We start from the raw sequence: 72,089 nt of genomic DNA, 5'->3' as shown, positions 1-72,089 counted from the left end.
TACAATCTCCCAAAATAAATGTGATCTCTTGTGTTACAAACACTAAACTTGTCCATTCAGTAGCGGGGCAAGAATTCATGAAGATGAAATAACACTTCACTGTGTAAATGGGGCATCATACTAACAACTGTGTCAAAAATCCGGTATAGCAGCCTGGTTGATAGACTAGACGTAACATAGTAAATGTATATCCGGACACTCAATATTAATATGATATACCTTTGGTATGGTTACATAAGACAGAAGGTTACTCAAGGCAAAAACCGAAGTAGGGTGGTTGGTCCGGTTGGATGGGTGGGAGTATAACATTACATAGGAATGTCTAGCAAACCCTAGCCTAGCTAATGTTAGCCACCTAGCTAACGTTAGCCACAACAAATTGGCATTCGGAACATATCATACCTTTAACAAATTCGTACGAATTTGTACGAATTACAATTTGTAACATATTGTACGAATTGCAATTCGTAACATATACAAAATTGATGATGTACATCCACAAATTCATACATTCCATACAAAATGTAATATATCATAAGTATCCTGGATTTACATTTTACTATGTTATGTCTACCCCAGAGACCAGGTTGACGAGAGGCGGGGAGTGGGTTGTGTACCTCCAATCAAGTTGATTTGCAAATTGCGCGACTATAATACAGTCAGTGCTAAAAGACCAAAGCCTTATTGCAAGGAATAAGACCATCTGACACTACCTTTAAATAGGCAAAAATCAACAAAATCCCTTTCACACCCCAGCTGTCAAGGTTCTTATATATAAGTGAAAGCTATTTATTGTGTAGTGGCCCCAATTTGATGTGTGCTAAACAGTACTGTCCTCTAGTGCACATTTATATGAAGTACATGGATGACAAACCTGCCACTATAGAGTTGAGGGTGGGCAACATGTATTACATAGGCCATTATAGACCTGATTCTCAACATAAGGACAACCATATAAACTTGTGAACAATTGGATATTTGTGCGTAGTCCGTTTCACTTCAGAGTAGATTGTTTGATGATGATATAAGCCACTGTAGCCAAAAGCATCAAGCTTGTTCAAACACTTTCATTCAGATGTTGGATATGTTATTTAACATTGCTGTAAAATTAACTTGGTGAAGTAAATGAGTGTTCCATTTACTGACCAGATATAGGCCAAAAACCAACAATACAAACAGAATATTTCAGTTTCTTACTTCCTTATTACTCAATTCAGAATGTTGCCTATACTGGATTTTTTTTTACTATACCACATCTTTATTATACAACACCTTTATTATACCACACCTTTATAAAACGAAACTTTTATTATACCACACCTTTATAAAACGAAACTTTTATTATACCACACCTTTATAAAACGAAACTTTTATTATACCACACCTTTATTAAACGAAACCTTTATTATACCACACCTTTATAATACCACACTTATATTATACCACACCTTTATTAAACCACACCTTTATTAAACGAAACCTTTATTATACCACAACTTTATTAAACCACACCTTTATTAAACCACACCTTTATTAAACCACGCATTTATTATACCACACCATTATTAAAAGAAACCTTTATTATACCACACCTTTATTAAACCACACCTTTATTATACCACACCATTATTAAAAGAAACCTTTATTATACCACACCTTTATTATACCACACCTTTATTAAATTAAACCTTTATTATACCACACCTTTATTAAACCACACATTTATTATACCACACCTTTATTAAACGAAACCTTTATTATACCACACCTTTATTAAACTAAACCTTTATTATACCACACCTTTATTAAACCACACCTTTATTAAACCACACCTTTATTATACCACACCTTTATTATACTACACCTGTATTAAACCACACTTTTATTATACCACGCCCTATGTGTAACAGTACACAGTTGGGATATGGGTTAGGTTGTACTCACAGTTGGGATATGGGTTGGGTTGTACTCACAGTGGGATATGGGTTGGGTTGTACTCACAGTTGGGATATGTTACACCATATGGACCTTGATACACATGCGTTTTGAGATACATTTTTCGAATTCATGCATTAGCCATGAATTAGATCGTATAAGAAACTGATGAAAACCACATGAAAACCACAAGAGGAGATAAGACGAGACACAATAGTCTTGGGGGAATAAAATGGCAGAGAATGAATGAAGGACAGGATTGTACAGGTCGCTTTACCAAACCATGTCAGTTATTGGTCCATTCATTACTAGCCTGCTGTTTTAAAGGCACAGTGCAGTCAAAATGTGATTTTCCTGTGTTTGAAATACACTCAGTGGCCAGTTTATTAGGTACAACCATCTAGTTCTGGGTCGGACCCCCCTGTAGCCATGAAGGGATGCACCTGGTCAGCAACAATGTTCAGATACGCTGTGGTGTTCAAACGTTGCTCAATTGTTATCGAGGGACCTAACGTGTGCCAGCAAAACCTTCCCCACACCATTACACCACTGCCACCAGCCTTTACCGTTGACACCAAGCAGGATGGGGCCATGGACTCATGCTGCTTAGGCCAAATCCTGACTCTACCATCAGCATGACGCATCAGGAACCAGGATTTGTCGGACCAGGCGATGTTTTTACACTCCTCAATTGTCCAGTGTTTGTGATTGCATGCCCACTGCAGCCACTTCTTCTTGTTTTTTGGGGGGGCACGACGATCAATCCACGCTCAATCGCTTAGTTCACTTATTTTGCCCTTTCTAGAGTTCAAACGAACAGTAACTGAATGCCTCGATGCCTGTCTTTATGATAATGCCCTTTTAGTGTAAAAGCTGTTTGAGAAAACTGCCTGAAAAGTCAGCCAGTTAATTAATAGACCAATAAGAAAGACATTTCCAGTCCTTCTGCTAATAACCGCTAGTTTTCAGTTTTCTCCGTCCCCACTGAGACCATTACCAGACAGTCCCAGCAAAACATTTTCTTCAGAAATTGCTTTTTGCTAAGAAGCAATATTTTTCTGATTTTTTTACCATTTTAATTTAAAACAATCACAGTAAGGTACTTAATTGTTACCCAGAAATTATTAGAAATTGAGATAAAAACTATTATAAATTACTTGTACCTACTTGGTAATACAGTACATGGGGTTTGTATCTTAGTGATAACTCATGATGGAAAGTTATGAAGCAAATCCAAAGGTCGCTCAGTAATAAACTCAGCAAAAAAAGAAACGTCCTCTCACTGTCAACTGCATTTATTTTCGGCACATTTAACATGTGTAAATATTTGTATGAACATAAGAAGATTCAACAACTGAGACATACACTGAACAAGTTCCAAAGACATATGACTAACAGAAATGGAATAATGTGTCCCTGAACAAAGGGGGGGTCAAAATCAAAAGTAACAGTCAGTATCTGGTGTGGCCACCAGCTGCGTTAAGTACTGCAGTGCATCTCCTACTCATGGACTGCACCAGATTTGCCAGTTCTTGCTGTGAGATGTTACCCCACTCTTCCACCAAGGCACCTGCAAGTTCCCAGACATTTCTGGTGGGAATGGCCCTAGCCCTCACCCTCCAATCCAACAGGTCCCAGACGTTCTCAATGGGATTGAGATCCGGGCTCTTCGCTGGCCATGGCAGAACACTGACATTCCTGTCAGTGAAGAGCACTTTTTGCCAGTCCTGTCTGGTCCAGCGACGGTGGGTTTGTGCCCATAGGCGACGTTGTTGCCAGTGATGTCTGGTGAGGACCTGCCTTACAACAGGCCTACAAGCCCTCAGTCCAGCCTCTCTCAGCCTATTGCCATCCTGTACCTGTCCCGCAGGTGTGATGTTCGGATGTACCGATCCTGTGCAGGTGTTGTTGCACGTGGTCTGCCACTGTGAGGACGATCAGCTGTCCATCCTGTCTCCCTGTAGTGTTGTCTTAGGCGTCTCACAGTGCGGACATTGCAAATTATTGCCCTGGCCACATCTGCAGTCCTCATGCCTCCTTGCAGCATGCCTAAGGCACATTCACGCAGATGAGCAGGGACCCTGGGCATCTTTCTTTTGGTGTTTTTCAGTCAGTAGAAAGGCCTCTTTAGTGTCCTACGTTTTCATAACTGTGACCTTAATTGCCTACCGTCTGTAAGCTGTTAGTGTCTTAACAACCGTTCCACAGGTGCATGTTCATTAACTGTTTATGGTTCATTGAACAAGCATGGGAAACAGTGTTTAAACCCTTTAAAATTAAAATCTGTGAAGTTATTAGGATTTTTATGAATTATCTTTGAAAGACAGGGTCTTGAAAAAGGGATGTTTCTTTTTTGCTGAGTTTATAACGAAAGTTATTTCAGGAAACAGATAATACAGTCACGATACATGGCCACTATCCATGTACACACCCACTCAAAAAAAGCGCACACACAGACAGACAGACAGACAGACAACTTCTCTAAAAACATAAAAAACATAGAATACAGCTAAATTAAGAATATGACAAAATATTTAGTAAACATCAGGACAAAGCCAGTATTTGTATTTGTTTTTATTATGGATCCCCATTAGCTGCTGCCAAAGCAGAATTTACTCTTCCTGGGGTCCAGCAAAATTAAGGCAGTTTAAACAATTTTAAAACATTACAATATATTCACGGATTTCACAACACATTGTGTGCCGTCAGGCCCCTACTCCACCACTACCACATATTTACAGTACTAAATCCATGTGTATGTATAGTGCGTATGTTATCGTGTGTGTGTATGTGTGTGTGGTGTGTGTGTGTGTGTTTGTATGCATGTGTCTGCCAATATTTGTGTTGCTTCACAGCCCCCGCTGTTCCATAAGGTGTTTTTTATCTGTTTTTTATATCTAATTTTACTGCTTGCGTCAGTTACTTGATGTGGAATAGAGTTCCATGTAGTCATGGCTCTATGTAATACTGTGTGTCTCCCATAGTCTGTTCTGGACTTGGGGACTGTGAAGAGACCTCTTGTGGCATGTCTTGTGGGATAGTATGCAAGGGTGTCCGAGCTGTGTGCCAGTAGTTTAGACAGACAGCTCGGTGCATTCAACATGTCAATCAATACCTCTTGTAAATAAAAGTAGTGATGAAGTCAATCTCGCCTCCACTTTCAGCCAGGAGAGATTGACATGCATATTATTAATATTAGCTCTCTGTGTACATCCAAGGGCCAGCCGTACTGCCCTGTTCTGAGCCAATTGCAATTTTCCTAAGTCCTTTTTTGTGGCACCTGACCACACGACTGAACAGTAGTCAAGGAGCGACAAAACTAGGGCCTGTAGGACCTGCCTTGTTGATAGTGTTGTTAAGAAGGCAGAGCATCACTTAATTATAGACAGACTTCTCCCCATCTTAGCTACTACTGCATCAATATGTTTTGACCATGACAGTTTACAATCTAGTGTTACTCCAAGCAGTTTATTCTCAACTTGCTCAATTTCCACATTATTTATTGCAAGATTTAGTTGAGGTTTAGGGTTTAGTGAGTGTTTGGTTCCAAATACAATGCTTTTAGTTTTAGAAATATTTAGGGCTAACTTATTCCTTGCCACCCACTCTGAAACTAATTGCAGCTCTTTGTTGAGTGTTGCAGTCATTTCAGTCGCTGTAGTAGCTGACGTGTATAGTGTTGAGTCATCCGCATACATAGAAACTCTGGCTTTACTCAAAATCAGTGGCATGTCGTTAGTAAAAATTGAAAAAAGCGAGGGGCCTAAACAGCTACCCTGGGGAATTCCTGATTGTAACTGGATTATATTTGATAGGCTTCCATTAAAGAACACCCTCTGTGTTCTGTTAGACAAATAACTCTAAATCCACATTATATCAGGGGGTGTAAAGCAGTAACACATAAGTTTTAACAGAAGCAGACTATGATCAATAATGTCAAAAGCTGCACTGAAGTCTAACAAGACAGCCCCCACAATCATTTTATCATCAATTTCTCTCAGCCAATCATCAGTCATTTGTGTAAGTGCTTGTTGAGTGTCAATTCCATGCTGAAATTCTGTAATTTGTTTACTGTAAAATAGCATTGTGTCTGGTCAAACACAATTTTTTCCCCAGAAGTTTACTAAGGGTTGATAACAGGGTGATTGGTCGCCTATTTGAGCCAATAAAGGGGGCTTTACTATTCTTGGGTAGCGGAATGACTTTAGCTTCCCTCCAGGCCTGAGGGCACACACTCTCTAGTAGGCTTAAATTAAAGATGTGGCAAATAGGAGTGGCAATATCGTCTGCTATTATCCTCAGTAATTTTCCATCTAGATTGTCAGACCCTGGTGGTTTGTCATTGTTGATAGACAACAATAATTTTTTCACCTCTTCCACACTGACTTTACGGAATTCAAAAGTACAATTTTTGTCTTTCATAATTTGGTCCGATATACTTGGATGTGTAGTGTCAGCGTTTGTTGCTGGTATGTCATCCCTAAGTTTGCTTATCTTGTCAATGAAAACGTAATTAAAGTAGTTTGCAATATCAGTGGGCTTTGTGATGAATGATCCATCTGATTCAATAAATCAAGGAGCCGAGTTCGATTTTTTCCCCAAAATTTAATTAAAGGTGCCCCAAAGCTTTTTACTATCATTCTTTATATAATTTATCTCTGTTTCATAGTGTAATTTCTTTTTCTTTTTCTTTAGTTTAGTCACATGATTTCTTAATTTACAGTAGGTTTGCCAATCAGTTGGACTGCCAGACTTAATTGCCATACCTTTTGCATCATCCCTCTCAACCATACCATTTTTCAATTCCTCATCTATCCAAGGGGATTTAACAGTTTTTACAGTAACTTTCTTAATGGGTGTGTAACTGGAATAAGTAGTTTCATAAATGCGTCAAGTGCAGCATCTGGTTGCTCCTCATTACACACCACAGACCAACAACTTATCTTTACATCATCAACATATGAATCACTACAAAACTTCTTGTATGACCTCTTATACACTATATTAGGCCCAGCCTTTGGAACTTTGGTTTTTCTAGATATGGCTATTATATTGTGATCACTAAATCCTATGGATTTGGATACTGCTTTAAAGCAAATATCTGCAACATTAGTAAAATGTGATCAATACATGTTGATGATTTAATTCCTGTGCTGTTTGTAACTATCCTGGTAGGTTGACTGACAACCTGATCCAGGTTGCAGGCACTGGTTACAGTTAGAAGTTTTTTCCTGAGTGGGCAGCTTGATGATAGCCAGTCAATATTTAAATCACCCAGAAAATATACTTCTCTGTTAATATCACATACATTATCAAGCATTTCACACATATTATCAAGATACTGGCTGTTAGCACTTGATGGTCTATAGCAGCTTCCCACAAGAATGGGCTTCAGGTGAGGCAGATGAACCTGTCGCCATATTACTTCAACAGTATTTAACATGAGATCGTCTCTAAGCTTTACAGGAATGTGGTTCTGAATATAGACCGCAACACCGCCTTGGTTGGAATTTCTGTCTTTTCGGTAGATATTATAACCATGTATTGCTACCACTGTATCATCAAAGGTGTTATCTAAGTGAGTTTCAGAGATAGTCAGAATATGAATGTCATCTGTTACAAGCAAGTTATTGACTTCATGGACCTTGTTTTTTAGGCTACATATGTTAATATGGGCTATTTTTTAGAACTTTTCTGGGTTGCTTGATTGTATTTAATGCTTTAGTGGGAAGCTTATCAGAGGTAGATTTACTCGTGTTATTTACATTGGAGCTGATAGTGCAGGGTGAGCTGCATAAAGTGGTCTTCCTACTATTGCACACCGCCTCAGTGCTAACAGTGTAACTCTGGTTTATAGGCTCATGATTACTGCTTACAATAGCTGTAGGATAAACAGATGTATTCAGTGCAATTAGGGGTACATAAATTAAATTACTTACATTGTGTTTGTCAATGCCCCTAAGATCATGTACATTTGAAGCAGCATTATGAGGATTTATTGTCACAATTGTAGGGATTAACTGAGCTGGTCTTGGATCATTTACCAGTCATTGTTTCAACGCAGCCTTGAAATGCGTGGACAGAGTCCAGGAGCCAAGATGATTTGGATGGACTCTGTCATTCCTGTAGACTATCTTCTGTTTCCAGAAGGTGTCATAGTTATCAATAAAAGTGACTCCAGCAGAGCTAAAGTAGTCTTTTAGCCAGATGTGCTGAATCTTTCACACCCGCGACCCAACGATGGTACTGGACCTGAAATGTTTGGCCGTTTTTGGAGTCTTTTAATGCTAAAATCAGTTCTTTAAAATCCATTTTCAAATGTTCCGAGCTAGCCCTCCTAATGTCGTTTGACCCAACATGGACTACGACAGTGTCAGCTCCCGAAATCTGTGGTAGAACCGTCAGAAGCAGCCTTGTTATGTCCTGTACTCGTGCTCCTGGGTAGCACAGGGTTTTTGCCTTTGGGACCGAGATGTTTCTCACCATAGAGCTGCCGATGATGACAGCTGGTGGCTGGTCTCTCAGGCAGCCTCACAGTCTGGTGAGGCTGGGAGCTCCGAGGATCTGAACCCGAGGTAGAAGCCACCAGAGAGGGAGACAGAGCCGAGAACGAAGACACAGGTACCTCGGATCAGATCTTGATTGGGAAGCCACCACGGACGAAGGCGCCGGAACCTCTGGATTCAGGGCGGCAAAACTGTTTCTGGTCTGTGTCAGTGCCGGGCTCAACATCTCCATGGAGACCCCTGTTGCCAGAGGACGCCTTCTTCGACTTCCACGGCGAGTGACGTGCCTCCATGTCTGGTTGGTTGGGTCGAGATCAGCTCCGTTCTTGATATAGAATTTTATTATCAATTTTCATACATTTCAATTATCCTAATCGGTCTTCAACCCAGAGTGTGTAAAGTTCTGGTTTAAATGAAACAGACAGAATTCCCAGCTCACAATTAGTCAAATCCAAGTTTATTCACGAGAGCTCTACCGTTCATATACAAAGATGTTCCTTTTATAACATTCTTCTAACCTACGCACACACATACACACTAACATTAGGAGAGCTATCTTCTTCTCTACAATTCTCACCACAGTTTCTCACTACCCAGCTGACAGTTCCAGTTCCCCCCAGATAAAGGAAACCTGGAGGGGTACTCTCTGTCCTATCTTATCTTCTCAGAGGTATAGCTGGGTCAGTTCAACCATAGTTTCTAGGTGTTTTCTTAAGCATACACACATTTCTCTCTATCTCAGTCTAACCTAGTTGGACTTATGTTTAATATTTTTAATTACTCCTTAACTTCTCTAGGATAGGGGGCAGCATTTTCACGTTTGGATGAAAAGCATACCCAAATTCAACTGCCAGGTATTCATCCCCAGAAGATAAGAGATGCATATTATTAGTAGATTTGGATAGAAAACACTCTGAAGTTTCTAAAACTGTTTGAATCATGTCTGTGAGTATAACATAACTTATTTAGCAGGCGAAACCCCGAGGACAAACCATTCAGATTTTCTTTTTTGAGGTCACTCTCTTTTCAATGGATTTTCATTGGGAATACAGATTTCTAATTGACCTTCTTGCAGTTCCTACCGCTTCCAGTTTATCTCGTCCTCTCAATGATCCTGGATCACCACAGATGTCATACATCCCTGTCCTGTTGGCTTAGAAGTCTACCATTAGTCCAAGGCTATGCCATTTCTTTCAAAGAACTATAAACTCGTTCATAATGATCAATTACACAAATTACCTTAAAATCAGTATCACAAATTACCTTAAATTCATTATCCAAATGGCCCTCCCATGAGGCTGATCAGACCACAAAGGAAAGCCATAATAGAGGTCAAAAGTCATACCACCCTTTCACAGTAGTGTTTCTTACTATATTAAACAAATTAAAGAAAAACCGTCAACCATTTTCTACATGTTGTATCCCAGGTTCCCAGAACATTCCCTTCCCCACAGAATTCACGTGTTTTATTAAAACTCAGAAAATCAAACTTAGTTAAACATTCCATGTGTGTGTGTGTAACAGTATAACTTTAAACCGTCCCCTCGCCCCGACACGGGCGCGAACCAGGGACCCTCTGCACACATCAACAACTGACACCCACGAAGCATCGTTACCCATCGCTCCACAAAAGCCGCGGCCCTTGCAGAGCAAGGGGCAACACTACTAATAGGTTTCAGAGCAAGTGACGTAACTGATTGAAACGCTACTAGCGCGTACCCGCTAACTAGCTAGCCATTTCACATCCGTTACACTCACCCCCCTTTCAACCTCCTCCTTTTCCGCAGCAACCAGTGATCCGGGTCAACAGCATCAATGTAACAGTATAACTTTAAACCGTCCCCTCGCCCCGACACGGGCGCGAACCAGGGACCCTCTGCACACATCAACAACTGACACCCACGAAGCATCGTTACCCATCGCTCCACAAAAGCCGCGGCCCTTGCAGAGCAAGGGGCAACACTACTAATAGGTTTCAGAGCAAGTGACGTAACTGATTGAAACGCTACTAGCGCGTACCCGCTAACTAGCTAGCCATTTCACATCCGTTACATGTGTACCCCTTTAAGATATTGTGTCTCTAGGAAAAATGAAAATTTCCTCAAACCCAAAGGCAACCCCCAGGTTCTAAACAAACAAAACATTTCCAGGCCATTTCAATTTGGTAGAAATATGCCTCTATCTCACTCGCTCCCTTCAAGATTACAGCCCCCAGAAAACATTTCCAAAGAGAGACAATGAAGCACTCCTTTTCCTAGAAAAAAATACAACCACTTGGTTCAGCATTTCATTATACTACACCGATTCAGAAACCCAAACGTTGACCACAAACAAAACCTATTAATAATGATAATTCCATTGTACTCCCTCAATCATTAGTTTTACATTTCCTCAATGGTTATATGTGCTTAATTGAACATGCGCTACCCTTGGATACAATACTGTACTTTAAATCTATGAAATCCCCTACTTTAACATACTACTTGACTAGTTTGGCCCAAGCTTGCTTTGCAACATTAACTTCCTGTTCAAATTCACTGGTGTTACCTAAACAATCAAACCAAGAATCAATAACCAGAAACTATCACAAAACTTTTACGATTCAACTATTCAGACCTGAATTCCTTACGGCCAAATATAAACTAACTCACCTATTCTTCCCAGTAGGTGAAAACATAACCCCTACTCAAACAGAGTTCTGCTTTAATTCTATCCCTTCCAGGGAAGGGGGAGACCCCTTCGGGGATGGAACCCTGCCTAGCACTGGCCAGTAGGCTGTAGAGAGCCGACACGGCGGCGAAACATCCACCAGACCAGAGCGGCGTCCGGCTACTGGGGTGGAAGAAAAATAAAAAGTAGGTGGGTGTGGGTTCCCCAGTAGTTTATGTAGGTTTGCTACTTGTCCTCCGCAAGCAAGCAGTTGCTACATTGAAAGTCAGCGTGGTCCACATTGTCCCATAACAAAGCAAAGTAAATGCAGCTCCTGTAACGTTGGAAACGTTCATTAGTAGCCTATATTCGAAGGAGAGAGAGTTCAAATTGTAAGCAGAATGACTAGCTGACACACTGGTCATTTATGTCATTTCGTCACAGATGGATGACTAACAGAGGTTCCAGGAATCTTCCAGAAGATTCCGGATGGGGCACCCAAAAGCGCTGGGGGTAATTTCTGTTTAATTAAGATAATTTATATTTATTTTCCAACCAACATTTTGGTTTGTGGCTTTAGCGAAAGGTACTATAATACTGTTTTACTGCAGAATGAGCCATTGTACTATGCTAATTTAAGATGTTTTATGTTTTATATGGTTTATTCATTTAAATCCAGGCAGAAGCTAATCCTTTGATTTTCTCCCACAGATCATACAGATAATGATTGGTTTGATGATGCTGTTGATAGGAATTGTGATGATTACAGCACCACAGATAGACAGTATTGGAGGAATCAGTTTAATATTTGTCTGGGGATCCATCATTGTATGTGATGTAACAATGTACATGTAAAAACAATGTAAACATCTATATAATTGAATCATGTAGTTTTGAATAACAATGCATTCCAATAGTTTTTTATGCAATTTAAAAAAAAATCTTTCATTTGAGGTAATGCTTCATAATCTCTAGGTTATCTAATGACTTATATATTATCTAATGACTAATATATACTGAACAAAATATAAACGCAACATGTCAAGTGTTGGTCCCATGTTTCATGAACTGATATAAAAGACCCAGACATTTTCCATACGCACAAAAAGCTTATTTCTCAAAAATGTTGTGCACAAATGTATTTATACATTTATTTAGTCAATTTGACCAGCGATAATATAGCAAGCAGGAATGAGTTGCCGGAGAATCCACGCATCACGCGCGACTCTCACTCTCTCGCTGCAGTGTCCCCGTGCGAGGGTGCGCGCGCCAAAAATGACAATCAGGTCTCTCCGCGACGCACATACTGTCATGGCCAAAAGTTTTGAGAATGACACAAATATTAATTTCCACAAAGTTTACTGCTTCAGTGTCTTTAGATATTTTTGTCAGATGTTACTATGGAATACTGAAGTATAATTACAAGCATTTCATAAGTGTCAAATGCTTTTATTGACAATTACATGAAGTTGTTGCAAAGAGTCAATATTTGCAGTGTTGACCCTTCTTTTTCAAGACCTCTGCAATCCGCCCTGGCATGCTGTCAATTAACTTCTGGGCCACATCCTGACTGATGGCATCCCATTCTTGCATAATCAATGCTCGGAGTTTGTCAGAATTTGTGGGTTTTTGTTTGTCCACCCGCCTCTTGAGGATTGACCACAAGTTCTCAATGGGATTAAGGTCTGGGAAGTTTCCTGGTCATGGACCCAAAATATCGATGTTTTGTTCACCGAGCCACTTAGTTATCACTTTTGCCTTATGGTAAGGTGCTCCATCATGCTGGAAAAGGCATTGTTCATCACCAAACTGTTCCTGGATGGTTAGGAGAAGTTGCTCTCGGAGGATGTGTTGGTACCATTCTTTATTCATGGCTGTGTTCTTAGGCAAAATTGTGAGTGAGCCCACTCCCTTGGCTGAGAAGCAACCCCACACATGAATGGTCTCAGGATGCTTTACTGTTGGCATGACACAGGATTGATGGTAGTGCTCACCTTGTCTTCTCCGGACAAGCTTTTTTCCGGATGCCCCAAACAATCGGAAAGGGGATTCATCAGAGAAAATGACTTTACCCCAGTCCTCAGCAGTCCAATCCCTGTACCTTTTGCAGAATATCAGTCTGTCCCTGATGTTTTTCCTGGAGAGAAGTGGCTTCTTTGCTGCCCTTCTTGACACCAGGCCATCCTCCAAAAGTCTTCGCCTCACTCTGCTTGCAGATGCACTCACACCTGCCTTCTGCCATTCCTGAGCAAGCTTTGTACTGGTGGTGCCCCGATCCCGCAGCTGAATCAACTTTAGGAGACAGTCCTGGCACTTGCTGGACTTTCTTGGGCACCCTGAAGCCTTCTTCACAACAATTGAACCGCTCTCCTTGAAGTTCTTGATGATCCGATAAATGGTTGATTTAGGTGCAATCTTACTGGCAGCAATATCCTTGCCTGTGAAGCCCTTTTTGTGCAAAGCAATGATGATGGCACGTGGTTCCTTGCAGGTAACCATGGTTGACAGTGGAAGAACAATGATTCCAAGCACCACCCTCCTTTTGAAGTTTCCAGTCTGTTAATCAAACTCAATCAGCATGACAGAGTGATCTCCAGTCTTGTCCTCGTCAACACTCACACCTGTGTTAACGAGAGAATAGCTGACATGATGTCAGCTGGTCCTTTAGTGGCAGGGCTGAAATGCAGTGGAAATGTTTTTGGGGGATTCAGTTCATTTGCATAGCAAAGAGGGACTTTGCAATTAATTGCAATTCATCTGATCACTCTTCCTAACATTCTGGAGTATATGCAAATTGCCATCATACAAACTGAGGCAGCAGACTTTGTGAAAATTAATATTTGTGTCATTCTCAAAACTTTTGGCCACGACTGTAGTAACTGTCTACCTGCTTCTCTACCGTTAACTTTTTAGACAAGTCGCACGGCGAAATGGACGGTCAGAAAACTAAAGACGGAGCAGAGAGGGAGAGAGAGAATATAAAGAGAAAGGCCCTTGCCAAAGACGCAGCTAAATGCTGCAAAATAAGAAACATGTTTGCCAGTAAGGGACCAGGTCAGTCAAAACACTAGCTAAAACACACACACTGACACACACACGACACCCAGCATGACAAGCTAAGTAGCCTAGCTAATAATAGTGATACAACGGCCGGTAGGCTAAACAGTTTGCACGTCTTATATCTTTGTGGAGGAATTATATCATAGCAATGAGTGCAACAAAGCAATCATATTATGACATTGAAGGCAATATGTTTCAACTAGTAAAAAATAGTAAACCTAGACTATGGACTTGCCAGCATTCAGTCATGACTCATGCCACATAAGCTAGGGAATGTGCACATACACTGTACAGCGAAACAGGCTACAGTAATGTAACCATAATACATCCATGAACGTAACACAGTAGCCTGTGTGACACAGCACAGGCAATGACAAAGATCATTAGCACCATTAGTACCAGCATTACAAGTTACTACAATAATATACAGCTCTGGGAAAAATGAAGAGACCACTCTTAATTTTTTCCAGAGCTGTATTAATGTAGCCTACTAATACACTAATTATAGTGAATATGATAATAGAGTATTATTTCTTTGCAAAGGTGGAGAAGGAAGCGGCACTAGAGCTTCAGGCGCTCCTGCAGAACTGGAGATGGTGGTCAGTTCAGAGTCAGACTCAGACCAGGAACCATCAGGTACAACTTAAGAGCACAAACCTAAATTGATGACTTCACAAGTAATACAAGTTTAAGTCTAGGTTATTTACAATGTTAATCTCATTCTGCAGAGCAACCAGATGTTCAGAGAGAGAGAGAGTGAGAGGTTCAGAGCCCAGTAGAGGGAAAATAGAAAGGGACAGCGAAAGTACTGAAAATCCATTTGATTATTTTGCCCGTCCTCAGTCCAAGGATTTTGACTTATTTTTTCAGTACCACCCAAAACAACCCCCTCAGAGTCATTCGCAATGTATTCCACTCCAAAGATGGCACAAACAGAAAATGGCTGACATACAATGAAGTAACTCACTCCTTGTTCTGCTCAGTATGTCTTGCATTCGCAAAACCTTCAGCCAGTGATAGTGCATTTGTCAAAGGAGGCATGCAGGCCTGGAAACATGCCCATCAGAGAGTACAGGAACATGAGAGAAGACCCATAGAGAAAGCGCAGAAGCCTTTTTCCTCAGAGCCAGCAAAGCAGACATCTGTACCCTTCTGAGTTATAAGCAAATGTCAGTTCAACGAGACCTGCTCAGAAAGAGGAGACAGGTCATGGAACGTGTGATTGATGTAGTTAAAGTTATTGGTAAATGTGGGCTTAGCTACAGAGGACACAGGCACGAGGCTGCATATAACTTGGAAAACATGGCCGTCAATCATGGCAAGTTTCTTGAGCTTATATTGCTGCTAAGCAAATATGATGTCTGCCTACAAGAGCATGTTAGTGACTGCATTGAGAAGAGCAAGAAGCAGATGGGAAGTAAAGGACAAGGGTCCTTGGTAACTATGATGTCCAAAACAACAGCAAATAAAGTAATTGAGGTCCATCAGAATGTTGATTTAGCAGACAATTGAAGTGAGAAAGGCAGGGATGTTCTCAATACAAATGGACACAACACAGGATTTAACATCCAAAGACCAGTGTGCAGAAGTTCTGCGATATGTCACTGATGTTGTCCACGAGAGAGACATTGCGGTCATTGACTGTGAGTCATCGACTGGACAGTACTTTGTGGATCTTGTGAAACAGACCCTTGAGAAGATGGACATAGATATCAAACAGTGTGTTGGTAATGCAACAGACAAAGCAGCTAATATGCAGGGACAATACAGGGGCTTCTCTGCATTGCTCACAGGAGAGTCTCCTAACTAAGTACACATATGGTGTTACTCACATGTCCTCAACCTTGTGCTAACTGACACCACTGGGGTCGTTGTGGAAAGTGAATCCCTTTTCTCACTACTGAATGACATTGTAGTGTTTTTTCAAGATTCCTACAAGCACATGAAGCTATGGGAGGAAACCAGTGAGGACAGGAGACACAGACGGCTTGATGTAATTGGTGAAACACGCTGGTGGGCCAAAGACAAGGCTTTGAGGAAAATATTTGGAAGCTTTGCAAAGCCTGATCGTGCACTTTACACAGATGTGGTCATCCCTATGGAACTAATTGAAAATTATGTGACCATAAAACCTGCCATCCGATGCAAGGCCCAATGGTACAAGGATGCTCTCCTAAAGTATGAAACCATACTTACAGCTGAGGTTTTTCTCAGGATTTTTGAGCAGACGTCCCCTCTCTCTAAATACTTGCAAACAAGTGGCATGGATATCGTAACAGCGCAGCACTTGGTGACGGGAATGCAGGATAACCTGAGAAAGTGTGCCCGAAACTTTGAGGGTGTGAAGAGGGCAGCAGACAACTTTGTTGAGTGGGCCAATTTCATTCTGGAGGAGCAGCAGGACTGTGATGCCGAAGCTCAGACTGCTCTCTCAGAGAAGAGAACAAAAAAAGAAGAGAAAACCAGGTGAGTTGGCAGAAGACGAGCCCATTGGTAATGCAGACATGGATTTAAAAAATCAAGATCCACAATGTGGTACTGGACACTGTTGTTGAAAGTATTCACCACCGTTATGTAGCAAATGCAGTGCTGTGTGCAGATGTCTCCTGCATGAATCTGAAGCATTTTCCTGAGATCAGAGAAAAGGGCCTTCCAAAGACAGCCATGAAGGAGCTCAGTAAATTCTTACTGGAATTTGATGAACATGCCATTGTTGAACTGATCAGCCTTGCACAACAGTGGGAAAGACTGAAACAGTCAGCATTGGAGGAGAACAACACCAGGGCTGCTGCCACCAATGATGAATCAGGGGAAGGCTTTGAGGATCCTGATGAAAGTGTGGAGTTGGTGAGCAGAAGTTGTTCCACATGTAAAAACTGCCCGATAGCCTTGTTCTCAAATTTGCAAATTTGCCCAGCTACAATAAGTGCAGCCTCAGGATATATGGTTTCCAGTTTACATAGAGTCCAGTGAAGTTCCTTGAGGGCCGTCTTGGCGTCTGCTTGAGAGGGAATGTACACCGCTGTGAATTTAACTGACAAGAATTCTCTTGACCGGCATTTCTAGGTCAGCTGAGCAGAAGGACTTGTGTTCCTGTATGTTATGATTACACCATGAATCGTTAATCATAAAGCATACACCCCCGCCCTTCCTCTTCCCAGAGAGGTGTTTATCTCTGTCGGCACGATGCATGGAGAAGCCCGGTGGCTGAACTGATTCCGACAACATATCCCGACAGAGCCATGTTTCCGTGAAACAGAGAATGATACAATCTCTGATGTCTCCCTGGAAGGCAACCCTTGCTCGAAATTCGTCTACCTTGTTGTCAAGAGACTGGACATTGGCGAGTAGTATACTTGGGAGCGGTGGGCGATGTGCACGTCTATGGAGCCTGACCAGGAGGCCGCTCCGTCTGCCCCTTCAACGGCGCCATTGTTTTGGGTCGGCTACTGGGATTAGAGCCATTGTCCTGGGTGGTGGTCCAAACAGAGGATCCGCTTTGGGAAAGTCGTATTCCTGGTCGTGATGTTGGTAAGTTGATGTTGCTCTTATATCCAATAGTTCTTCCTGGCTGTATGTAATACGACTTAAGATTTCCAGGTGTAGCAATGTAAGCAATAATACATTAAAAAAAACGAAATACTGCATAGTTTCCTAAAAACTTGAAGAAAGGCGACCATCTCTGTCGGCGCCATCTGTGATATTTCTTATTTTTTATACATTTTCAAAACTTTCTAAAAACCTCTTTTTGCTTTGTCATTATGGTGTATTGTGTGTAGTTATGATGAGGGGAAAAAACGACTTAATACATTTTAGAATAAGGCTGTAATGTAACAAAATGTGCAAAAAATCAAGGGGTCTAAATACATTCCAAATGCACTGTATGTCATTGTCAAGGTAATAAATATCCTATGATATCCTGTGTTGTTTCTACAGACCTGCAGTTGTTTCTGTTTCTGCTACCCAAAGGGTCCAGAGGGAGCAGATATGGGTACTGGGGTTAAACAGAACTATCTGCCCCCGCAATACATTGCAGTCATCCCCTGAAAAACGGACCTCAGTAAATAAAACACTATTTTTTTTGTTATCTATGTTTCCGTTGAAAGCCGGGCAATGGCTAGCACATCACTGTGACCACACTATTATATTGATGGTGTCTGTTATTGTCCACAGCTTCTCTAATTATGTTAACTAGCTATATGGTTAATAATATCATAGCATCATTTTTAAATGTATTTGTAATTGATTTATATTTGTTCTTTAACTGACAGCCAGAATTGTGTGAAAATATTACATTTATCAAAGAAAAGGAACCACAGTTTAGCCATGTTAGTTTTGTCAATGATTGTTATAAGACAAAATACTTTGTTGAAAGTTGATCTGGCATCACTTTTTAGAATATTAAAACACAACCCAAATTAATGTGACTGGATGTCCTGAAAAAGATCATTACCTCATTGTCCACACAATAACATTTCCATAGTAAATACTCAGGTGTTCGTTCTGGAGTCACTGAAGGGGCTGAAAACATTGTTATAAGGAAAGATCTTTTGTGCAATTTCTCTTTAGGTTGAGAGGTGGATGGAATATACAGCAGCCTGTCCTGGAGATTATTAGGATATCATTTGGGTATTCTTTAACATTTATTTTTTTAGCTTTGTGCAATTGTATAATTCTTGTTTACAGACAAGTGATGTAGATCATGTCGCCCATTAATGACCGGATGTGACTATAAGGAGTACAGCTACCACCCGTAGTGACTTTTAATAGCAGGTTAGGAGAGCAAAACCCTAACCCTTTTCCTAACCTTAAGTCTCCTAACCTGCCACATTAATTCTCCTAACCTGCTGCGTAAATTCTTCTAACCTGCTACTAAAGTCTCTTCTGGTCGTAGCTGTACTCTTTTTAGTCAGAACCATAATGACCCTGACACACAGGCAAGGGGAGGTGTGTCTGTGTCACACACCGCCACAGCACAAAAAACACTTGATTCCATTTATTTATTCAAATATCGAGTGTATTCTTTCAGATGTTTTATGTTTCCATTACATAAAAGGTCCACATATCATAGACCATATCATCATTTGACCACATCAAATAGTTGAAAACATCGCTTAAACTTTATTGACAGAATATGATGCAAGCCATTGGAGTCATATTGTGACAGTATTGCGTTGTGTTGTTGAGAGTATTCCATGCTCTGTTTGACACAACATCTAGTACTCCTTCATCTTTTAAAAGGGGTATTTGAAGACTTGCTTTATGACCATGGCTAGGTTAGCACATAGCTTATCCATTAGGACTGTATTTTAAACACACAGCGGGTAGTTCATCTCATGAGTCTCTTTCTTACTTATATGTGGACCATGCACTGCCTTTCCCTGGAAAATATATACTAGGAGAAAAAAAGATAATGAAATGTCCCATTCCAGTTGTCTGATCTACGCCAAGCCTTACAATAATTTTTACGAGGATACATTTTTAAAAGTGTACGATAATGATAATAATATTAACTAATCGCTAACTGAACATCAATGCTGCTGAAAGTAAAGCATGTAATAACAGCGGAGCACTTCATACAAAGTGGTCCTGGGATAGATCAAACAACTCTTCATAAAAGATGATCCTATTGCCTCTAAGTACTAGAAAACAATATATAGAAAGTTGAGAATGCTTTTGATAGTAAATAGAAAAACCCCACACATTTTTGCACATTTGTGGCACAGGAATATACAGTGATCAATAAACAAAATGACAAGCTTCACAATATCCATGGCTTTTTGTTAGTTTTTCTATACAATGTATACCCACCTTGAATTCAATGTGTCTTATTCCACAAAGGAGGAACGCATATGTACAATAAATACGTCATTATTATAACTACAGCCGTTCAAGATAATATTACCTGACAATTTCAATTTCTTAAGTTAATTATATTTCTTGATTTTTCTTTTTCCCCATTTGTTTGTAAAAAATTGTCAGAAATGAAATTGAATAGACAGGTCAGCAAAATGTAGTTTTTTAAATGTTTGAAACCTTACAAAAATTACATCTGAAAATGCTATTTTTACTGTGTTTTTTCCTTTACTTTCTTTAAAACAAAAATGTTAAAATGGTGCATCTGGCATAGTTTGAGAAAGAGAGAAATATTGATGATGAAGTAAGTCCATAACACATACATACAACAGAGAGGACAAAGAAAACTATCAAAAACAGTGAGGCTGAAAATCACCCAAGGGTCACTGTTGTCCATCCCAATCAATGATCTAGCTGTGGGGTGTTCTGTGTTATTGGACTACGGCAAACCCTGGGTCGTGTTCATTAGGCACAAACAGTAGGAAAGTTTTCCGATGGACAACAGAAATGAACGCCCCTATAGGACAAGTGCAGGTAGTACTACCTCTGGTTAAAATATTTGCTTCAGTTTGGTGCTTACTGAACACGGCCAAAACAACATCTGTTCCATCTGGGTGCAACAAAAATAGTGCTTATACTACTGTATATGGGAGTAAGGCTACCTAACTGTAGTTGGGATACTAAATGGATAAAATAGTAACATTCAGCACAAATACTTGAATGAACTTTGTCTTCCCTGTGTCTCAAAATATTGCACCTGCTTTTGAAGTTTATCAAAAAGGGCAAGGAGTAATCCACTGCTCTCTGGCAATATGTTTTATGTTATGTTTTAAAACTGCAGGGTATAAGAGACAATAACCAGGCAACTCCTGCTTGCAAGAAGAAAATGAAATTGGAATTAATATTTCCTGCTGCTTTAAAATGGATGCACCAGTATTTGTTACTTCTAAATTTTATCCTGAAATAATTCAACATCAGGCATTGCTGAAATAGAGCCACAATTATCATGAGATGGAACAATAATCAATTCAATAATAATCAATCAATTCACCCTGGATTCCTGGTGAACAGAAACAATATCCCTACTCTCTGTACCTAAGTGCTCTGCATGTAAAGTCCTGTGCATTGCCATAACCCATAATGTACAGTACCAGTCAAAAGTTTGGACACACCTACTCATTCCAGGGTTTTTCTTTGATTTTACTATTCTCTACATTGTATAATAATAGTGAAGACATCAAAACTATGAAATAACACATGTGAAATCATGTAGTAACCAGTGTTAAACAAATCAAAATATATTTTATATTTGAGATTCATCAAAGTAGCCACTCTTTGCCTTGATGACAGCTTTGCACACTCTTGGCATTCCCTCAACCAGCTTCATGAGGTAGTCACCTTGAAGTTAATTTGTGGAATTTCTTTCCTTCTTAACGCGTTTGAGCTAATCAGTTGTGTTGTGACAAGGTAGGGTATACAGAAGATAGCCCTATTTGGTAAAAGACCAAGTCCATATTATGGCAAGAACAGCTCAAATAAGCAAAGAGACACGACAGTCTATCATTACTTTAAGACATGAAGGTCAGTCAATCCAGAACATTTCAAGAACTTTTAAAGTTTCTTCAAGTGCAGTCGCAAAAACCATTGAGCAATATGATGAAATTAGCTCTCATGAGGACTGCCACAGGAAAGGAAGACCCAGAGTTACCTCTGCTGCAGAGGATAAGTTCATTAGAGTTACCAGCCTCAGATTGCATACCAAATAAATACTTCACAGAGTTCAAGTAAAAGACACATCAACATCAACTGTTCAGAGGAGACTGGTCTGATGTGTCCAAATTTGAGATTTTTGGTTCCAACCACCATGTCTTTGTGAGACGCAGAGTAGGTGGACGGATGATCTCTGCATGTGTGGTTTCCACCATGAAGCATGGAGGAGGAGGTGTGATTGTGTGGGGTTGCTTTGCTGGTGACATTGTCAGTGATTTATTTCGAATTCAAGGCACACTTAACCAGCATGGCTCCCACAGCATTCTGCAGCGATACACCATCCCATCTGGTTTGCACTTAGTGGGACTCATTTGTTTTTCAACAGGACAATGACCCAAAACACCTCTCCAGGCTGTGTAAGGACTATTTGACCAAGAAAGAGAGTGATGGAGTACTGCATCAGATGACCTGGCCTCCACAATCACCCGACCTAAACCCAATTGAGATGGTTTGGGATGAGTTGGACGGCAGATTGAAGGAAAAGCAGCCAACAAGTGCTCAGCATATGTGGGAACTCCTTCAAGACTGCTGGAAAAGCATTTCAGGTGAAGCTGGTTGAGAGAATGCCAAGAGTGTGCAAAGCTGTCATCAAGGCAAAGAGTGGCTACTTTGAAGAATCTGAAATATATTTTGATTTGTTGAACACTTTTTTGGTACTACATGGTTCCATATGTGTTATTTCATAGTATTGACGTCTTCACTGTTATTCTACAATGTAGAAAATAGTAAAAATAAAGAAAAACCCTTGAATGAGTAGGTGTGTCCAAACTTTTGACTGGTACTGTATATCCTGTAAATGTCTCTTTCTATATAACTGTTTGATTTATGTAGATATTCAAGTTGCATTTGTCATTCTGTATTTATTTATTGTCTCCTGTGCAAAGTACCTTTCAGATACGCAAACATTTCAGAAGACACCAAACATCTAAATAGCTTAGAGCAGGTTTAAAGCTAATAGCTAGCTAGCCACTCTCCCTGACCGTTTTCAAATGCCTCCCAGACACCATGGGGATAATGTTGACATAAGAAAGTTCAAATAGTATCTAAACGGAATCCAGAACTTTGAATGACAGGGTAGAGTGAACAATAGCAAATCCTATTAGCTAAGAGATGAAAACAGGGGACAGAGGGAACCCCTGTGCCTCTTACCCGCATTCCCACTCCTAAATACGTACAAACCATGGTCCTATGGGAAACCCCTTACATTTTGAGTCTAAGGATGATCCCTCCCACCAAATCCAATACCTGTATCCTCTCCAATTAAATAAAAACCTTATTCACCTGATCTCTCAGCCAATTAAGTACGTTCACATGATCTCTCGTCCAATCAAATCCCTCTAAATGATCTCACCAATCAATACCCCATCAATTATATATGCTTTAGGATACTAACTCCTCAATTCCATCACTTCTGAACTACAGCCCCCAGGCTGCCTCAGATGAAAAGGTGAAAGGATACAGGGCAACTCTGCTATAGGTTCAGTTTCTGTGCCTTCATATCCAATGGGAGTAGTATTTTTTCAGCGGTGCATCCAATCCAAGTCCAGATGGTGCATTGGGCTGTCTCTCTTTGTGGGATATGTATCCATCCTTGTTTCAACAATCAGTTAGAGAAGTTGCTTCAGACAACTCAAGGGTCTCAATCATCCTCTTTTCTCCCCACAAATCTTTGAAGAAAGCTCAAGCTCAAAGGCTTGAGAGATTCAGGTCAAAGTTAACCCATCACAATCACCTTTTTAAAACAAAGGTTTGGCCAGTCTGGTAGAATTTCTCTTCCAATAATACACAACCAAATGTGGAAAAACAGGGTGATGGTTGAATTCAGAAATCAGAGAAAGAGCAGGGATTTGAGATTGGTGCAGTTCTCAAAAAGATAGCTTGGTAATTCCAGACATAACAAAGACTTGAGTCCGGTAAGGAAAGCTCAAGCGAGACAAAATATTGCTTCAAAAACAAGCGCATAAATCCAAAACAAAAGACACCCCACACTCGGGACACTGCCACAAGCATATAAAGACAGGGGTTCTCCACAAAGATGGGCACGCTCATAACTGGTAGCGGCAATGTAGTAACAACATCCATAGCACTAATGACGATAGTAATAACAAGAGGAATTAAAAGGGGTTTGCATCACGTTCAAATGAAAAGTCATTTCAGAGTTTGGTGGCCTCTTTTAACTCGTTGATTGTGTTCTTCATACAGGTTAGTTTGGTAGGCACACTAACAGGCACTGCATGCGATGGGGGTTGAGGTGTGGTGTGGGGAAGGGTTGTGGTATTGCGTCGGGGCGAGGTGATGTTCATTTCTGTCCGCTGATGGACTGGGATATGGAGCGAGGCGGGATCATGTCCAGCAGGTATTCCCTCTGGCGGTCAGCCAGGCTGGACCCCTTGTGGCCGACCACATTGCCTGGGTTCAGGTAGGCAATGTTCACCCCTGGAGAGGGAGGGAGGGAGGCAGTGAGAGACTGTCAAAAAGGCCTGCCTCAGCCCCATCCCCAGCCCAAGCCCTGGTCTATACAGTTCTATGGTTAATTTTAGCCCCATCCCCAGCCCATCCCTGGTCTATAAAGTTCTTTGGCTAATCTCAGCCCCATCCCAACCCCTGGTCCATACAGTTGTATGGCTGATCTCCGTCCCAACCCCAGCCCAACCCCTGGTCTATAAAGTTCTTTGGCTGACCTCAGTACCATCCCCAGCTCCACCTCTGGTCTATAAAGTTATTTGGCTGATCTCAGTCCCATCCCCAGCTCCACCTCTGGTCTATAAAGTTATTTGGCTGATCTCAGTCCCATCCCCAGCTCCACCTCTGGTCTATAAAGTTATTTGGCTGATCTCCATCCCAACCCCAGCCCAACCCCTGGTCTATAAAGTTCTTTGGCTGATCTGAGTCCCATCCCCAGCCCAACCCCTGGTCTGTTTACTCACCAGGGATGCTGTAGAGCTGGCGGCGGTTGTCGTGATGCTGCTGCTGCTGTTGCTGCTGTTGCTGCTGTGCCCGGCTGTGCCCACTAGTGCCCAGCTGTCCACTGCGCTTTCCAGTCATGCTCAGCAGGCTGCTGGCCACCGAGAGCTGGGAGGCATGGGCGAAGTTGGAGAGGACGCCCCGGGCCGAGCCAGACAGACCCCGTTGGAGGGAGGCCTGTGACTGGGTCACCTGGGGCTGAGGCGCCTGGAGTTCACACACACACACATACACACACATCAGATGGAGAGTCCATTTGTCAGCACGGGACATCCTCAACAACTAAAGGGGGGTGTGATGATGGTTGGGGAAATGTGAAAGTATCAACGCACATTCCCCGCCCACCTCAGGATTCCCCTTTTTGTGGGGTGTAAATTCACTTGTCACATAATCGTCGCTGGATGGATTTATTTCAAAATAATATATGCCAATTACGAGACACTTTTAACCAAAGTGACTTACAGTCATGCGTGCATACATTTTAAGTATGGGTGGTCCCAGGAATCAAACCCACTATCCTGGCATAGCAAGCACCATGCTCTACCAACTGAGCTACAGAGGACCACGTGAAAGCAATGCACATTCCAACCCTTGCTTGTAAATACACTTTCCAATTGATTTTGCGATTGCTTTTTAATGACCACTCAAACACATGCCAGTCCAGTTCAAAATGTCAACAATGGCACATGTGGTTTTTGATATGCATCTATTTCAACGCCCACCCTTAGACTGGGATTAAGAGAAAGTGATCATTGCACAAGACGGTGGTACATTTTTGTAAAGTTTTAAAAAGTTCAGATTTAATTCATTTGAAGTGTTTACAAAGTAACTCAGCCAGTCGCCCCGAAAATGTACAACCAAATCTCATAAATAGGGGGTTTAATATTACACAAGACAGAGGTTTATGAGCTATAATTTAGTCAATATTTGATTGATTAAAAAAAAGATTGATCAAGTATCCATTATGCAGCTGTTACAATTGGACCTTTTATCAACTTTGCTGAACAATGCTAGATGACAGGGTGTCTGTTGCAGCAGGTAGCACTTACTAACACCGGTGACAGTGACATACCTGTCTGTGTGTGTGATGTCTGCTCATAGACTCAGCCTTACTGACGCTTGGAATAGTTTGAGCTGAACTGGTGGCAAGAGCGGCTTGCAACTGGATTCTCTGCTCAATCTCCTGTGACACATTTAGTAAAATATGGTTATTCACACACACACACACACTTTCCCTATAAACAATAGTTGCTTGAACAGAGCAACGGGGAGCCAATGGAATGCTGACCTGCTCCTGCTGTAGAGCCTTGACGAAGGCATTCTTCAGCCTATTGGTATGCTCGGCCTTCAGTGCCTTCTTCTGATTGGACGACATACAGGTCTCGCAAAGTATGCGCCCACCCTTCTCCTGCTTCCAGTGAGGGGTGAAGTCCGTCTTGCACTGGGCACACGAGAAGGGCTCCATGGAGGAGGGCAAACGCAGTTTACCTAAAGAGAGAGCCACAAGAGTTCAATGAGGGGAGAGGGGCCCAATTCCAAACCGACTCATCTGATAACATTGATGGTTTGATGGTTGTGTGCAGGACAAATGGATAGCTAGGCATCAGCAAAAGGGTTCCAGTTCCTTCCCTCACCCTGACTGTCAATGACACTCTGCACAACCTCCTCCAGGCCCACCATGTAGATAAACTCGCTGTTGGCCGCTGACGGCAGGAAGTGGAGGAGCGGCGCCGGCGGCTTGGGAGGAGGGATCTCCAGCAGGGTTTTCTCCAGCTGCTTCCTCAGGGCAAGTTTGGCAGCTGCCTGACTGCTGGCTGTGTCTGCCATGGAGGAGCCCACCGATGTCCCCCCTGGGCTGTGTGTGGCTGAGGGGCTGACCGCCCCCACCCCCGACACCCCGCTGACCCCTCCCGCGGCTCCGGCCGCCTGCATGTGGGTCAGGTTCATGTAGATGGCCGAGGAGGAGGAGGAGCCAGAGCGCTGAGAAGCTGCCACCTGCTGGGTGGAAGACTGCAAGTAAACACAGAGAACCATACCCGTCATTCAGAACAGTGGTTTTAAGTTTAAGTCTGATGGCATGACAGCTACATTTATCTGATAAAAATGATATAACAACCCTCAAAACCTGGCATCTGAGTGGAAGCAACTGATTTTGAACCTCTATGACAGTGGTATTCATACCATGTCCATAGACTGCTTACAGATTAAGGAACCCAATATGTAGTTTTGTAATTTGGGTAAACTATCCCTTTAGTTTGAGAGAACCAATAAATACAATTTCATCAATAAAATAGTATTTTCTAATTATCTCTCAAAAAAGTTTGCATTATCCCCTGTAATAATCTGTACTCTTATTTAAAAAATGTTCACTGCTCTATGATGATTATGACCAATACCAGGGATGACGTTGGGGTTTACCTGCTGGTAGCTAATGGCGTTGTTAGTGCTGCCAGTCGAGGAGCGCATGCCACCCTGCTTCTGCTGTGCCAGCCTCTGGCCCTGCAGCTGGGCAGGATTGGGCGCTATCACCCTGCTCTGTGACATCATCATCTGAGACATGGAGCTGTTGGTGGCTGACCTGATCACCGAGTGACCCTGGGAGAGGAAAGAGGAGGAGAAGGAGGAGGAGAAGGAGAAAAAGATCATAAGTAAGACATGGGTGGTGGTGTTTGTCGGTTTTCAGTGTCATGTCATTTTCCTGCTCATATTCAGCAGAGATTATTTAAGAGGGTAATAATGCCTCTTCATACCACGAGATGGCAGCACTGTGCTATTATTGAAACAGGAGACTGCTTTATTGTGAGATGGTTCTTAAGCAAAATATTAAAAATCATTGTTCAATCCCATTCCCCAACTTTGGCTTCCTTGCGCCTGCCCAACTTGCATTTTGACCGACCCAAGGCACAAAGGGAACCCTAAGAGAACCAGTACTGTAGCCCACCTGTGCAATGCTGTAGCCCACCTGTGCAGTGCGATGGTTCTGGGGCTCTGGGGTGTGGTGGCCAGGGCGGCCAGACATCTTGCTCATGCTCTGAGCACCGTGGACGGCACCGCTCTGGAGGGCAGACGCTGTGTTCTGGACCACAGGGACCTGAGGGGGACGGAGGGTAGAGGTGATAGAGGGGTCAAACATAGAATAATACTAATGTAATAAGCTTATTTACCTGACACTTTTATCCTAAGCAACTTATAGGTAAGCCCTTTTCACTCTATATGCACATTAATTGGATAGCAGTATAGTAACATACTATACATTAGGTCAGAGCTCTGGGTATCCGTTTTAAAGCGGTATATTTAATTTCAATTTTATTTAACCTTTATTTAACTAAGCAAGTCAGTTAAGAACAAATTCTTATTTACAATGACGGCCTACCAAAAGGCAAAAGGCATCCTGTGGGGATGGGGGCTGGGATTAAAAATAAAAATAAATGAAAATATAGGACAAAACACGACAAGAGAGACACCACAACACTACATAAAGAGAGACCTAAGACGACAACATAGCATGGCAGCAAGACATGACATGGGAATCAACTGACAGACATTCCAAGCGGGAGCACCACCTGCAACAAGAAGATGCCCCCATCCTTCGCACCAATTGGGTTACTTTGGCATTAATGATTGTTATGTTTGATGTACAGTTACGGCGTCATACCCTAGGTTATTGTTCTGAACAGAAGGAGCCTATATTCGGCGTAATGTGAAGAAAATTATCCGTGAATTAGCACCTGAATGCACCCATGGCTCCATTCCATGCGCACCAAAAATTCTGTTTCTCTGAAGTGCCTTGTGAAAGCCTAACACTAAAAATCAGATTATAGAACTTCGCTACTCATGTTGGCAATATAATAAGCATTCAAATATGCACACCTAACCCTGATTGCAATTTGTAATGGACCATTTTTGGATTGCATTAACAACAATAATTGTGTGATGGTGTGGATGCGGGGCTGTGTTCCAAACCAAAAAAATACAAGGGTGCTTGCTTCAGTTCCTTAACAGTACAGCTAGGAGAGCTCAAAAGAGAATCTAATAGTTGAAGGCTCTTTCCTTGACTCATAAACGTGTATTTAAATGACTTAGGAACTGTGCACACATAGGTGTGGTGTGTAGCAACTTGGAGACACCAATTTGACCTCTGACCCTGAAATTGTTTTGTCTTATACTGCATCTACCCCAAATGTTGCATGGATATTCTCATTGTGTTATTGAATGTGTCCAGAGTATTTTCAGATTTCTTTATCAACAAATGCTGCAGAAAGTACAAGAAATGTAAAATGCAGATACAATGAACAGTGTAATGTTTGGATTCTTGTGTCAGGTGAACTGTTTGTTTCCTCGTAATCTCTAAAGTGTTCCCTTTCAATTGCTACAATGGTTATGCATATGCTTCTTTTTTTATGTTTAGGCCCTATCCATTATAGGCCAATTCCCCCGAGTGTAAAGTGTTAATGCATAAGCAGAAAGTGAATGAGAAAAGGATGAGTGCAGTGGATGAGAGAGTAAGAGAGGGATGAGTGCAGTGGCTGAGAGAGAGAGGGATGAGTGCGTGGATGAGAGAGTAAGAGAGGGATGAGTGCAGAGGCTGAGAGAGAGAGGGATGAGTGCGGTGGCTGAGAGAGTGAGAGAGGGATGAGTGCGGTGGCTGAGAGTGTGACAGAGTGAGCAGTGGATGACAGAGGGATGAGCGAGTGAATGACTGAAGCAGATGAGTATAGAGGATGGATGGGACAGCATTGGGTGGGTGACTGACTGACCTTCTGCACCAGGTTCTCCTTCTGCATCTGGCTCTGCCTCAGCTTCTTCAGCAGCACCAGCCTGGCCTCCTCCAGCCTCAGCTCCTCTCTCAGAGCCCTGATCATCTTCTGCCTCTCCTCCCCTGTCTTACCCTGAAGCACACACATAGAAACAAATGAGCACACATACTGTACCCACTTCTGCCATTCCTCTCCATACACACATATACAACTATAAAACTTGTCATTTTATCTATTGTACTTGGTTTTTGTGTATAGATTATGTGTTATAGCTGATACCAATGATGTATAGATGATATAATGTATTATAGCTAATACCAAATTAATATCTGTACTGTTTGCCTACAGTGTCTCAAAACTATCTGAGTGGTCCACTATGTTACATTTTTTTTAAATGTATTAACCCTATACAACTATGCACTATTCTAACACTCATACACACAAAAAGACAATATGCACATACTTCAACATTTGTCAAGACTGCGCTAATATGTGCTGTAACACACACACACCTTAAACATCTCCAGGTTCGCTGCCCTCAGGCGTTCTTCTCCTTGGCTGGGCCCTCTTGGACTGGACGCCTCATTGTCTGACAGGACGATCACATCAGGGGAGGGTGTGTGTCGCTCCCGGTCCACGTCACTGTGGAAGAACACACATACTTTCAACTCTGACTGACTGATTCTTAATTGTAAGAAGGATTTCTATTTTCCCTCCTATCCTCTTATACTCCGCCTCTCTCCTCCTCCACTCACCCTTTCCGGGCACTGAAATCCACTGGCTCCTCGCCCATGTTCTCCTTCCCGCTCTTTCCCACCATGCCATGGGCTCCCACAACCTGACCACGGAGGCTCCCATTGATCTTCTCCTCATAAGCCCCTCCCCCTGAAGACCCATGACCCTTGACCTCACCCCTTAGGGCCCCGCCTCCTGAGACCCCTCCCAATCCTCCCCCCTCCAGGCCAGCCAGGTCCTTGCGTTTCAGATAGGCCAGCATCTTGAGGCGCTCCATGGCTTGGTGGCCCTCCATCTTGATGCGTTTGGAGAGCAGATCATCTCGCTCACTGCTCGTGGCGCTGCCTGCAGGCGAGGAGGAGTCCAGGCCTCGCTTCAGCAGGCTCAGCCGCACCGCCTCCTCATTCAGTCGCTCCATACTGGACTGGATGGATGGAAAAAGAGAGAGACAGGGATAAAGGGATGGAGAGGAGTATGTAGGAACATCTCTAAGTTAGCCGTGATTATTTGTCCTAAGATAAAACAAAGAATTTCTAAGATCAAAAGAGCAACATGATTATGACATATATTTAAATGTGCAACTCAAACAATGAAAACCTCTACTCAAGCAAAGAAAGAAAATATCTTCACTTGTACATACAGTGGGCATACTTGAGCTAATGATACACTAGCAATTTTTGGAGACAATATTGCTGGCAACGGAGTAGGGTATGAGACACTGGAGCAATTATAAGCAATATGGCCATGAATAGCATATGAACTTAAAACCTACATTTCCCCATTCATTTCCCCATCTCCTATAGCTTTTTGTTGCCTGTTGACTGACACATCTGTACTGGAATTTGTCAGCTAACAAACAAGCAACAAAGAACTCAACCTACTGCCAGTTAAGTCAACAATGGCAATGCAGACATAAGGATAACTAGATTTAGCAAACGTTTTGCTTCACAATTATAACCTAGTAAGTGTAAATGGTATTCATCAAGCTGTCCAGCTAGTTTAACGTCACAAAAAAACTATCCAAAAGAAAAACGAAAAAGTAAAATCTACATGGCTAGCTAGCGAATTAGCCTGTTAGTCCGATTGACATAGCATGGGTTTCGGTTAGCATGCTAATGTCGATTAGCATGCACCACAGGGTGGATATCTGTCCATTAACATGACAAACTGAATACAGTAAAACACTGAGTGTACAAAACACTAGGATCACCTGCTCTTTCAATGACATAGACTGACCAGGTGAATCGAAATGAAAGCTATGATCCCTTATTGATGTCACCTGTTAAATCCACTTCAATCAGTGTAGATGAATGGGAAGAAACATATTAAAGAAGGATTTTTAAGTCTTGAGACATGGATTGTATATGTATACGCCATTCAGAGGGTGAATGGGCAATGCTAAATATTTAAGTGCCTTTGAACAGGGTATGGTAGTAGGTGCCAGGCGCACTGGCTTGAGTGTGTCAAGAACTGCAACGCTGCTGGGTTTTTCACACTCAACAGTTCCTGTGTGTATCAAGAATGGTCTACCACCCAAAGGACATCCAGCCAACTTGACACAACTGTGGGAAGCATTGCAGTCAACATGGGCCAACATCCCTGTGGGACCCTTTCGACTGATCAAAATTCCCCAGTTTATAATAAGTTGCTCATTTTCAATGGAAAAATGTTGCAGCAACCATAGTGAAGGATAGCTGACAGGTCTGCTGCTCTCCCACCATATTGTTTGTTTTGCCACCTCAGACAGTGCTAACAGTTATCTGTCATTACCCCTGTCCCATAACCATAGACTAGCAGCAGGCTAACACAGTACAGCACAAACAGCTATCCTATTGAATTAAGAGTCAAATAAGCATGTGTAACAACTGCGTTACAACTCCAATAATCATTATTCTTACTTCTATCCTAAAAGTTCATATTTCCATCAAAGCCAACAGAAAACAATGGGAGATATACTTTCTGTCCTTTAACATGGTTGCAGGTACAGAAAAAGGCACACACCCACACTTTTTCCTTCCTGACCTTCTCCAGTCTGAGTTGAAGGGGTATGTAATATGATATATACCCAAGACAGAACATGCTTGAGGGCTTTATGTATCTATATGGATGTATACTGTACCCTGTGTGTGTGTGTGTGTGTGTGTGTGTGTGTGTGTGTGTGTGTGTATATGTTACTGTAACATGCATGGGCACATATGATGACTTAAACATGCACACACGTGCGCATAAAGACGGTCAATTAATTAATATGTCATGTACTCTATCAGGCCCTGAAATGGTTCACCGTGTGTGTGCGCAAATCCGATTGTATTTGACACACTTGAGTCATACAAAGGTTGGTTGAGGATGCACAGGCAGACAATGTAGGTTGTGCCACAGGGAGTTAGTTTGCCCTGCAACTTCGACCAATGATACGTCTGAAGAAGTTGGAGAGTGATGAGGATTGGCCAGGAAGAGGGGGGGGGTGGGGGGAGGGGTTGTCAGGGGACTAGGATGGTGGACTGGTTATAATTAGAGCATAATGCCTTGCTATGTAGAAATGGTAGCACTCTTGTGTACACACACACACACACACACACACACACACACACACACACACACACACACACACACACACTACCACACCCATTTATAATGAAACACACATAGTATGATTTTTCATTGTAGCAATTAAAAAATACAAAAAATATGTTTACTACTCTCTCTCTCCAGGTCCAGAGAGTCATCATGCATGAGACATGGAAGTTACCACTTCCTTTACAAAGGGAAAAAGGAAGTGGTAACCCACATAGAAAACTGTGGAGAGAGAGAGAGACAGAAAGAGCAAGAGCGAGAGAGATGAGGAGAAGATAGAATAGTGAGTAAGTGTGAGTAAAACAAAACGTGGCTAACAAGCCAATCAGAATTGTCTTGTGGTGTGTGTTTTTGTGTCTGTGTGTGTACATGTGACCATCTTTACCCAGCACCTCTTGCCCCCCCCGCCCTCTTCTCTGTCCCTATTGCTCCTTATATAATGTGATGACTGTTTCCCTCAGCTGCAACAAACCACCATCTATCTCTCTCTCACCAGTCTCCTCCCACAGCGCCCAACCCCAACACGCATCGACACACATGCGCGCACACATGCACACACACACCACACTCTGGGCCCGCTGCCAAACAACACAAGTCAGACGCCTCCATACCGCGAGAGGAAGAGAGGAGGAAGAAAAAGGGGGTGCTAAGATGGAAGGATGGTAAACGAGAGGGGATGATCAGCATAAGCACAGACACACACAGACATACTTAAATAGCACACAGACAGACACAGACAGACAGACACACTAACATTCCCCAAAGCTACATAATCATTATCCTGCAAAGTGAAGCTACTGTTGAAGTGATGTAGAGGTTTGACAAAATACATTCTACTGGGACCAGCACCCTTGGATAAAAGATGCAGTGATATACACAAATCTGTCTTACTGTCCTTTCTCTTTTTTACTATGATCATATTGGCATTCAAAATAAACAATCCTACAGGGACAACGGACAGACTGCTACGATACAGTATATATCATAGTCACTGTAGCCTATATCCTGTAAAAGAGAGCTATACAATAGAAGACTTCGACACAGTAACAGATAAAGATATGTACAGTATTCTTCAGCCATACCCAGCCCTGCGAGAAGACACGCACACACGGACGCACCCACACACACACACTGGGATTTCAGAGACCATGCCAACATAAGGCTCCTTTGTTCCCGTTCCTCAACCCCCACCCCTCCTCCATTTTCCTACAGTTGTGCGATGCCAACAACGCACCCAAAAAAACACTTCCCTCCCTCCCCCTTCCCTGTCCTAACTCCACTTCCCTCCATCCATCCCTCAAAAAACACTGGGGAGAAAATACAACTTTTTTTATCGTAAACATATGCTGCATAGTTGTGTTTGCAAGACCCCGAGGGGGGAAGGGAAGTGACGAATAAGGGCTTATGTCGTACTGTTAGCAATATAGTCCCAAGGGCTTTAATTTATGTCGGGACCAAGTATGTGCATGTACGTGGTGAATGAGGAGTAGATTACAAACAGAGATGTGATTTACTTAGTTTACCAAGCAACAATAAGGTTCTAGCAGAAGTCAGTGCAGAAGCAGCTTTAGAAACCCACCAATCTCAGCCTAACCTGTCAATGAGAGAACACAGGTTGTATGCAAATAATGGAGTACTGATGATCACCCCACATTTGACAACACATTGTTAGCAAGTTGCAACCGAATGGAAGAAACGAATCAGCCATGATCTCACCCATGATTCCTGACTTAATGCGGGAGAAACCTGAGCTAAATTCTGAAAAAACACTAACACCAAAAAATCTTGTTTTAACCTTTGTTCCAACATAATACCATACAGCAGTGGATCCCAAACTGTGGGTCAGGACCAGGTGGGTCGCGTGATTACATTTTTGGCGCATTGCACATATTTAGAAATACATTTTTGGAATGGAAAAACACTTTCAGTGTCAACTTAAATGACTAAAACCAAATAGAAAGTATGTAGAAAAGATAATGGACCTATAGAATAGCCTATAATCTTTGAGAACATACAACAAAATAAATGCTAGACTATCAGGCTCCCATTCATTTTGTTATAATGTTTGAGCATAAGAACACCGCATTAGGCATGCAAAAATGCGTAGAATTGCAGGAGATTAGATAATAACAGCAACAACAAAAAATCTCGGCTCCATGGCAACATTTGTAGAATAGCTGGAAATTAGGTTTAAAAATATACATTTTTCTGTCCTCTGCTAAGGTGATATTTTTTACTTATTCTTTGGTCTGTGTAATATTAAAACTAGCTACTTTTATATGTGTTGTGTTGTGATACTTGTAACTGACTTGCCTTTCATAATTGCCCCCGAGGGGATAAATAAAGTTGTATTTAATTTAAATGAATATGTACTGTCAGACTGAATCCCTAGAATGACTATAAGGCTAATCTAAAAATCCTATCATCATTATAAATCACCATTATTACTATAATAACATGTAATGATCCGTTCATAAAGAACATGGGTGGTTCATGCCGGGTCACTGTGGTCATTAGGAGGGAATCAAACACAATCATATCTAACTCCATTCAAGATCAGTGTGTTTATGGGGGGGGAGGAGAGAAATTAGGACAGGACACAAATAATTAACAGGGCCTTAAGTTTATCTACCTCATAAATGTAGCCTGATAAAAACTGTATTGACTGAAAAGAAAGGGAAAAATATATTAGGACATGGCAGTGATGGCATCAGGGGTTGTTGTCTACAACCAATAGGGTTTCATCACACGATCAACCCCAGAGTACAGAGGGTTCCTGACATGAGACTGATTAGGAAACAGTGTCCATGGGAAACTAAGGGATAGCTGGTCACCTTGACAAAAAAGTCAGATTTTTTATAAAAAATCAGAATCTATTCAATTGGTTGAATCCATTTACTCACACAATGAATCTAGCACAAAGCAAATGCAAAACACACACACACACACAGTCCAACATTACACTGTGATATCATATCATACACACACCTGTTAGTGTCAGATCACATAATCCAGGCAAATGAACCTACACACTGTCACCCACACCCATCCTCCTGCTCCCACTACACTACAACAACACTTAGGAGGCCCAGTTCTTCATCACACAACACTTATCACATGGTTGCCATGGCAACTATGGCCCGTCTATTTATAGACCGCACCACTAATCAATTTAATTTCTGCGGTTGCCTAAGCAAAGGAGGGAGCAAGGGACAAAGGGAGCAAGAAGAAGAGGAGGAGAGAGCAGAGATGTCAGAGTTGTGTGTTCTGTTTACAGTGGAGATGCTGAATTTCCTAGAAAGACATGCATACCTTTGTCCTAATGATACGTCAATCACATTTATTTATAAAGCCCTTCTTACATCAGCTGATGTCACAAAGTGCTGTATAGAAACCCAGCCTAAAACCCCAAACAGCAAGCAATGCAGGTGTAGAAGCACGGCGGCTTGAACCTTGGAAGAAACCTAGAGAGGAACCAGGCATTGAGGGGTGGCCAGTCCTCTTCTGGCTGTGCCAGGTGGAGATAATAACAGAACATGGCCAAGATGTTCAAATGTTCATAGATGACCAGCAAGGTCAAATAATAATAATCACAGTGGTTGTAAAGGGTGCAACAGGTCAGCACCTCAGAAGTAAATGTCAGTTGGCTTTTCATAGCCGATCATTCATAGCCGAACCATGATTGATCGAGACAGAAGGTTTGTTAAGAGGATTTTGAAATGGACCAAGATGGACAGACATGTACATTCATATTATGAAAATGGGCAATTCCACAGGTAACGATGCTGAGACTCAGATTTTTCACTTTAACTCTATCAGTCCCAAGACCCCAGCAAAAATCTGCTTTTCATTTATCTGACTTTCAATTATCTCCTGGTCCAGCCCTTATATTAAGCCAATTAAGTGTTTTAGGACTATCGTTTTATTTTCAGGACAACCATTGCGCACAAGTAAAACTCAAATCCGTTTGACAAACAGTTGCATTCATGAGTTTTATTGACAAATGTCAATTTAAAAAATGGTCAGCCAAAGCAAAAACCTGATAAAAATAAATTTATATGAATGCTGTAAATACAGAAATTGTTTGCTCACTGGGAAATTAATATGCAGCTAGTCAGTGACAACTGTGTGGAGTTTGGAGTTTGTGACCGCAACTATGTGAGCTTATTACAGCATAATAGACACTATAGACACTACACAATAGACACCTGGGATTTCCTATGATGTTATATCTATAAGAACCCCTTATCTTCTAACGACTCTTGTGTAGCTTGTGAGCGTCATAGAGCAAAACGTGTTATATGTAAGTGTTTGTGAGGGTCTCAGCCTTCCATAGATAGCTGTTAGTAGTTTGTAGCACAAATCATTCTGATGTTTTTGTAAACAGGTCTAAAGTCTAAAGACGTTTTTATAAAAAGATCCGGCCCTGGGCCCCTTCGGGATCCGCCCTTGTCTCACAAACACCGCTCTAGCTCACACATAATCGTTTTTTATTTATTTAACCTTTATTTAACTTGGCAAGTCAGTTGAGAACAAATTCTTATTTACAATGAAGGCCTACCCCGGCCAAACCTGGACAACGCTGGGCCAATTGTGCGCCGCCCTATAGGACTCCCAATCACAGCCGGATGTGATACAGCCTGGATTCGAACTAGGGATTGTAGTGTTGCCTTTTGCACAGAGATGCAGTGCCTTAGACCGCTGCGCCACTCAGAGCCTGATGGTCTGTAGGTCAAACACATGATGTTTAAAGGTCAAAAGTCCAAAACACGACGATGGGACTCATTGGGTTAAAGTGTATGCCAAACAAAAACCAATGATTGCAAAGTTAAACAAACCAAAAAATTATATGCACAAGGATGAGTTTGAACAATTTCCACAGAAAATGTTACAAAAACACATTTAGCTGAAGAACAGTGCAGATGCAAATTTTGGTAAAAGAAGGACGGCACAAAAGAGCACAACCCGTCATTCTGCATTTGCATTGTTCTTCAAGTACATGTGTTTTTGTAAAATTTTCAGTGGAAATTGTTTAAGTAGTCATTCTGCATTGTTGTATCGTTTGTTTAGCTTTGCAATCATTGGTTTTTGTTTGACATACATTTTAAAGTGAAACATGTCAGTCTCAGCATCATTCTGTTACCGTGGAATTGCCCATACACAAATGCATTGCATCTGCCATAAGGCCTATCCCATCTAGGTAGATAAGGCCTAGCCTAGAACATGGGTCACAGAGTTGGGCCCCCTGTCCCTTTAAGAACAAGAGTCACCCATTATCTCTCCTTTCTGCTCCCCTGTGGTGCCAAGCACTGTCCTAACGAGCTAGCCAGTCTGAGCCGGTCTATAACCTCAGGATATGGAATGATCTCTTAATATGAAGCCTTTAGTGACGTCACACGGGGGAGAGAGAGAGAGGTGGGTATGTGTGTGGGGGGCAGGGGGCGGGCATACAAACGCATGATGTGCGAAATTCAGATTAGTTCTATGGAGTTTGTATTGTGGACGCCTTTCAAACCATCCACACTGCTTCTAACCTACATTAACCCACACATCGTCTGCCAACCACTCATGTCAGGGTTTGTGTTGTGACGATGATGAGAGGTATATGAACCCTAAAGAGTTGCCAGTTCGGGTCCCACTTCAGTTCAACCCTGGTTGTGCTCCTTTAATGGCACACTTCAGTCCAATTTGCTTCTGGAGATAAACAGCCCAAGAGATGTATAATTTGCAGCCAGGAGACTTACAAATGGAGACTAGAATGGCAAAAGAGCACGTAAGGTTAGACAACCACCTGTCCATCCCCTTCTATTCCAAAAATAAAATGTATGGCAGAGGAATCTCCAAACTTTCATCTCACCTGCAAAAGTCAAAGTCAACTAGACAAGTTCTTATAGGAATAAATCATCAGGAACATGACAGTCAAAATTTGGCATAAATCAAAGATTTGGGCTTTTTATCCGTTTGTTACGGTTCGTTATATCTTTGTATAATTCAGTGCAACTGAATAGGAGTGGTAAGGTCTCTGTTTGACCTCCATGAGTAAATGCCATGATAGTTTGAACAAGTAGTTCTCAGGGATGGAAAAGATTTACTATTGGATTCCTGGAAAGTGGCACTGACTAGTGAAACATTGTCCCTCTGTGTTGGTCACGAAAACCAGAGGTAAAGTCTAACCCTAGTGGGAATAAATACACAAGTTACAAAATGATAATAAACACTTACATACAAAAAATAGATTATCTGCTTATCTATTGGTTTTCACAAGTGACATTTCTGATGCAAAAATAGCTCAATTGACCTGTCACTGAAACATACATTAACCTGTCATACATTGACCTGCCACTGAAATGTTCATGAAACTCAAAGAAAAAAACGAAGTTGACACCAGCTGAACAAAATTTGATTAAAGTCAACTGATAAGAACTCTGATCATCTGGTTGCCCCACGTATCACTACAGGCATTCACTGATTCCTTCAACAGCACTTGTCATCGCCAACCATGGTGGCCATTTGCATAGGGCTAGGAAACAAGTTGAGAGGGTGAACACGTCTTCACTTACGTAAATGGCTGATGCATTTTGAATTAATTTTATTGTATGACATATGCACAACACTTCATGCCATTTGTCTCCAGTTCGCTCAAAAAATATCCTTAATATTCACAAACTCGATCGTAGCAACGTTGATAAATATATTTCAACAATCAAATTACAACCATCGGTTTCAGATTAACATTTTGTTCATAACGACACCACGAAGACGCATTTCCCCCCCAACCAATCTAGGTTAACCTCAAGGGACTCGAGATTAAACAATAAAAGTATTCTGCTCTATGTCTATCAATATGATCCGCGCTCACTGTATCGTTTATTGCTATAATGTAAACAAATTTGGAACGTTAAAACATTATCAACGTTTGTGTCCGCTGTTTTAGGCAGACCTCTCTCATTACCTACATTTTGGAACTAAAAATAACGGCAAAGCGCATCACTATTAACCCAATAGAACTACTATGTAACCGTTATTTCGCTCCTCGTCTCACATTGTCCCAGTACTTCAGTTGGACTGAAGTCTGGAGCCTCAGCACATCTAGAACCATGATCCGGGCATTGAGGTTTTTAGTTAAACTTCACTTCAGATAGGCCGCGGCAAAATCCTCGGTCTCACCTGACTCGCCTTCACCCCGCAGGTTCCACTGGCTTCGGGTTTGGCTTTGGGATCCTGGGGCGCTGCAGTAAATACTCACAACCAGTCAGTCCCCGACACTGGCAGGCAATACAAAAGCGCTGATTGGGCCCCGACAAGCTCTCACGCTCTCTGTCCGTAACCAGACAGACAAATTATTGGACCGCGCTTGTGTCACTGACGCGCCTCTACTCAAAGGTGTATGTTGTTGTCTGGAGGGGAGAAAAGAGGAGAAATTGACCGAGATGCCCATCCTGTGAACAATACAACATTTAGGCTATATGCCATCAAAAATGTGACTTGCTCATGTCGTCAGTTATTCTAGTCATGTCGTCAGTTATTCTAGTGTAGACATCACGTCAAATTAATTGATTGTAGCCTACTGGGCATACTTTGATGCATTTATACTATTTTTAGTCCAGGGACAATTTTGTCAGGTTTTTGTAGCCTACATTATGCAATCACTTGGACCTTATGTATGTTAAACATATTTCACGGCTGAGGTAAGCTATCAGTATGGGACCCGCATTCAGCATGCATTATGCCCGGTCTAACAATAAACAAAGGTAATTTAATTGCCATGAGTAATCAACACTTAATGGCCTACATGCAAATCTGCATGCATTTTAATTGGCATTCCAAATTTTGTAAACTACCATTAAACATAAAGATTATCAGCCCTATGCTTCTACAATTTAGTTGAACAAATACTGTTAAACCATTGTCTATTTATTCTGCACAGGATGCTGCCTGGAAGCTATTGACCGCAATGCTAACTGCGTCCTCTAGTGGCTACCTGGTAGTATTGCGCGGGCACATTACTGTATAGTAGAGGCATTATATTTTACCAAATACACTATACAGATACAAAAGTATGTGGACACCCCTTCAAATTAGTGGATTCAGCTATTTCAGCGACACCCGTTGCTGAGTTGTATGAACTCGAGCACACAGTCATGCAATCTCTATAGACAAACATTGAGAGTAGAATGGCCTTACAGAAGAGCTCAATGACTTTCAACGTGGCACGGTCATAGGATGCCACCTTTCCAAAAAGTCAGTTCGTCAAATTTATGCCCTGTTAGAGCTGCCCCAGTCAAAGTACAGTTATTGTGAAGTGGAAACGTCTAGGAGCAACAACCACTCAGCCATGAAGTGGTGGGCCTCACAAGCTCAAAGAATGGGACCGCCAAGTGCTGAAGTGCGTAAATATCATGTCCTCGGTCGCAACACTCACTGTCAAGTTCCCAACCGCTTCTGGACACTACTTAAGCACAAGAACCGTTCGTCGGGAGCTTCATCAAATTGGTTCCCATGGCCGAGCAGTCGCACACAAGCCTAAGATCATCATGCACAACGGCAAGTGTCGGCAGGAGTGGCGTAAAACTTGCCGCCACTGGACTCTGGAGTAGTGGAAAAGTGTTCTCTGGAGAGATGAATCAAGCTCTACCATCTGGCAGTCCGACGGAGGAATCTGGGTTTGGCAGATGACAGAACGCTACCTCCCCGAATGCATAGCGCCAACTGTAAAGTTTGGTGGAGGAGGAATAATGGTCTGGGGCTGTTTTTCATGGTTCCGGCTAGGCCCGTTAGTTCCAGTGAAGGGAAATCTTAACTTTATAGCGTACAATAATATTCCAAACGACTCTGTGCTACCAATTTTGCGGCAACAGTTTGGGGAAGGCCCGTTCCTGTTTCAGCATGACAATAATCCCATGCACTAAGCGAGGTCCATACAGTAATGGTTTGTCGAGATCGATGTGGAAGAACTTGACTGGCCTGCACAAAGTCCTGACCTCAACACCATATGAATGAATTGAAATGCCAACTGCGAGCCAGGCCTAATCGCCAAGAGTGGAGGCTATTATAGCAGAAAGGGGACCAACTCCATATTAATACCATGATTTTGGAATGGGATGTTTGACAAGCAGCTGTCCACATACTTTCGGTCATGTAGTATACATGGTGAATATCTATGGTGGGTATTGTTATTTACCAGTTTGTGGAGTTCACAGAGCAATCATGCATAAAAAATAAAGTCTTATGGCCATTATGAAAATAATAAAGCTGTCATTAGAAATAAACTATCATTAAGAATAACAGGTGAAGAAAATAGATGAATCAAGTATGTAAAACAAAAACTTTGACAGAAATTAAATTTTTATTTGAATATAAAAGTAAAAAACAGGAGTGTTAAGTTTCCATTGCATAGTAAGATTCATTAGAACAATTTAAAATCAGGCAGTTGGTTAATTTATCTAACTAGACAATAGACTAAATTTCCCTTATAGCTACAGCACTGATATGTAAAGAAATAATGAGTTTTATTTTCATGTTGGTCCACATTCATATTTACCAACCAATTGTGACTGGCCTGAACATGTTAGTGTTGAAAAGAAAAAGCAAAAGAATAAAACTAATCAAGACTGACATTAGGAGATGAAAATACAAAGAGAAGAGAAATAATTAAATGACAGAAAATATGTACATAAGTTTGAACAAAGTTAAGCCCAGACTAACAAAAGGTCAAGCCTCTTAGGTTAGAGGTCAAAGGTTGGACAACAAGGCTCAACCACATCTCCAGCTGACAGAAGCCTAGCTAAATGGAGTCACCCTCATTGCAATATCATGTCTTTAGGGTCAAATACCTTACAATGTGGCCAGACCTGTCAGTAACCTACACGTCAGGGAGACAATAAGCCATAATCACAGAAAGTCCCAAGGCACATATTACAGTACCATTTCCTGTTGCTAGGCTAATGAATGTGGCATTTGAAACATTAAGCTGCACAACATAAAATCCCCTGAGAGCATATGCGTGTGAAGCGGGAGGCAAATGCAGCTTAGCGGCGGTCCTTTGCCCATTTTAAGTAGTGCACAAAATACTAGAGGATTGTGTCGGCTGCTATGTGGCAAACTGTAGTGTTTCTTTTTAAACAAATCCATCCATAATGTATGAGAAGTTGCTCAGTGAGTTTTTGAAAGGGAGAAAGGTGGCGAAATCAGCCAGCTGAAAAATGATTAGGATACAGTCATATAACATCAGAGGATTAAATAAATGATAACAGATGAAGCCGTTTGTACACAGATAGCGCCACTAGAGATGTAAATACGGTTGCAGTCTTTTTGATTAAAATCCCTTAAAGTAAAGCTGCTCTAATATTTTCAAGAAGATAAAAGAAAACAAAATGTAAATCTGGGAGGGTGAGATTAATACAAATTGAGGCATACTATAGCCCTGTCATCACAACAAGCAAAATGAGGAACAACATCACTCAAGGCAAATAGTTGGGCAGCAGGTAACCTCAAGGTTAGTGTTTGGCCCCATTGTCTCACGTCAGATTTGAGTTGAATTGAGGTTAAGGGACAAGCATCACGTAAGAGTGACACGATCTGACGTAAGACAATGGCGTTGGGCCAGTATAACCGAAAGTTCGCCGGATCAAATCTCGAAGCCGACAAGGTGAAAAATCTGTATAATGCTCTTGGGCAAGAACCTTAACCCCAATTGCTCCAGGTAGGCCGTTATGTCTGCACCTAGCTGGCTCTGACCCAAACTCGCTGAGGGTGTCCCAGGAGTTGGGATATGCGAAAACACATTTCCAATTCACACAAGTTCATTATTATTAAATGAGCAACCCTCATCCTTAGTGACCACGTTTTTGAATTTCCTGTTTGAATAACATCACTCTAAATTAACTGATTTGATAAATGTTGTTAGATATGAACTAAATCTGTCCATTGGTACATTTACAAAAAGTATCCAAAGTACACACACTTTTTTTTTTTTGCATTTTGGGGTGGGAGATCTGGAAGTTTCCTCTAACCCCTCACTTCTTGAAGAACTTCTTATTGAGAAGGAAGATGAGCAGGTTGACGTTGACTTTGGCCTTGTCAAACATCTTCATCACCGCCACTCCCTCGTACTGGAGCTGCAGCAGGTCCTATACACACACAAATACAGTTCTGAAATCCAAGATCTTTCAAAATAGCAACACTAAATAATTTACCATTGCAGCACATATAATATAGAGCACTGATTTCAGTGAGACTGGGATATGCATCAATCACAGACCATAGGTTTGTATTGAAATGTCAGTTGTAGTTTCATTGTACTACTACCCAGACTCACCTGGTATTTGAGGGGGAACTTCTCCATGTCCACCCCCATAAAGCGAGCCTTTACCTGGAACGTGCCGCCCTCCTCACCGGGCACAATGTCAAAGATCACATTCTTAAACCTGAGGGATAATAAATCAAATACATTAAATTTCTTGAGGCCCTAGGTAACCATACATGGTGATTTGGTAGGGTGGTGTGTGGGCATGTTCCTGCTTGGGTGTGTGTATACTCACTGTGTGACTGGCAGGTCCTCAATCTCCAACAGGACTCCTTTCTCATGTAAACGGGCAGCAGTGTAGGTCAGAGTGGGCTGCTTGCTCTTCTTCCCTTTGCTCTCTGCTGCCTTCTTGCCACTCACCTTACTGAGGGGGAGAGAGAGAGCTCAGCACAGTAGCAGTCTGCAGTCGTTTTACTTCTGAACTTCAAACAGTGTGGTCACACTCCCACGTGTCTTTATGTGTACCTGTGTTTGTCGGTGAGGTTATCCAGGCAAGTGGTGATGTACTGGCTGTAGAAATCCACCTGTTCGCTGTGGAAAGAGCTCTTGCAGTGAAGGCTGCCCATGGTCTGTCTCAGCTTGACCAGCTCAGCCTGACGACGCTGCCGGTACAGACGCTGGTGGCGGATGTCCTGGGAAGGATGGTTTGGAAAGAGAGGGTTACATTTGGGGGGGGGGGGGCAAATCCAAATGGCGACCAATTGTGACGAGCTATACCATCTTGGTTTAGGTGTAGTTGATTTGGTATGATAACTTTACAACTAAAATGTAATTGTGTGTGATGTGTAGTGTCTCTATCCACCTTGGCTATGAGCTGTAGTATATGTGTCTCAGAGTCAGGTGGGGTCAGGACCCCCAGGCTCTCCAGCCTCCTCAGGCTACGCTGGATCTTTCGCTTCTTCTCCTCCAGAGACAGGTTGCCGTCGGCAACGATCGACTGGTTCCTCTTCATCTTCTCGGGGGTGTGGGCGTCCCTCTGGGCGCGGCGATGCATCATCCACCCATGCTGCACCTCCTGAGAGGAATACACCAGCGGTTAGGGGGTTAACTACTACCAACTCCCTGCGGCGGGATGAGAGTGTGAAGAAGAGGGTGTGTGGGAGCCCAGTGAAGAGCTGTGGAATATACCTGATCCTGAGAGGAGGAGGCTCTGAGGACCTCACTCAGTGTGTCTCCAGGCTGGGCTCGGATCACGTCGATGATCAACTGTTTGGTACTGCAAAACACAAGCACACTTCACATTAGACATGCCATTTTCATAGTGTGATAGTCGTACCACACTGAAATGTTAAATGGTTTAAGCCCCTACCTGAGGAGAATCCCCCTGGCGTCAGGGTGATCGTCAGAGCCCCTGAACACATCAAACTTGCTGGTGAGAGTGAGGGACACCTCCATCTTACTGTACTGGGCCAGGGTCTGTTCTGTCTGGGGCTCCGCGGCGCTCACAGCCCCCTCACCAACCAGAGCGTGGATAGTGGGCACCTTTCCCAGGTCTCTCAGCAGATTCAGCAACGGGTCAGACTGGTCGGGACACAGGGAGTCCTGGTGCTCCAGCAGAAGCTACACACACACACGTACTTTAGTGCACAGGATCTACTAAAATGAAAAGGTTTGTACCCAACCAACGTCCCCCAGAACCCATTAAAATAAAAGTTTGGATGAGTCTATCTTATGTGGCATCCAGACCTTGTGGGTGTTGAGGAGCTCACTGATGGAAATATAGATGACAGGCTTGTTGAGGATGACCATCTCAGAGTACTCATCAATGTTAAAACGCTCCTCTGGTTCCGGCACGTCACACGCAGCATGCAGGAACTTACTGCGGAAGATATATGAACAACGCTTAAGAACCACTTAGCATGTATAGCCTAATTATAGTAATAAAGCTCTCCTCTGAAAAGGTGGTGGAGGCTGCGCTAAAATGACAGGACGACTCACCGGAACTTGGAGTGCGTCAGGGTAATGTAGTCGTTGAGGGCACGCAGGTGAGGACTGTCACCGTGGAAGTGTTTGTGTGCGGCGGCATGCTGCAGGATGCGTGCGATGGAACCCAGGATGCGGCGCTGCTCAGGGAGCAGGGAGGAGCCGGCCGAGAACTCAACCACGTCAAAACCATCCGGCGCCACCACGGCTGGGTTCATGTAGCGGTAGTACACCAGGTTCCCCACAATCTGACCACAACAAAACCATCATGTTCCCCACAATCTGACCATAACGCCAGTATTCCAGAAAGCCGGACTAGTAACTTAGCGAGATCTGTCACACCAGAACTTTCCAGCTCCAGAAAAAGAGCTTGAAAGATGCCCCACCTCCTGGGGCTGGTCCAAGAAGCCTGATCAGAAACCATAGTAGCACCAAATTCTCTTAAGTAAAACTGATACCTACTAGGTTAACTTGATCTTAGCCTGTCTTGGTGAATAAATACAGGACTTCTCCACTAATAAGATTGTTCATCACTATGACTTGTCCCTTCTTAGAAAATCCACTTGACATCGGCGCCTGCGTTGTTGGCAGTGCTTTACAAAGGAGAACGACTTATTGGACCTCGAATACATCCTTTAGATCATTCAGAAGACTGTGCAGATAAACAATAACATTCAAATACAATCACTCATATCCGGTCAATTTACTCAACACATATATAGCAAATCTAAGCCAGCGGGGTTTCGCTTTGACTGCTATACAAACGGTTTATTGCTTTGCCACTGGAAATGTCCTTAATATGGGCGATGCTGAACTATTTGGCAAGGTAACTGTGTGTAGAGCCCTAAGTGCCTCGCATTGAAGATGTCTTTGTTGCATTCCTTGGCTATCAAGTTTTCCATATAATCATGGAGGACTTCTACAGAACTGCAGGTAGAGTAAACTGAGGTCAGTTGACTGACAGCGATGCTTTGCTAATCTCACATTAATAAACCTAGGCAACATGATAAAAATAGCCTAATTCATCCTTCAGATTTTCCAAAGTCATTGGTGCTATAGATGGACATATTCCCAATTCAAAGACCCTCTAGACCAAATGAAGGAGACTAAGTGAATAGAAAATATTTTCGCTGCATAAACAGGTAGCTATTGAATATTGTAGCCAACACTTCTAGCAAACCAAATCATTTTCAGAAACAGTCATTCAATTCAATGATTTTCCTTACTTCTTTGGTCAGATGATCTGTGACTACCATGGGGTTACAACTAAACATAGAACACATTGTTGCCCATGTGGTCATGAAAAGCACTATGAATTCAATAAATTATTATTCATCCTATATAGGCCATGGAATGTCTCTAGCATTGCATTTGTGACGTAAGTTGTAGTAGCCTATTAGGCCATAGCCTTGACACTTAATATATCACCAGCGTTGCAATAAAAATGCTTATAAAGTAAAAACATTACTAGTCACCCATGTGTGTAAGCTAGGCCTATTAAATATTGGAATCATGCCACTTCACTTGCGCATTTACTCTGTCTGCCAGGCTCCCCCTCTGGCTTTTGCAGTAGTGGATGTATTACTTTTTTTGGTAAATTCACCACATATACACTAAAGTACCAATGAATAAAATCGAGCACACAGCCATGCAATCTCCATAGACAAACATTGGCAGTAGAATAGCCTTACTGAAGAGCTCAGTGACTTTCAACGTGGTACCGGCATAAGATGCCACCTTTCCAGCAAGTCACTTTTGTCAAATTTCTCCAGTCAACTGCAAGTGCTGTTATTTTGAAGTTGAAGCATCTAGGAGCAACAACGGCTAAGTCGGGAAGTGATACGCCACACAAGCTCACAGAACAGGACCTCCGAGAGCTGAAAATGCATCCTGCCCGAATGCATAATGCCAACTGTAAAGTTTGGTGGAGGAGGAATAATGGTCTGGGGCTGTTATTCACGGTTCAGGCTAGGCCCCTTAATTCCAGTATAGGGAAATCTTAAGGCTACATCATACAATGACATTCTAGACAATTCTGTGCTTCCAACTTTGTGGCAACAGTTCGGTGAAGGTCCTTTCTGTTTCAGCATGACAACGTATGCCCTCGTGCCCCAAGCAAGGTTCATACAGAAATGATTTGTCGAAGTCGGTGTGGAAGAACTTGACTGGCCTGCACAGAGCCCTGACCTCAACCCCATCAAACACCTCTGGGATGAATTGGATCGCCCAACATCAGTGCCCAACCTCACTAATGCTTGTGGCTGAATGGAAGCAAGTCCCAGCAACAATGTTCCAACATCTAGTGGAAAGCCTTCCCAGACGAGTAGAGGCTGTTATAGCAGCAAAAGGGGGACCAACTCCATATTAATGCCCATGATTTTGGAATGAGATGTTCGACGAGCAGGTGTCCACATACATTTGGTCATGTAGTGTATGTGAAAATATTTGTTGTGTTACAATTGTTTCAGACTTGTTAATTATTGGGCTCAGTCTTTTGACTCCATATCTATCGACATGAGGACCTTTTTGAATGTTGCGTGCACGAGCCAGTTGTCAGATCAACCAATCTGAGCTTTGCTTAGCCTAATAATTTAGACGAGAAGCAACGGTTATGGAACTAAGAAATCCTGAACTCCCTCATCTGGTTAAGACAAGCCGGATACGTTCGGGAAATCCTGAATTTGTTAAACCATCTGTCGAATACCCCTCTGGTTCCCCAGAATCTAACCACAACACATCACCACACATGGAAGGTTCAGATCCTGTCTAGCTGATCTAAGTGATATCTAAGTGATTTAATCATCGAGTCTGATCAGTAGTGTACCTTGTAAAGCTCGTCCTTGCTGGCCTGAGGAAACTTCTCATGTAGAGAATCTCTCAGGACCTTGGCTGTGTAGCGCATCCCATATCTGTGGGAGGAAGGAGAACGCCTGAGTGCTGAACTCCCATCACAGAACATATAGTATCAGAGAAACAAATCAAACTAAATCAATAAGTAGCCAAATCTGGTGAGAGGAAGACGTGAGCGCCCAACAGCTGTTTGGTTAAGTTGCTGGTGATTCAAATGAATTGCACTGAGAATGAAAAGGAAGCTCTGCAGAGTGCATATGAAGGGCCTCTTACGGTAATTTATGCAGGTTGCTGGTGATAGCGTTGAGCAGGCGGTCTGTGAGGTTCTTGAGGTTGACGATAGAGATGTCCAGCCGACGCTGCACTTCTGGGTGGGCCAGGGCCTGCTCTGCACTCACTTCATAAGGCAGGGAGCTGGGGAGAGGAGACAGAGTATGTTGTTGTGTCTGTATAGATGTACGTTTCTCAATGGACCTCTTGAAGCCAATCAGAGAATGTAAGCGTACATATCTTTAAAATACTAGTCATGAGAAAATCAAATCAGTACATTCAACTAAAGTAAGTAAATCAGTCTGCATAGTATAAGTATTTCTTGCTGTATGCTGACCTCTAGTAGCCAAGCTAAAATTGTCTAGGCACCTCTAGTAGATGGCTCTCTATAGGAGAACGAGTGTGTGCTGCTGTGATACTACATTTGCTCCTGGTTCAGTGCTGACCTCTTGTGGCCGGTCTGTGTCTCGGTCTGGTTGACCCAGCTCTTGTAGATCTCGCAGGGGTCCGTGCGGATGCTGAGGGTGCGGTCCTGCAGCACCTCTCTAATGGCCGGCCCCAGGATCTCCTTCAACGCGGTCTGACCGCGGGCATGGCGGTAGAAACTCACCAACATCTTAATGACTGTGGGGTTCCCAGTCACCACCTCCTGGGGCTGGTCCACCTTCCACCTGAGAGAGAGAGAAAGAGAGAAGTTGAGTTCAGTGCAACTTGATCCCCTGACAGCCTGTGTGTGTGTGAATAGTGCGTGTACACTGACTTGATCTCGTGGCGCAGCGCGGTGGTGAAGAGCTGCAGCAGCAGGTAGGCCTCCCTGCAGTCGGAGCCGTAGTTGAACAGGGTGAAGATGACCGTCTCCATGAAGAGAGTTGTTTTATTCTGCGGCATCAGGAAGATCAGCTGGGCCAGGTACAGAGGCTGAGTCTGGAGAACACAAACACACTTAAATTAAGCGAGCCATTTAAGAAAACTCAGCACAGGCCACATACGAGGGGGCAGATAAAATAGTCGACCCTGTATCGATAATACCTATTTAAAAAAATGTTTCCATCAGCTCACCTGTAGCAGATAGAAGAGGTGCTGGTAAGCCTCCAGTTTCTCCCTCTTGTCTTTGCTCAGGGCCTTGAGGCCCTTGCTCTTTTCCAGAGCCATCATGTCCGACAGCTGCTCCTTGTTCTTCTTGGTCAGCTTCTTGCAGTGGGAAACCACCTCCTGTAGTCACGTTAGTTAATCAAATAAATGGATGAGAAGTGTGATGGACTACGGACACTTCTAGGCACCTTCCAAATCAAAAATGAATAGAACGTCTGAAACAGGTGTAGTAATAACGGAATGAAATAGGCTCCGACCTGCAGCGTGACACGGTTGCGGACCAGCAGTCCTATCTTGAGGTCCATTAGGTCCAGGTCAGTCTCTAGCTGGCGGTTGGAGCGAATGGTCCTCACCACCTCCTCCCTCATACGCAGCAGCTCCCCCTCCTGGCGGATGTCGTTGTCACCCATCTCCAGCAGGTGGGCAAACTTCCTCACTACTGACAGAGGAGGGGTAGTGGAGTGGACTGGAAGAGAGCAAGATCAAGGAGTTAATACGGGGGATGTCAATGCAATTGAGACTGGACTTTAGTTATGATCATTGTAAAAAATAAATTTAAAAAAGTGTGGGAAACCAGGCAGACTTGTGAGTGGAGCTGTGGCCACCTACCTAGCATTCTGTATTCCCCACGGGCCTTGTAGGCTCGGAAGAATGCCTGGATCTTTATAATGGCGCCCACCTGTAGAAGGACAAAGGTCAGGCTACATTTCAAGGTATGTAGCCATTTTTAGAGCTGAGGGTTTGTGTACAGGGGTGATGGTTGGTTGCACTCACTTGACGTCTGAAGAAGCGCCGACGAGAAAGGTATTTCCTCCGAGCAATCCACATCTTCACACTGGCCTGAACCTAACACACACACAGTAAGAACAACCGATGTCAACTTCAACACAGGGTTCGTCTTCTAATTTACAAAGATAATATTTGGTCAACCTTACCCTGACCACAGCCCTCCAGTTCTGGTAGAGATACTGTAGCCTCTTTCTGTAGGCTCTCTGCTGTACGAACCTCCTCCAGTGGGACTGGAAACAAACACACACACTGAGCACCTTTCAGTTTTGAAAAATGTATTTGGGTATGTAACGTTAGTCTGCACTGTAGTTCTATGCGTTCTATGGTTCTTAGATAGCTGACCTGGATGGTGATGATGGCTGGTAGCTGGGTGTTGAGGAAGTGCAGACGGGCACCCAGCCTCTGTCTGAGGAGGAATCCCTGGACCCTGGCCTGCAGCTGCACCACCATGCCCTCACTGGCCTTCCAATGCACCTCCCGGCCGTGGGCCGCAGTTACACTGCTCAGCACCGCCTGTAGAGGGAGACAGACCACAGAGACAGTCAGCCATAATAACTGTTGGCTTATCTAATCAATACAAACTCTAGCTCTACAGCCATACTTGTTTGTACTGAATTTACAGGTAATTTTGTATTTGACCTGTATTTCTTCGTGGCCCAGGAACACTGTGCACTGGACAAAGCCCTGCGGTCTCTCCCAGGTGCCCTCCAGCTTGTGCAGGTGGAAGTAGTAGGGGCTGTCCTCAGTCTTGGTCTTCAGCCATGGGCTCCGGTTGTCTCCTGAGTCCCAGTACATAGAGATTAGGGCTTGACACTACCTAGAAGCTTAAAGGTAGACTCAGTGTTATGACGCTGCCAGGAACAGCACCGCAGATACTGAGATGAGCGCGATGCAACATAGTATCTGCGCATGAACGCATGAACACTTCAATCTGCTACAATGTGGCGGCTACGGGACCAAACAGTGGAGATTTTTAGCCTCATTCTTCAACTCTCTTAGTTGTTGTTGAAATTGACATTTACTTTGTGTGTCGCTGAGTCGACGGTTAATCCTGACCAATTGTGAGCAGCTAATATGCTACTTAAGTGCATAGATCACCATCAGCATGAACGCAAGTGAATCACGGTAGTGGGTACGGACCTCCCACAGATTTGGCTCCGAGTAGGGCGGTGAGTTCAGCCTGGTACACTCCAGCACATTCTGCCACCACGCTCCGGAGCGCCACCTCTGGCAGACGCAGGACTCGCAGAGTCTGGGACGCCTTGCCCTCCTTCACTGCCTGGTTCACGGCCGCCAAGCCCAGGGACACTGGCCAGGGAAACACACACACAGTTAAGATAACGGTATACATTTTGTGACAATATGAATTACAGCTGTTGTGACAAAACCCATCAGCATAGAATTTCACCATTGCTTTACAAACACGATGTGGAAGGGATTATGCCAACTCACTCTTCAGGGCTCTTTGAGTGTCCTGATTGGCTCTTCTCACTCCTTCCTGAATGTCAGCCAACCACAACTCTGCTCCTGGGTCACGGTTCACCTGTGATAGGTCAGGGCACAGCATTGAATAATGAATCACAAAACCTTGTTTAGATTCCCTGTTTTAAACTATTATGTCTTCCTGGTTGACATACCTCAGCCTTCTGCTTCCGGGCTCTGGTCAGTACGTCATGGTAGCGGCGGGCATTGAGTGTGGTCACCTCCTCAAGGCCACTAGAAGGCAACAGCAGTGCAGCCAGAGTCTTCTGAGGGTCGCCTCGGCACAGGGCCTGGTTAATCAGCCCGATGGTGAGGATCTCTGGGGACAAACAGGAAGAAGATCCAGTCAAATACAAGGTGTTCCCATGGTTTTAGAATCAAATAGCATCCAACAAAATATTTCTGTCAATGGACCTAAACCCAGAGTGTTTCTGGGAGTTGGTGTCCAGTTCTCCAAACGTACGGTCATGCTCTTCCTGTGCTGCTGCATTTACAGAGTTTAGTCCTCTCTGGAGATCGTTCCACGTCAGCAGAGCTCTCCCAGCCTTCCTCCTCTGATCACCCAGCTCCTCAAAGTACCTGAGGCAAATGACAAAGGAGTTTGTTAAAGTATACAGATCTGCAACCAGGCTACATGTAGACAACGGAGAATTGTCAGGAGAGTGGTACTGGAAACCCACCTCTGGATTAGGCTGTCGTCAATATCGGCCAGACCGGCTGCAGGGCTGATCAGCGTGGCACAGAAGGCTCCCACATCTTTGGCCTCCACCGCCTGGTTGATGAGAGCCACCGCCGAGAGCATCTCCACTGCTACGTACAGCTCCTCCTGCTGCAGGTCCCCCTGCAGGCACAGAGGACCACATTCACTACAGTTAGTTTACATACAACAAAAGTTATTCAAGTTCAGTAACCTGGTCATTTCCCCCTATATAAACAATACAGTATATTTCTATATAAACAATACAGTATATTTCATTTTTTTTTAATACAAAATGTTAATGGAACAGTCTTGTTTACAGCCAAGACAGAGTTGCAGACAAAAGGAGTTGAGTGAGATGAGATGGGGGAGATTAGGTGGCCATGGTAGCTTGATGGGCCAGGTGGTGAACTGTAGCCTAACCTACCTGAGGACTTTGTCGCTGCAGTGGGGACAGTTCACTCTGGTAGAGCGCTGAGGCAAAGGGGTAGACGTCTGGGAGGTGGGCATCAGGGTCCATGAGAGCACGAACAGTCTGCCTGGGCTCCCCAAGACGCAGGGCCTCATTGATGGACCTTACAGCTTTCTGCACTGAATAAACACCCACACTTTGTTTGAATGGATCTACAACGGAACATTGTGACTGCAAAGGACAGGTCATTAATATACTTATGCACACATGCAGCAACTCAAGAGTCACTGGAATTGATATAGTGCATGCCCCTTGTTATAAGAACTGACTACGATACAGTATTTAGTTGTGTACTGACTTGTCTGGTTGCGCTGGGCCTCCTCGTTAGCCACACACAGCCCCTCCTGCAGCTCATCTCGCTCCAGAGGGTCCACACAGCCCAGGTCCTGCCACATGTCAGTGAGCAAAGGTCAGGGGTCAGTGTGTGTGTATTTATTTTTTATTATTTAACCAGGTAGGCTAGTTGAGAACAAATTCTCATTTGCAACTGCGACCTGGCCAAGATAAAGCATAGCAATTCGACACATACAACACAGAGTTACACATGGAATAAACAAAACATACAGTCAATAATACAGTAGAAAAATAAGTATATATACAATGTGAGCAAATGAGGTGAGATGAGGTAAAGGCAAAAAAAAGGCCATGGTGGCGAGGTAAATACAATATAGCAAGTAAAACACTGGAATGGTAGATTTGCAATGGAAGAATGTGCAAAGTAGAAATAGAAATAATGGGGTGCAAAGGAGCTAAATAAATAAATGTAGGGGAAGAGGTAGCTGTTTGGGATAAATTATAGATGAGCTATGTACAGGTGCAGTAATCTGTGAGCTGCTCTGACAGCTGGTGCTTACAGCTAGTGAGGGAGATAAGTGTTTCAAGCTTCAGATATTTTTGCAGTTTATTCCACTCATTGGCAGCAGAGAACTGGAAGGAAAGACAACCAAAGGAGGAATTGGCTTTGGGGGTGACCAGTGAGATATACCTGCTGGAGCGCGTGCTACGAGTGGGTGCTGCTATGGTGACCAGTGATCTGAGATAAGGAGGGGCTTTACCTAGTAGAGACTTGTAGATAACCTGTAGCCAGTGGGTTTGGCGACGAGTATGAAGCGAGGGCCAACCAACGAGAGCGTACAGGTCGCAATGGTGGGTGGTGTATGGGGCTTTGGTGACAAAACGGATGGCACTGTGATAGACTGCATCCAATTTGTTGAGTAGAGTGTTGGAGGCTATTGTATAGATGACCTCACCGAAGTCGAGGATCGGTAGGACGGTCAGTTTTACGAGGGTATGTGTGGCAGCATGAGTGAAGGATGCTTTGTTGCGATATAGGAAGCCGATTCTAGATTTAATTTTGGATTGGAGATGCTTAATATGAGTCTGGAAGGAGAGTTTACAGTCTAACCAGACACCTAGGTATTTGTAGTTGTCCACGTATTCTAAGTCAGAGCCGTCCAGAGTAGTGATGCTGGACGGGCGAGCAGGTGCGGGCAGTGATCGGTTGAATAGCATGCATTTAGTTTTACTTGCATTTAAGAGCAGTTGAGGCCACGGAAGGAGAGTTGTATGGCATTGAAGCTCATCTGGAGGTTAGTTAACACAGTGTCCAAAGAAGGGCCAGAAGTATACAGAATGGTGTCATCTGCGTAGAGGTGGATCAGAGAATCACCAGCAGCAAGAGCAACATCATTGATGTATACAGAGAAGAGTCGGCCCGAGAATTGAACCCTGTGGCACCCCCATAGAGACTGCCAGAGGTCCGGACAACAGGCCCTCCGATTTGACACACTGAACTCTATCAGAGAAGTAGTTGGTGAACCAGGCGAGGCAATCATTTGAGAAACCAAGGCTGTTGAGTCTGCTGATAAGAATGCAGTGATTGACAGGGTCGAAAGCCTTGGCCAGGTCGATGAATATGGCTGCGCAGTAATGTCTCTTATCGATGGCGGTTATGATGTCGTTTAGGACCTTGAGCGTGGCTGAGGTGCACCCATGACCAGCTCTGAAACCAGATTGCATAGCGGAGAAGGTACGGTGGGATTCGAAATGGTCGGTAATCTGTTTGTTAACTTGGCTTTCGAAGACCTTAGAAAGACAGGGTAGGATAGATATAGGTCTGTAGCAGTTTGGGTCTAGAGTGTCACCCTCTTTGAAGAGGGGGATGACCGCGGCAGCTTTCCATTCTTTGGGAATCTCAGACGATACGAAAGAGAGGTTGAACAGGCTAGTAATAGGGGTTGCAACAATTTCGTCAGATAATTTTAGAAAGAGGTTCCAGATTGTCTAGCCCGGCTGATTTGTAGGGGTCCAGATTTTGCAGCTCTTTCAGAACATCAGCTATCTGGATTTGGGTGAAGGAGAAATGGTGGGGGCTTTGGCGGGTTGCTGTGGAGGTTGCCGGGCAGTTGACCGGGGTAGGGGTAGCCAGGTGGAAAGCATGGCCAGCCGTAGAGAAATGCTCATTGAAATTCTCAATTATAGTGGATTTATCGGTGGTGACAGTGTTTCCTAGCCTCAGAGCAGTGCGCAGCTGGGAGGAGGTGCTCTTATTCTCCATGGACTTTACAGTGTCCCAGAATTTTGAGTTAGTACTACAGGATGCAAATTTTGGTTTGAAAAAGCTAGCCTTAGCTTTCCTAACTGCCTGTGTACATTTGTTCCCAACTTCCCTGAAAAGTTGCATATCACGGGGGCTATTCGATGCTAATGCAGAACGCCACAGGATGTTTTTGTGCTGGTCAAGGGCAGACAGGTCTGGAGTGAACCAAGGACTATATCTATTCCTAGTTCTAAATCTTTTGAAAGGGGCATGCTTATTTAAGATGGTGAGGATGGCACTTTTAAAGAATAGCCAGGCATCATCTACTGACGGGATGAGGTCAATGTCATTCCAGGATACCCCGGCCAGGTTGATTAGAAAGGCCTGCTCGCAGAAGTGTTTTAGGGAGCGTTTGACAGTGATGAGGGGTGGTGGTTTGGTCGCAGACCCATTACGGATGCAGGCAATGAGGCAGTGATCGCTGAGATCTTGATTGAAAACAGCAGAGGTGTATTTGGAGGGCAAGTTAGTTAGGATGACATCTATGAGGGTGCCCGTGTTGACGGAGTTGGAGTTGTACCTGGTAGGTTCCTTAATAATTTGTGTGAGATTGAGGGCATCAATCTTAGATTGTAGGATGGCTGGGGTGTTAAGCATGTCCCAGTTTAGGTCACCTAGTAGCAGGAGCTCAGAAGATAGATGGGGGGCAATCAATTCACATATGGTATCGAGGGCACAGCTGGGGGCAGTGGGAGGTCTATAGCAAGCAGCAACAGTGAGAGACTTGTTTCTGGAAAGGTGAATTTTTAGAAGTAGAAGCTCGAATTTTTGGGGTACAGACTTGGATAGTAATACAGAACCCTGCATGCTATCTTTGCAGTAGATTACAACACCGCCCCCTTTGGCAGTTATATCTTGGTAGGAAATGTTATAGTTAGCGATGGAGATTTCAGGGTTTTGGTGGTTTTCCTAAGCCAGGATTCAGACACGGCTAAGACATCCGGGTTGGCAGAGTGTGCTAAAGCAGTGAGTAAAACAAACTTAGGGAGTAGGCTTCTAATGTTAACATGCATGAAACCAAGGCTTTTACGGTTACAGAAGTCAACAAATGAGAGCACCTGGGGAGTGGGAGTGGAACTAGGCACTGCAGGACCTGGATTAACCTCTACATCACCAGAGGAACAGAGGAGAAGTAGGATAAGGGTACAGCTAAATGCTATACGAACTGGCCGTCTAGCACGTTCGGAACAGAGAGTAAAAGGAGCAGGTTTCTGGGCTCGATAGCATAGACTCAAGGCATAGTGTACAGACAAAGGAAAGGTAGGATGTGAGTACATTGGAGGTAAACCTAGGCATTGAGTAATGATGAGAGAGATATAGTCTCTAGAGACGTTTAAACCAGGTGATGTCATCGCATATGTAGGAGGTGGAACATGGTTGGTTAAGGCATATTGAGCAGGGCTAGAGGCTCTACAGTGAAATAAGACAGTAATCACTAACCAGGACAGTAATGGACGAGGCATATTGATATTAGAGAGAGGCATGCGTTGCCAAGTGAACATAGGGGTCCAGTGAGTGGTTGGGCTGACTGGGGACACGGCGATTCAGACAGTTAGCAGGCCGATGCTAACAAGCTAACAGTTAGTAGGCCGGGGCTAAACAAGCTAGCAGTTAGCAGATCGGGTTAGTGTGTGTGCACTTGTGTTAATGTGCAGTTTCTTACCAGGGCCTTCTGTTCACGGTCAGTGGCCAGTTGCTCCAGGTACCAGGGCCCGTGGTCTCTCTGGAGGCCCCTCAGGGCCAGACAGGGGACCTGGAGGGCTGCCAGGAGGGCCAGAGAGTCCCCACAATCCAGGGCCTCGTCCACCTGCTCTATGGCCGCACGCACTGCAAACAGCGACAAAAATATTTGGTTTAGTTCCGATTTTTTTCCCTTCATCTTCTTATTTATCTGTTTGATGTTAAGTCCTACTCACCATTCACTTTGTCAATGTTCTCTTGAATCTCACTTTGGGTCAGGTATTCCTCATATATATCCTTCTCTTCTGAACCTTTACACTAGAAATTCAGTACACGATTACCATCCTGACACCAACAAACTCTGTACCAGGGATACGGCTATAAATGCATTTTTAAACGATCCTATTAATTCAGTCAGTCACCTTGGTGTAGGCAAGAGCCGCCTTCTGTGCCCGTGCTTGGCGCAGCATCTCCTGGTAGACTGGCATCAGGTGCGCCTGCAGGTTGGTGAGCATGGCGCTGGGATTCCGCAGGGCCTGGGCAGTGACCTCCACATGCCCACTCTCCACCGCCTCGTTGATAGCTATAACTGCAGCATGGACTGGAGGGAGAGAGAAGGGAGATGGAGGCAACATTTTGATAAACTATTCAAGGACAGTGAAAACATTGACTCTTAGATGACAGTCGATGACTAAGGAACTTCAATAGTATCTGATGCGTCTCTAGGCGTTTCAATTTTGGAATCCCATCCATATCAGTTTAAGTAGAGAGTACCAATGTACCAACAGACAACCCCTTGTCTAAAACTAACACATTTTGGGCCAGTGTGAATTCATATTTTAACTTGAAATAAGGTGTATTTTCTACATCTGAAAACATCAAAGCAAAACATCTGCGCCTCTACTTACCAGCAGCCTCATCCACTGTTATCTCATTGGCTAAGATTCCCCCAATCTTGCTAAAGGCTGGCATCTGGATGCCATATTTGTCCAGCTCCCGTTTCATGTTGTTAATCTCCTCCTCTGGAGAATAAATATTACCCCAAAAACACAGAAATGAGAGAGGAATATTAATATGATATTTTCCCCTTAACCCAGTTACCAGTTGTGATTGAATAGTAAGGGGCTACTAAGTAAGACTCTACCTGTAAATTTGACCTTGCCACAGAGGTCATGGATCTGAGGGGCCAAACCTAGTCGGAAAAGGTAGAGGCTGAGAGCATGGATGCAGTACACAGTTCTGGGCATGTTCTTCTTATCATAGATGTCAGTCGTCTCTGGGTGGAACATCTGAAACAACAAGGACAGGTTAGGTGCAGTTCAGGTGTAACAGTAAACAAGATAGCTACTGTTATATGTGAGGAGAGGCCTAATAAATAGTTTATTTCTCCCTTCAAAATATACCGTTGGTAGTCCGATCTCCGCCATCGCACTGCGCCAATGGTTGATGTTGTCCGTGTGGCGGAACTGCAATCCCATACCCTGAGGGAGAAACATATGATTCGTTGGAGAAATCTGCATTATAACACCTCTTCGATATTCAGCTACACTATTCAATGCCTTTGAAATAGAGTATTATGCTTGCTCAGCACAAATTCAAATCTCAGCTCTAAAGGAGTTGGTTTTCAATCACAGTCACTTGTGAAAAGACACCATTAGAGCAGAAGAGCAGGTACTAGGAAAAATAGGTAGTTCTAAAGGACCGCGAAAGTAAGCAAGAGGCAGAGTGTTATTTTTCAGAGAAAAATACATGACAAGACTGTCAAAAGATCCAAAAGAAAGTTTCTCAGCAGGAAACTCAGTCTTTCTTACAGACAGAGGCATTTCAGTAAAACCATAGGGCTGTGAACAATAGAGCAGACCTTGAAGCGTTCCTGGTCCAGGTCATAGATTTTTTTGAGGGGGATTATCTTGGGGGCAAAACAGTGGCCTAGCTTGGCCAGCAGCACCCCGTTCCTCAGCCCTTCCTCCAGCTCAGTCGGGGCAGGCAGCTCCTCGTGGAGACAAGCTTCCATCCACCTGTAAAGAGAGAACATACATCTAATGTTAACTTACTAGCGAATATTAACGCAATATTTTCCCAAGTATTGCATGTGATGATGAAGTAAGAGCAATCAGACTTAATGACAGAGATAGTTGCTTTTGCAATTTCCTGCAGACAGAGAATTGGTCAATTCACTTCAAAAGACCTGGGTAAAGACTGTTTCAGGTTGGATATTCACCTGTAGTTTTCCTTACCTCCACCAACAGCAGTTAGGGACCGTCAACATAGTGACAAATCAACATTTTCTAATTTCAATAGCTATTTAACCATTACTCCTAAAACTTTCAAAACTGGTTCTAGCTAACCCGATGGCATAGACACACATTGCACACATTTTTTATGTAGATTTACATCTCACACCATTTTAAATTATTTACTTACATTTTTGAATTTCAATAGCTCCTTGGTCATGTGACCTAGTGACTTCAAACCAGGTTCAGAATGTCCACTGACTCTGCCTTCGCACACTGATGTTTGTCTACTTTCATCTCATGCTATTAGACTTAAATCTGTAAGCTTTGCAGGCCTTCATTTTACATGGGTGTTAAAAAAAAAATGTTGAAGTTAACAAATGTTCCAACCTCGCAATAACTATCTTTTACATGGACACCAAAAAGATCCGCAAATGCCTGTATGTGGTATGGATCAAGGACAGGAGAGGTGTTCAAACAGGGGTGCTTAAAGGAAGGCCTCATGAAAAACAATGTTTCATATGCTCTTTTTAATCACAGTAATAGGCAGTGATTTGTCAGACAGAGTGAGCTTGATAACGTAAAAGAATCATTTTCATAGCATCACTTTCATATATTGTACATTAAGACAAATCCTTCTACGTTGAGTATTAGAAGGCAGTTTACAGAACCTGATAATGACTTGATATTTGAGTGCATTCACAACAAGCCGCCTGCAGACAACTTACAAAATGCAATAGTGCATTTGAGGGTTCGTTTTTCTGATGAAAATAGTTATGAAGCATAGCCTACTATTTCTAACTGGGAAAATATCCTGTGGCATACTGCATTAGCATCGAATAGCCCCCACGATATGCAACTTTCAGGGAAGTTAGGAATCAATATACACAGGCAGTTAGGAAAGCAAAGGCTAGATTTTAAACAGAAATGTGCATCCTGTAGCACAAACTCCAAAAAGTACTGGGACACTGTAAAGTCCAGAATAAGAGCATTTCCTCCCAGCTGCCCACTGCACTGATGCTAGGAAACACTGTCACCACCGATAAATCTACAATTATCGAGAATTTCAAGCATTTTTCTATGGCTGGCCTTGCTTTCCACCTGGCTACCCCTACCCCGGTCAACAGCTCTGCACCCGCCACAGCAACTTGCCCAAGCCTCCCCCATTTCTCCACCCAAATCCAGATACCTGATGTTCTGAAAGAGCGGCAAAATCTGGACCCTCTCTTTCTTCAAATCAAATTGTATTTGTCACATACACATGGTTAGCAGATGTTAATGCGAGTGTAGCGAAATGCTTGTGCTTCTAGTTCCGACAATGCAGTAATAACCAACGAGTAATCTAACCTAACAGTTTCACAACAAATACCTTATACACACAAGTGTAAAGGGATGAAGAATATGTACATAAAAATATATGAATGAGTGATGGTACAGAACGGCATAGGCAAGATGCAGTAGATGGTATAGAGTACAGTATATACATATGAGATGAGTAATGTAGGGTATGTAAACATATAAAAGTGGCATTGTTTAAAGTGGCTAGTGATACATGTATTACATAAAATTATCCACCGCAATTGTTGCAACCCCTATTACTAGCCTGTTCAAACTCTTTCGTATCGTCTGAGATCCCCAAATATTGGAACGCTGCCGCGGTCATCCCCCTCTTCAAAGGGGGAGACACTAGACTCAAAATGTTAGACCTATATCTATCCTACCCTGCCTTTAAGGTCTTCGAAAGCCAAGTTAACAAACAGATCACCGACCATTTCAAATCCCACCGTACCTTCTCCGCTATGCAATCTGGTTTCCGAGCTGGTCATGGGTGCACCGCCACGCTCAAGGTCCTAAACGATATCATAAATCGCCATCGACAAAAGACAATACTGTGCAGCCGTATTCATCGACCTGTCCAAGGATTTCGACCCTGTCAATCACTGCATTCTTATCAGCAGACTCAACAGCCTTAGTTTCTCAAATGATTGCCTCGCCTGGTTCACCAACTACTTCTCAGATAGCGTTCAGTGTGTCAAATCGGAGGGCCTGTTGTCCGGACCTCTGGCAGTCTCTATGGGGGTGCCACAGGGTTCAATTCTCGGGCCGACTCTCTTCTCTGTATACATCAATGATGTCGCTCTTGCGGCTGGTGATTCTCTGACCTACCTCTACGCAGACGACACCATTCTGTATACTTCTGGCCCTTCTTTGGACACTGTGTTAACTAACCTCCAGACGAACTTCAATGCCATACAACTCTCCATCCGTGGCCTCCAACTGCTCTTAAATGCAAGTAAAACTAAATGCATGCTCTTCAACCGATCGCTGCTCGCACCTGCCCATCCACCTAGCATCACTACTCTGGACGGTTCTGACTTAGAATACGTGGACAACTACAAATAACTAGATGTCTGGTTAGACTGTAAACTCTCCTTCCAGACTCATTAATAACTTCTTATGGCTGCAGGGGCAGTATTGAGTAGCTTGGATGAAAGGTGCACAGAGGTGCCCATAGTAAACCGCCTGCTCCTCAGTCCCAGTTGCTAATATATGCATATTATTATTCGTATTGGATAGAAAACACTGAAGTTTCTAAAACTGTTTGAATGATGTCTGTGAGTATAACAGAACTCATATTGCAGGCAAAAACCTGAGAAAAAAATCCAAAAAGGAAGTGGGAATTCTGAGGTTGGTAGATTTTCAACACAGCGGGATATGGATGAGTTTGCACTTCCTACGGCTTCCACTAGATGTCAACAGTCTGTAGAACCTTGTCTGATGCCTCTACTGTGAAGTGGGGCCGAAGGAGACAGGAAATAGTCAGGTCTACCATGACCTGGCCATGCGCGTTCACATGAGAGGGAGCTATGTTCATCGCACATCTGAAGTCAATGTAATTCTCCGGTTGGAACGTTATTCAAGATTTATGTTAAAAACATTCTAAAGATTGATTCAATACATCGTTTGACATGTTTCTACTGACTGTTAAGGAACTTTTGGACATTTCGTCTGCTTTAACTGAACGCGCTTCCTGACGTTGGATTTGTTTACCAAACACGCTAACAAAAATAGCTATTTGGACATAAATGATGGACATAACCGAACAAAACTAACATTTCTTGTGGAAGTGGGAGTCCTGGGAGTGCATTCCGACGAAGATCAGCAAAGGTAAGTGAAGATTTATAATGCTTTTTATGAGTTTTGTTGACTGCACAATTTGGTGGGTAACTGTATGGCTTGCTTTTGTGGCTGAACGCTTTTCTCAGATTATTGAATATTGTGCTTTTGCCGTAAAGCTTTTTGAAATCTGACACAGCGGTTGCATTAAGAACAAGTGTATCTTTAATTCTATGTAAAACATGTATCTTTAATCAAAGTTTATGATGAGTATTTATGTTACTTGACGTGGCTCTCTGCAATTTCTCCTGATATTTTGGAGGCATTTCTGAACATGGCGCCAATGTAAACTGAGGTTTTTGGATATAAATATTAACTTTATCAAACAAAACATATGTATTTTGTAACATGAAGTCCTATGAGTGTCATCTGATGAAGATCATCAAAGGTTAGTGAATCATTTTATCTCTATTTCTGCTTTTTGAGACTCCTATCTTTGGCTGGAAAAATGACTGTTTGTCTGTGATTTTGCGGTGACCTAACATAATCGTTTGTGGTGCTTTCACTGAAAAGCCTATTTGAAAATCGGACACTTTGGTGGGATTAACAACAAGATTACCTTTAAAATGGTATAAGATACATGTATGTTTGAGGAATTAAGGTCTGATGAGATTTCTGTTTGAATTTGGCGCCTTGCACTTTCACTGGCTGTTGTCATATCATCCCGTTAATGGGATTGCAGCCATAAGAAGCATCTCCAATCCAAAATTAAATCTAGAATCGGCTTCCTATTTCACAACAAAGCATCCTTCACTCATGCTGCCAAACATACCCTCGTAAAACTATCCTACCGATCCTTGACTTCGGCGATGTCATTTACAAAATAGCCTCCAAGACTCTACTCAGACCGCATCCAATTTGCTATCACAGTGCCATCCGTTTCATCACCCAAGCCCCATATACTACCCACCACTGCAACATACTTCATGTATGGCTGGTCTCGTTGGCTGGCCCTTGCTTCATATTCATTGCCAAACCCACTGGCTCCATGTCATCTATAAATCCTTGCTAGGTAAAGCTCCGCCTTATCTCAGCTCACTGGTCACCATAGCAGCACCCACCCTTGGCACACGCGCCAGCAGGTATATTTCACTGGTCACCCCCAAAGCCAATTCCTCTTTTGGCTGCCTTTCCTTCCAGTTCTCTGCTGCCAATGACTGGAACAAACTGCAAAAGAAATCACTGAAGCTGGAGACTCTTATCTCCCTCACTAACATTAAGAATCATCTGTCAGAGCAGCTTACCGATCATTGCAACTGTACACAGCCCATCTGTAAATAGCCCACCCAACTACCTCATCCCCATATTGTTATTTATTTTTTGCTCCTTTGCACCCAAGTATCTCTCCTTGCACATTCATCTTCTGCACATCTGTCACTCGTGTTTATTTGCGAAATTGTAATTATTTCGCCACTATGTCTTATTTATTGCCTTACCTCCCTAACCTTACTTAATTTGCACACACTGTATAGACTTCTCCATTGTGTTATTGACTGTATGTTTGTTTATTCCATGTGTAACTCTGTTGTTGTTTGTGTCACACTGCTTTGCTTTATCTTGGCCAGGTCACAGTTGTAAATGAGAACTTGTTCTCAACTGGCTTACCTGGTTAAATAAAGGTGACTGGCTTACCTGGTTAAAAATACTGTATGTGGGAATGTCTGTCCTACATGTAGTGTTGGTACATGGAATATTCCTCAACTGCAAATATCATAAATTGCTATTGCAAATAGAAGTATTATGTTCAACAACTGACATTTTCAGATATTATTTTGACAAATGCACTTTGGTGCTTACAATTCATTCTCTATTGTCATAGATTTGGTGGACACTCATCTGTGATGACTTTCTTTAAGCACGTACTAATGAAACTGTTACTTAATATTTTTTTCTTAAAGTCTACAAACGCTCTACATTTATTCACCTTGTTTGAGTCACTAGGTCACATGACCAAGGAGCTATTGAAATTCAAAATGTTGAATAATTAATGTAAAATCATGTGAGATGAAAATGGACAAACTAAAGGGTGTGCAATACAGAAGGGTAGTCAATGTACATTCTGAACCTTGTTTGAGTCAAGTAGGTCACATGACCAAGGCTATTGAAATTCGAATGTAAAACAAAATGTTTGTACTTTGTTTATGCTCCCTAACTAATTCAACTAGGAATACAAAATGCTGCTCACATTTCCACATGTTTATTAGCTTTGGAAAGCGAAGTAATGTCCAAATCGTGAAAATAAAACCTGTGCAAAGTTGTGCGCAATTTTTCCAACATCATGACACTTATTTGGAGTCTGTGGCTCAAGTGGTTTGAAAGCTATTGAGGTTTGAAAGCGCGAATATCCGTCGAATATCCAACTTGAAACTGTCTTTACCTCGGTCTTCAAAAGCAAGTTAGCTATCCATGATAGGGTGAAGTAATACTGATATAGTCTGAATTACACGTCAGTTATTGTCCGAAACCAACTGAGAAGAACGTTAACTGTTCTTACCTTTTAGCCTCTTCCAAACGGCACAGGTATTGATAGGCAACATTCTGGATGCGTTGTTCATCCATCTCCTCAGCTGTCAACCGCTCATCTGTAACAAAATGTCAAACAATCATATAACTTTATACAAAGTACCACCTAGCTAGCTAACTTAACTAAATACCTGAGTTTACATGAACTTGACCCAAGTTAACATTGACAAGTTAGCTAACGTTATATTAGGAACCTTGCAAGTTTGCTAGCTAACGTTACAACGTTACAGTAAGCCTTTAACGTTAAGGTTAGATCATTCGCTAATGTTACCAGCGATCTATAGTTAGCCACCCACATAAAACAGGCAAAACAACCAGTTTACTATTTACTGTCTAACAAACTTAATGTTAATTAGGTTGCAAGGTCGCTTAACTTACATCCACCTGCACGCGTTTGTGTGCCCGAATCTCCCATTTTCTTGACTTTTCCTCCGACGAGATTACTGGCACGTTCTCTCAAAACGCTAGTTATATTTTCCGGTCTCAAGTTATCGATATGATTTTCGCATGTAGATAGTGTTCTAATTAAATTGTTGATGCTGTTTCCACATTCTAAAAAATGCACAATCCTTCCTACTGATTCAACTGCAGTGCACACATTTTTCTGTTTAGGTTCCGTCAAATTTGAACTTTGAATATCCCGCCATCCACTCATTGGCTAATCAGAAGCTGTTCTGATTGGCCAATACAGTTGGTCACTTTGTATTGTGGTACATGAAGTGTATTTGAGAAACGTTCGAAACATACGTGATAACCATAAATAACTTTCTGGGAGATGTTTACTCGTTACTTAATTAAAAAAAAAAATTTTTTTTTAAACATTTTGTAAATAATCATAGCTAGCAATACGATATTTAAGTTGCTGCTTCAGTCTCCTTGTTAATTGTGGAAAATAATGTATATGGCCAAATACTCCTCACTTCCTATTTAATATTGCCATAGCAACAGACCTGCTACTTCATAGCTTTCCCTGTCTCCAGAAACCAGTAACTCCCTAACATTAGCTAGCAACTAGCTAACAAGAAATGCCAGCTAAAACGTGTGATATAGACTAACTAGGGTTTACGGCTGTACGGATAATTGACCAATGTATTTGTCAAGCTAACTAACTCATTTCAACGGCTCTGTCTTGGATGGCTGTTCATCTTGAAATAGCTAACTAAACTAGCTACGTTAGCCATGTTACCAAGACTCGAGAAGCTAATGCGTTAATTAGTCATGTGGTTTCAAGTAAGTAAGTTAGCTAGCAAACATGATAAACATCTGTCCATGCTACTTCTCAAAAATGTTTATTTGAATGCGATAATTCTGGCTATAAAATAAATGCCTTTCGGTGAGCTCATAATAGACTTGGTTAAACTTCAACATTTATTTGAAAAGGACAGGCACTGAGTGAGTCCTCATGTTGTTTGCCACATAGCAAGTTCTCACTATCACCAAAGGAGGGCAGTTCTTTCAGTGTCATGACCTGAGTGAGTGTGACAATCAGACCTTCAAAATTATTTTGCTCTCCTCTTTCCATCAGTTTCCTCATAATGCTATACTGTAGCCACTCCCTGGCAAAACCAACATGGCATCTGATAGCTACCCATTACATGAGGGCAGGAAAAATAAGAGTGACGGGGTGTAAAGAGCAAAGACAAAGAGGCTTATGTCCTGAAGGTCCAGATGGACATTGAGGATCTCACAGCCTCTGGCCACATTGCCCTAAAGCAAGGGGACTGTGAAGTATCCCTCAGCCTCTTCAAAAAGGCCTTCAAAGCTTCCATAGAGGTGACATTACTTAGGCTACTTCCTTGTTGTCCATTTTGAGACATTTTGTCCTGCACCTCACCCATATAATATAGGGCTTGCTAATACTGTCAGAGGGAGAACTGAGCACCTGATTTTATTGTTTGGAAAATGTCCAGGCAACAAAAACTTGTCTGGTTCCAAGTCCAAATGAATTACAGTATTTACACAATCTTTATTGTCCCCAAATAGTAATTGGTTTTCACAATGACATACATCTGACAACCACAATATTTAGACATACTGTATGGAAGAAAGTCAAATATGCTGCATCATTTTTACTGGTACTTATGCTAGCTTTTATAATGTTTAAGTATTCTCTCTTACCATACTCTATCACCCACAGCTAAAGGCGACCAGGGTCCAGCGGGCATGTGCCTTTAACCTGGGAGCTGCCTACTTGGAGGCGGGTAAAGCCCTGAAGGGGCTGGACTTCCTGAAGCGGGCCCAGCCAGGAGAGAGGGGCGAGCGGATAGCAGACCTCCAGTTCAACCTGGCCGTAGCCTATGAGACCCTGGGGAACCACAGCCAGGCGGCTGGTCACTGCCTCCAGGCAGCCCAGCTGTACCGCTGCCAGGGAGACGGGGCCAGTGAGGGGGAGACCTGCATGAAAATGTCCCACTGTCACCTGCTCCTAAAGGTCAGTCAGCTCAAGGTGTATGTTTTTTATGGTTCAGCTCGAGAATCAGATTACCCTGCCAAAAATCTCAACCCCTAACCATTAGAGGAGAACTGTAAAACATCAGTAAACTGTACTTATCTTCCTCACCTTAAGCCATTCCAAAATTTAGGTGGGATACTCTCCTAAAGAGATTTAAAATCAATCCAATACATTCCGAGAAAAGCCCAAGCTGTGCTTTTTTATAATGAGGTATTACCACCAGGAGATTTGCCTTCATGCACATTAAGATTGTGCTGAGTCAGAATTTAGAAGCCCACCCATATCTTCGGCAAAGAAAATAAGATACTTACGCATGAGGCCTAGAATACTCAAGACTGAACATTGAATGTTATGTAAGGACTATACCACAATAGGAAGAAAACAAGCTTCTCTGCTAAAAGAAATGCTCAAGTACTCAAAAAATTGCAATAGTTGAATGATTGTTGAATAAGTTTTATTTTTTTACAACCAAATGGAAATTGTTTCTTTTTTATGGAAATTGTTTCTTATAGAAGGATCCAGACACCTTTAGAAACAAACAGCAAATCACTTCCTCATCCACGTTGTATAGTATGGGGGCCCTGAAAAAACATGAACAAAGGCTCCAAAAACAACCAAATATGTAATTTTAGAAACGGCAAAGCTCTCAGTATAGTGATGCAGGGCTTTCGATGTTGTACACATGAAATTGTGTCATTCCAAACTTTATCCGCAACATTATATTTCCTTTTGTGCGACTTGAGCGATACCTAAATTTAGTTGTAAAAATACAACTTCTCCTTTAATTGATTGTCAGTTGATTGATTCTTATGAGCCATCTTATTTCTAATGTATTAGGTGCTCAGAAATCATGCTTTGCAATTTGTTTAATCAATACAATTATAACACCAAGAAAAATCATGCCATTAACCTTTTCAGATCTTTAGTGAACCTGCCCACCTACCTCATCTTTGCTGATCACCAGCTGCCACTGATGAAGGACCAGTCTCTGTCATTATGGTCTGTTTTTTATTCGGACACCCTCAGTCGGTGTCAGAGTCAAGCCACGATTAAATTATTTAGAGAACTGCCATAGGCAGTGTCTGGGTGTTATCAATGAATTAGTATCATTTATAATAGGGATGTAACGATTCACCTACAGTTGAAGTCAGAAGTTTACATACACCTTAGCCAAATACATTTAAACTCAGTTTTTCACAATTTCTGACATTTAACCCTAGTAAAAAGTCCCTGTCTTAGGTCAGTTAGGATCACCACTTTATTTTAAGAATGTGAAATGTCAGAATAATAGTAGAGAGAATGATTTATTTCAGCTTTTATTTCTTTCATCACATTCCCAGTGGGTCAGAAGTTTACATACACTCAATTAGTATTTGGTACCATTGCCTTTAAATTGTTTAACTTTGGTCAAACGTTTTGGGTAGCCTTCCACAAGCTTCCCACAATAAGTTGGGTGAATTTTGGCACATTCCTCCTGACAGAGCTTGTGTAACTGAGTTAGGTTTTTAGGCCTCCTTGCTCGCACACGCTTTTTCAGTTCTGTCCACACATTTTCTATAGGATTGAAGTTATGGCTTTGTGATGGCCACTCCAATACCTTGACTTTGTCCTTAAGCCATTTTGCCACAACTTTGGAAGTATGCTTAGGGTCATTGTCCATTTGGAAGACCCATTTGCGACCAAGCTTTAACTTCCTGACTGATGTCTTGAAATGTTGCTTCAATAAAACCACATAATTTCCCCCCCTCATGATGCCATCTATTTTGTGAAGTGCACCAGACCCTCCTGCAGCAAAGCAACCCCACAACACGATGCTGCCACTTCCGTGCTTCACGTTTGGGATGGTGTTCTTCGGCTTACAAGCCTCCCCCCTTTTCCTCCAAATATAACGATGGTCATTATTGCCAAACAGTTCTATTTTTGTTTCATCAGACCAGAGGACATTTCTCCAAAAAGTACGATCTTTGTCCCCCCCATGTGCAGTTGCAAACTGTAGTCTGTCTTTTTTATGGCGATTTAAGAGCAGTGGCTTCTTCCTTGCTGAGCGGCCTTTCAGGTTGTCGATATAGGATTCGTTTTACTGTGGATATAGATATTTTTGTACCCGTTTCCGCCAGCATCTTCACAAGGTCCTTTGCTGTTGTTCTGGGATTGATTTTCACTTTTCGCACCAAATACGTTAATCTCTAGGAGACAGAATGTGTCTCCTTCCTGAGCGGTATGACGGCTGCATGGTCAAATAGTGTTTATACTTGCGTACTACTGTTTGTACAGATGAACGTGGTACCTTCAGGTGTTTGGAAATTGCTCCCAAGGATGAACAAGACTTGCGAAGGTCTCCCCCAAAAAATATTGGCTGATTCCTTTTGATTTTACCATGATGTCAAGCAAAGAGGCACTGAGTTTGAAGGTAGGCCTTGAAATACATCCAGGGATACCCCTCCAATTGACTCAAATTATGTCAATTAGCCTATCAGAAGCTTCTAAAGCCATGACATCATCTTCTGGAATTTTCCAAGCTGTTTAAAGGCACAGTCAACTTAGTGTATGTAAACTTCTGACCCACTGGAATTGTGATACAGTGAAATAATCTGTCTGTAAACAATTGTTGGAAAAATGACTTGTGTCATGCACAAAGTAGATGTCCTAACCGACTTGCCAAAACTATAGTTTGTTAACAAGAAATTTGTGGAGTGGTTGAAAAACGAGTTTTAATGACTCCAACCTAAGTGTATGTAAACTTCCGACTTCAACTGTATATGCATCAGTCCCTGGTTCAAATGTTTAAGATTTGAGTGCATCGGTCAGCGGGACCCCAAACCGATCCAAATGTGTAACATGCATATGTCCGAAAATCAATTCAAAATTGTTCACAATTTTGTTGTTGCTCAAATTACTTTCTTTCTGCCTTCCCGAAAATGCCTCTCATCTTTTGTGACATCTGTGTCCTCTCCTTCAGTGTCAAACTTAGCATACAATTGTGTTGACAGTCATTAATCTACAAGTAATTTTGCATGCCGAACAACCCCAAGCACAATCAGTAGTCAAACTGCGAGCAGCTTCGCTCGCTGACCAACGCGAGGCATGCCTATTTCTGATCTGGCACATCTGTGCTTCACCTTCAGCGTTCAGATGTTTGAAAATGTCTTGTGCAATATTAGGCTTTATCACTTGAGTGACAACCAATGTAATTTGCTAGGTTATTTTTATCAAATGCGCTGTTGAAAATGGTGTTTTACCGGAACAAAAGTAGCCTAAACTATCGTGGGACACACGGCTCTCATCTGGCTATACATGCTGATCAGGGCTTACATTGGATTTTATTTTGATTGTTCAGGTTCACCATCAGCAATAGTTTTGGTAGTTTTTGTTTGAAACAATGAGTATATACGGTCATTTTTAGATATACAAGGTAAAGTTGATCATTTCATAATGAGGACAGCAATCACTTTTGCTACCTGCACTGCATGGTCGAAGCGGGAGAAGAAGAGGAGCTCACTCGAGTTCAAAAGGTCCAACTTCCAAAAGATCTAAACCATTCCATTATGAGACACGCGTGAAATCCAAAGTTGTGCTTTATAATCATTGGCTATGTCATAGCAAATTGTTTACAAATAAATATTGATACATTACTAGTGTAACAGTATAACTTTAAACCGTCCCCTCGCCCCGACACGGGCGCGAACCAGGGACCCTCTGCACACATCAACAACAGTCACCCACGAAGCGTCGTTACCC

At 42.7% G+C, this 72,089-nt stretch overlaps 2 protein-coding genes across 5 annotated transcripts; both read right to left on the bottom strand.

Moving 5' to 3' along the window:
• Positions 1-22,524: 22,524 nt before the first annotated feature.
• Positions 22,525-40,067, bottom strand: LOC120048472 (transcriptional repressor p66-beta-like). Of its 4 annotated transcripts, none has more exons than XM_038994462.1 (11): positions 39,974-40,067; positions 30,253-30,656; positions 30,010-30,139; positions 29,498-29,629; positions 27,682-27,831; positions 27,159-27,335; positions 26,375-26,750; positions 26,029-26,228; positions 25,813-25,923; positions 24,704-24,947; positions 22,525-24,212 (listed from the first exon to the last, which is right to left on the bottom strand). In XM_038994462.1, the coding sequence occupies exons 2-11, from the start codon at positions 30,648-30,650 to the stop codon at positions 24,076-24,078; spliced, it is 2,055 nt and encodes a 684-aa protein (XP_038850390.1). In that variant the 5' UTR covers positions 30,651-30,656; positions 39,974-40,067; the 3' UTR covers positions 22,525-24,075. The 4 variants fall into 4 exon arrangements, with proteins under 4 accessions (XP_038850390.1, XP_038850391.1, XP_038850393.1 ...); XM_038994463.1 differs by having other exon boundaries at positions 26,375-26,738; XM_038994465.1 differs by having other exon boundaries at positions 26,375-26,738; positions 27,703-27,831.
• Positions 40,068-42,139: 2,072 nt separating this feature from the next.
• On the bottom strand, positions 42,140-66,498 carry iqgap3 (IQ motif containing GTPase activating protein 3). Its single transcript, XM_038994461.1, has 36 exons — positions 66,278-66,498; positions 65,871-65,958; positions 59,827-59,983; positions 59,369-59,446; positions 59,110-59,254; positions 58,874-58,987; positions 58,388-58,566; positions 58,202-58,283; positions 57,949-58,112; positions 53,985-54,072; positions 53,642-53,805; positions 53,198-53,358; positions 52,981-53,096; positions 52,673-52,836; positions 52,488-52,578; positions 52,176-52,343; positions 51,675-51,814; positions 51,378-51,548; positions 51,182-51,265; positions 51,021-51,092; positions 50,856-50,925; positions 50,504-50,712; positions 50,214-50,366; positions 49,915-50,078; positions 49,601-49,825; positions 49,158-49,298; positions 48,859-48,943; positions 46,050-46,282; positions 45,798-45,930; positions 45,421-45,671; positions 45,240-45,327; positions 44,914-45,126; positions 44,577-44,743; positions 44,347-44,475; positions 44,124-44,232; positions 42,140-43,935 (listed from the first exon to the last, which is right to left on the bottom strand). The coding sequence occupies exons 1-36, from the start codon at positions 66,312-66,314 to the stop codon at positions 43,822-43,824; spliced, it is 4,947 nt and encodes a 1,648-aa protein (XP_038850389.1). The 5' UTR covers positions 66,315-66,498; the 3' UTR covers positions 42,140-43,821.
• Positions 66,499-72,089: the final 5,591 nt, after the last annotated feature.

The sequence above is a fragment of the Salvelinus namaycush genome, chromosome 5 (assembly GCF_016432855.1).
Source record: "Salvelinus namaycush isolate Seneca chromosome 5, SaNama_1.0, whole genome shotgun sequence".
NCBI lineage: Eukaryota > Metazoa > Chordata > Actinopteri > Salmoniformes > Salmonidae > Salvelinus > Salvelinus namaycush.
Note: the sequence above shows the minus strand (reverse complement) of the source record. Positions and strands in the feature narration are given on the sequence as shown.

Excerpts from the sequence above, each read along its gene's own strand:
- LOC120048472 (XM_038994462.1), bottom strand. The coding sequence starts at position 30,650 with ATGGAGCGACTGAATGAGGAGGCGGTGCGGCTGAGCCTGCTGAAGCGA. Across the intron at positions 29,630-30,009 it reads CGAACCTGGAGATGTTTAAG|GGTAAGACAGGGGAGGAGAG; the intron begins GTGTGTGTGTGT and ends TGTGTGCTTCAG. Across the intron at positions 27,832-29,497 it reads AGGAGAACCTGGTGCAGAAG|GTCCCTGTGGTCCAGAACAC; the intron begins GTCAGTCAGTCA and ends CGTCCCCCTCAG.
- iqgap3 (XM_038994461.1), bottom strand. The coding sequence starts at position 66,314 with ATGGGAGATTCGGGCACACAAACGCGTGCAGGTGGAT. Across the intron at positions 50,367-50,503 it reads GCAACCGTGTCACGCTGCAG|GAGGTGGTTTCCCACTGCAA; the intron begins GTCGGAGCCTAT and ends ACGTGACTACAG. Across the intron at positions 45,672-45,797 it reads AGCTCCTCAACACCCACAAG|CTTCTGCTGGAGCACCAGGA; the intron begins GTCTGGATGCCA and ends GTGTGTGTGTAG.